Below are 72,089 nucleotides of genomic sequence, written 5' to 3' on the forward strand. Positions count from 1 at the left end.
CTACAGGGTGGCCTACCTATGCAAAATCACACACACACACACACACACACATATATATATATATATATATATGTGTGTGTGTGTGAGTTTGCACTTCTGCCATAGGGGGAACACTCACAGCAGAAGCTGATCTGTGAGTACTGGCTCTGTTTCGACATGTGGGGAGTGAAAGATCATGTGTCCCTGTGAAGCTGGGAACATGATATTTCACTTCCCTAGTACCAGCACCACCTAGTGTACACAAATCACATAGCTAGGCAAACACTTAACCCTTTGATTGCCCTAGATGTTAATCCCTTCCCAACCAGTGTCATTAGTACAGTAATCAATGCATATTTTTAGCACTGATCACTGTATTAGTGTATCTGGTTCCCACAAAGTGTCAGTTAGTGTAAAAATGTTCACCGCAATATTGAAGACCCTCTATAAGTTGCTGATCACCACTATTACTAATATTAAAAAAAATTTAATTCCAGTATATATACCGCCATTTGTAGATGCTATAACGTTTGCGCAAACGAACCAATATACGCTTATTGGGATTTTTTTACTCAAACATATATAGAAAAATACATTTTGGCATAAATTTATGAAGTAATTTGATTTTTTTAAGTTTTTATTGGATATGTTTTATAGTAGAAAATAAAAAATATTGTTTTCTTTTCAAAATTGTTGGTCTTTTTTTGTTTATAGCGCAAAAAGTAAAAATGCTGAGGTGTTGAAATACCATCAAAAGTAAGCTCTATTTGTGGGGAAAAACAGATATACAATTTATGAACAGCATTGCGTGATTGTGCAATTGTCAGTTAAAAAAAGCAGCATCGTATCACAAAAAATGGCCTGGTCAGGAAGGGGGTGTCTTTCAGAGGGTCAAGCTGCTAAAACACCTATGCCAAAAGCACTTGATTTCTTCACGGAATGTTCACCATAAACCTGTTTTAACAGTGCTAAAGTATGCACTTTTGCCAATTTGTATGCAAAATTTGATGTTAATCCACTGCTTCACATTCCTGTCACACATTTTTCGCCAATAGCACGACACACAGATGTGTTATTTCTTCTACTACTCCATAAAGACAACTGGTCTTTATGGAGTAGTAAGTTGGAACATGTCAAATCAAGCTCGAATGCAATTGGCTGTGTGACTCACCACCATAGTGCTATGTCCCATGCATCCAGGAAATACATTGTCACACCTTGTATAATTATCAGTTGACATGGTTATTAACCACTTCCTGTCCAGTGATGTACTGGTAAAGCTGTAGTAATGACCAGGGGTGGACTGACAACTCATGGGGCCCCCGGGCAATAGGGGATCATAGGGCCCCTGTGTCCTTGCCCACACTCAAACAAAGCCTATAAAAAAGGTACCAAGGGCATTTTATGGGGCCCCCTACTGACCCAGAGCCCTCGGGCAGTGCCCGAGTGACTGAATGGTCAGTCCGCCCCTGGTGATGACCGAGGTATCGCTGTTTTCAGCCAGCGATTTTGAAACCGGTAAAAGTAATCAGAGTAGCTAAAGAGTCTCCTGCCACTCTTTACTGGGCTCTCCGAGGGAGCCTGGTAATGACGTGATCAGCGGCATCTGGCTCTGGGAACACAGTGATGTTGTTCCTCCCACTGTGTGATGTAAGAAACATGAAGCAATTAGGATTTTGTCATTTGCTGTTTTTGTTCTTTGTGTACCTGGCCATTACCAGCCAGGGAAACAGCCTATAAGATCGATCATTGTCTGATTGGCTGCATTGGAGGCCAGAGGAGAGGTCTGGAGTCTAATAGATCCTACATCTCTCCATAAAGAAGACCTGTTGCTGTCCATGATGTCACAAGGGATGCAGTTAATCCCTTTTGTTTTTGGTTTTTAAATAAAACAATTAAAAAAATTTAAAGCACCCCTGTATGCCTGTGCTCACACACAAGCAAGTGAGCCGGTCCCACGTATACAGTTGCAAGAAAAAGTATGTGAACCCCTTGGGATTACGTGGAGTTTTGCATGAATTGGGCATAAAATGTGCTCTGAACGCCATCTAAGTCACAACACAGTCTGCTGAACATAATACTACACAAACATTAGATGTTGCCATGGTTTAATTGCACATAACATGTAAACATTCACAGTGCAGGAAGGAAAAAGTATGTGAACCTTTGGACTTAATAACTGGTTGACCCTCCTTTGGCAGCAATAACCTGAACCAAACGTTTCCTGTAGTTGCAGATCAGACCTGCACAACGATCTGGAGTAATTTTGGACCACTCCTCTTTACAAAACTGTTTCAGTGTAGCAATATTCTTGGGATGTCTGGTGTGAATCGCTCTCTTAAGGTCATGCCACAGCATTTCAATCGGGTTGAGGTCAGGACTCTGACTGGGCCACTCCAGAAGGCGTATTCTGTGCTGTTGCAGCCATTGTTTTGTTGAATTACTTGTATGCTTTGGGTCATTTTCTTGTTGCATCACCCATCCTCTGCGGAGCTTCAGTTGGCGGACAGAGGGTTGTACGTTTTCCTGCAAAATGTCTTGATAAACTCTGGAATTCATTTTCGCATCAATGACAACAATCCGTCCAGGCCCTGAGGCAACAAAGCAGCCGCAAACCATGATGCTCCCTCCGCCATGTTTTACAGTGGGGATGAGGTTTTGATGTTGGTGTGCTGTGCCTTTTTTTCTCCACACATAGTGTTGTGTGTTCTTCCCAAACAACTCAATCTTGGTTTCATCTGTCCACAGTATATTTTGCCAGTAGTGCTGTGGAACATCCAGTTGCTCTTTTGCAAACTTCAAACGTGCTGCAATATTCTTTTTGGACAGCAATGGCTTCCTCCGTGGTGTCCTCCCATGTACTCCATTCTTGTTTAATGTTTTCCTTATTGTAGATGTGTCAACAAAAATGTTAGCATGTGCCAGAGATTTCTGTAAGTCTTTAGCTGACACTCTGGGATTCTTCTTTACCTCATGCAGCATTCTGCGCTGTGCTCTTGCAGTCATTTTTACAGGACGACCACGCCTAGGGAGAGTAGCAATAGTGCTAAACTTTCTCCATTTGTAGGCAGTCTGTCTTACTGTGGACACATGAACATCAAGGCTTTTGGAGATACTTTTGTAACCCTCTCCAGCTTCATGCAAGTCAACAATTCTTGATTGTAGGTCTTCTGAGAGCTCTTTTCTGCGAGGCATGGTTCACATCAGACAGTGCTTCTTGAAACCAGTAAACCCAAAACAGGTGTGTGTTTTTTAAGGGCAGGACAGCTGTCAGCAACACATCCAATATCATCACACTGATTGGAGTCAAGGTTGGCTCACTCCTGGCTCCAATTAGCTCTGGGAGAAGTCATTAAGCTAGGGCCTCACATACTTTTTCTTCCCTGCACTGTGAATGTTTACATGTTATGTGCAATTAAACCATAGCAACATCTAATGTTTGTGTAGTATTATGTTCAGCAGACTGTGTTCTTCTATTGTTGTGACTTAGATGACGTTCAGAGCACATTTTATGCCCAATTCATGCAAAAATCCACGTAATCCCAAGGGGTTCACATACTTTTTCTTGCAACTGTATATGTAAATAACTATCACACCACACATGTAACACCAGAGTGACAGTTATAATTTCAGCTCCAGACCTGCTGTGTAGCCCTAAACTGGTAACTGGTAATAGCTTTTAAAGTGTTGCCTATGGTTTTTTTAGGTAGTTTAGTGCTGTTCCAGGGGCACATGCAATTTTAAAGTGTGATATGTCTGGTATATATTTACTCAGCATAACATCATCTTTTAAATTTAACAAAAAAATGGTATTATGTTTTTTGTTCTGCATTAAAATTCAAAATGTTTATTTTTTCCAAATAAATTTCATTTGCAACCAGCAGCACAAATACACTGTGAAATAAAAATATGTTGATACAAAAGTCATGTGATTGCCAAGACAGCGTTAACATGATCAATGTGCTTTGATTATAAACAAACAGGTTACAGGGTTCAGGGCTGCTGTTGGGGTTAGTTGCTTTTAGCTCATCAGGTCCAGGATAGTTTAAATGTGCTCCATAACCAAATCTGTTGTTCTCTAAATATATCAAAAAGTGCAGTGCAGCATTAACAATAAATAAATGAATCCTATGTGTGAAAACAAAAATCAGAATAAGTGAGCAAACAGCAATGTAATCAAAACTTCATGAAAATCCTCTCATGCATGCCTCACCACATATCATAAAACACTGTGCATATTGTGATCCTTTATCAAAAAACAAAAAACAACATGCAATATCATGTGTCCCCCCCAAAAAAAATCCAAACCACTGTGACACTCTACCAGTGTATGAGAATAATAACCTCCCCTTTGTGCTATCACCAAAACCCTACTGTGAAATGCACTCAACAGATTTACTAACCTCCTAAAGTGATTCTAAATGTTGTCATAAAAATAAATAAATAAGTAAATAAATAAATAACAAACATGTTATACTTACCTGCTCTGTGCAGTGGTATTGCACACAGCAGCCTCAATACTCTTCTTTTTGAGTCCCCCACTGGCAGTTCTGGCTCCTCCTTTCTGAGGAATGGCCTCAATAGCAAGCCTCTTGCTATGAGTGCACTTAAGTAGACTCACTCCCAAGCTGTGCTACTGTGAATAGACATTGTCTATTCTCACACAGAGCATGGCTTGGCCCCACCCCCACTCTTTCCACATTGGCTCACTGGCTGTGATTGCCAACAGCTCCTGCTGCTGTGTGAACCAATGAGGAGATAGAGACCCAGGAGAGCCACTGCTCTCATGCACATTGCTGGAATGAGATGGGGCTCAGGTAAGTATGGGGGGGACTTTGCTCTCTGCCTTTAGAACCACTTTAAATTAATAATCTGGTCTACAGCAACCTTTTATGCTGTATCTGCCAGGGTCAGTCCACTCCTCTCCTCCAGCTTCACATCCATCAATTATGCAGTAATTCTCTATTTAGCCATTTGCTTACTCTGTTTTCCAAGCTTCCTCCTCCAACTCCATCACTGGGAAACAAGATAACATTAATTTTACAATTGTGGAATACCCTTTATTCAAATGATTTAAAACATACAGTGCAAAGTATGTACTTTCATTAAAAACTGCCTTCACCAGCACTAGCACTAACATCTCTAGCTAACTAGAATACACTGAGGGCTCCTGTATATCCGACTTCCTGGTAAAACATGGACTTGTGCTCCATTCAGTGGAAGTGATGTCATGAACATAAAGCCCTGCCCTGGTGAGTATATTGCACAGTGGAGTTTTGGCAAAAGCTCAAAGGAGGTGCACTATAGTCCATGTTACATTCTTGAATGGTGGATACATCACTCTCTCAACAGAATTATTCTGAAACAACACAAGAAAAGTGCCCCAGTCATTTTGATTTTTTTTTTTACATTTGATATTGTACTGTTTTTGGACACTTGATATTGTACTTTGATTTTTGATATATGATTGTGATATACACAGTGCTTTAAGACATGTAATTAAACATGCATAATAGGAGCTTGCAATAGTCATGAAATATTGATTATATCGTTGTTATCACACAATACTGATTATTGTTTTAGCAAATAGGATTTATTTATTGTTAGCATTGCATTTTTGATATAGTTATATTTACTAGTATCTAAAGGTGATACAATTTGGCGTTCAACTGTTTAACCAAAAGGAACAAACTTCCACAAGTGCAGGAAAAAAAATGGTATACAGTCAGGTCCATAAATATTGGGACATCGACACAATTCTACAATTTTTGGCTCTATACACCACCACAGTGGATTTGAAATGAAATGAACAAGATGTGCTTTAACTGCATACTGTCAGCTTTAATTTGAGGGTATTTACATCCAAATCAGGTGAACGTTGTAGGAATTACAACAGTTTGCATATGTGCCTCCCACTTGTTGAGGGACCAAAAGTAATGGGACAATTGGCTTTTCAGCTGTTCCATGGCCAGGTGTGTGTTATTCCCTCATTATCCCAATTACAATGAGCAGATAAAAGGTCCAGAGTTCATTTCAAGTGTGCTAATTGCATTTGGAATCTGTTGCTGTCAACTCTCAAGATGAGATCCAAAGAGCTGTCACTATCAGTGAAGCAAGCCATCATTAGGCTGAAAAAAACAAAACAAACCCATCAGAGAGATAGCAAAAATATTAGGCGTGGCCAAAACAACTGCCTGGAACATTCTTAAAAAGAAGGAACGCACTGGTGAGCTCTGCAACACCAAAAGACCCGGAAGACCACGGAAAACAGCTGTGGTGGGTGACCGAAGAATTCTTTCCCTGGTGAAGAAAACACCCTTCACAACAGTTGTCCAGATCAATAACACTCTCCAGGAGTTAGGTGTATGTGTGTCAAAGTCAACAATCAAGAGAAGACTTCACCAGAGTGAATACAGAGGGTTCACCGCAAGATGTAAACCATTGGTGAGCCTCAAAAACAGGAAGGCCAGATTAGAGTTTGCCAAACGACATCTAAAAAAGCCTTCACAGTTCTGGAACAACATCCTATGGACAGATGAGACCAAGATCAACTTGTACCAGAGTGATGGGAAGAGAAGAGTATGGAGAAGGAAAGGAACTGCTCATGATCCTAAGAATACCACCTCATCAGTGAAGCATGGTGGTGGTAGTGTCATGGCGTGGGCATGTATGGCTGCCAATGGAACTGGTTCTCTTGTATTTATTGATGATGTGACTGCTGACAAAAGCAGCAGGATGAATTCTGATGTGTTTCGGGCAATATTATCTGCTCATATTCAGCCAAATGCTTCATAACTCATTGGACGCCGCTTCACAGTGCAGGTGGACAATGACCCAAAGCATACTGCAAAAGCAACCAAAGAGTTTAAGGGAAAGAAGTGGAATGTTATGCAATGGCCAAGTCAGTCACCGGACCTGAATCCGATTGAGCATGCATTTCACTTGCTGAAGACAAAACTGAAGGGAAAATGCCCCAAGAACAAGCAGGAACTGAAGACAGTTGCAGTAGAGGCCTGGCAGAGCATCACAAGGGATGAAACCCAGCGTCTGGTGATGTCTATGCATTACAGACTTCAGGCTGTAATTGACTGCAAAGGATTTGCAAGCAAGTATTAAAAAGTGAAAGTTTGATTTATGATTATTATTCTGTCCCATTACTTTTGGTACCTTAACAAGTGGGAGGCACATATGCAAACTGTTGCACTTCCTACACCGTTCACCTGATTTGGATGTAAATACCCTCAAATTAAAGCTGACAGTCTGCAGTTAAAGCACATTTTGTTTGTTTCATTTCAAATCCACTGTGGTGGTGTATAGAGCCAAAAATGTTAAAATTGTGTCGATGTCCCAATATTTATGGACCTGACTGTATATCTATTGATCCTTTTGGACCACCAAAAACCATTCTGAATTTACTTTCCATTTTTACTGCAATGCTTTCACCTATTGACACATTTTGCCCACATTGTCCCAATTTCACTGGAGTTTCAGCAAAGCAAAAACTCCCAATTCCACCCATCCCTATTATTATTATTATTATTATACAAGGGTATATATAGTGCCAACAGTTTGAAAAGAGCTTTTCAAAATTAAGGCAGACAGTGCAATTACAATACAAGTCAGTATAAGAGGGATCGGAGGGCCCTGCTTGTTAGAATTTAAAAAGGAGGGTCAAGTAATCATTATGGATAATGAATTAGTAATGAGCTATTGGAGAAAGTAAAAGGCAGAATATTAGTTAGAAGCAGGATAGGATATTAGTTTCCCTTGCAGCCTTGCAGAAAACAGCCTGAGAGAGGTAAGGCCAGCACTGTTACTCAGTAAGATTCTATGGCATTCCAGAGTTCTGTTGCCCTAGAAGAAATTAAGTTTGGTTAGGTTAACAGAAAAGAAGAACACTAGACAATAATATTTTAAAACTTTCAAGATTCTTTATTGGCAAGGTTAAAGTCTTCAGGTAGGCCTAGATGACTAGCAGTGGGAGGGAAGAGCTTCCTCAGTTCTGACTGCTTACTTCCTCAGTTCTGAAACTTCTGAGACTGCTTGCATATTTATTTATTTATTTTTACCCTAATGCAAGTGAAAAAGCTTGACAGCCCAGTCCAGCACAGTACAGAAGAAGACAGGGTGATGCAGAGAAAAGTGAGGTTCTCCCACCCAGTAGAATCACAATATTGCATAAGGTACGATACTCCAATGCCTCTGTCTCAGCCTGGCCCTTTTTCGAAATTGGTTGGCCTAAATATACAATAGTTAAACATAGGAACCATTTTTATTTGTTGGTTTTAATTTTCCTTCTTTGGTAAATGCAATGTTCTGTTACAGTGTTTAACAAAACAAAAGAACAGAACAAATCCTTCTTTTCTCAGCTGAAGCAATGTGTTCTGCTTGTTACAAATATTTAATGTAGATTAACTTAAAAGGCTTTTGATAATCCTGGTTTCAAAAAAGATAACATTGTTTCTGGTTGGCAGGTGTACTGAAATTTATGATTTCCAATAAGCTAAATAAAGCAATAAAGAAATTGACTGGAAAATTGCATTATGCCATAGAAAATAAATGTATTGAATGTGCCATGTGGTGTTATTTTTTTCCTCTGCAGTAGACATGTAATATTTCATGTTTATCATTTTTATTCTGAATAATTTATAGTTGGTCACACAGAAAAGAAACAAGGAAAATAATAACTGACCTTTAATTAAAGGCTTGCGCTATTCAAAACTATTTTAGTTTTGCATTGAATCACATGCTGGCCTCTTATTATCTCAGAGACCACAGTAGTGAGCTTCTTTTATCACACGTTCCAGTCCTGTTCAACCACTATAGAATTTCCAAAGCTAGATATATAGTTCCATGCTTCCTTTAAAGCTAAACTCAAGGTAAATATAAAATATGCAAATGAATGCAACTCTGTAATCATTATTACATCATTAAATATATTTGTTGTATGCATGCAGTGTTACGTGCTAGTCTCTACAGCTTCCAATTGCCCATCATTTTGCAAGATTATACCTCTTTTTAGACCAAATCTCCCTGTCCTTTGTGCAAATTTGTCAAAAATCTGTCAAAAAAAATCATTTGTCCCTCTTTTTTGGTTTGATTTGTTCTTCTCTATGTAAAATGTACTATTTTACTACCAAAAGTGTTTTGCTGTACTAAACTTTTTATCCTACCTATATATTAATGCATCTATTATTAGAAAAAAAAAAAAAAAACAATACAAAAAAAGCACTTGTGTAGTTTGACAAATAGTTTTCTGCATATTAGAGCTTTGTGGTGTGTGTAACTTGGACTGAGCAAGGACGTATCTCCCCAAATGTTTCCTCCTAAAGTTTCCTTCTCCAACCATGCAGCAACCTTGCTTCCACATTTTATTCCACTGCCATTGCTACCATCTTCACCCAGTCTTCTTCTGGATCTGGAGTCATAAGCATTCTGTTGGCTGACCAAGGATGATGTACTTTTGTCACCTGAGTTATTTTGTCCTGTCACTCTGTGCTTACACTTCGCATGCCAGAATTGTACACTGAGCTGTGCATGGACAGCTGTAAGTGTATTATTAGGGGATAAAAATACTAAAACAGGTAGAGATAGAGCTTTTTTTGGCAGAAGATACATTCAGGGGTTTATTTACTAAAGCTAGAGAATAAAATCAGGTGCACTTCTGCATAGAAACCAATCAGCTTCCATGTTTTATTGCCAATGTTTAATTGAAAAGCTGCAGTTAGATGTTAATTGGCTACCATGCACAGCTACAGAAGAGAGTTTCTTCTATTATAAAAAAAAGTACCAATAACATTTTTTTAGAAACAAGTTACACGTTAATGATTTTCCAAAACCTAATAGAAAAAAGTACTGTGTATCTCATGTGTCAATGCAGTTTTATTAAGAACTGGTGTACACAAACAGTACCCACATTCAAAATTTCATGGCAAATTTGAATGGAATTGTTGATCAAGGTGGAGGAATTCCAGTTCTTAAGAAGCATGTGTTGATACCTCTGCAAGGAAGTCAGCTGGAAGAGCAAAGTATTGCAAAAGTTACCACTACTGCAGTTTTCAAGATAAACAAAGTACCAAATTATTTAACCCCTGTTCCCCTATAACCTATAACATAAATCATTTGACTCTTGAATTGCAATGGTCTTTATTCACTAAGAAATCAAGTAAAAAATGATCAAGTGATTTGTGGCCATTTTTCACCTATTGTTTTTTTTTAAAAGGCGTAATATAAATATATATAATGAATATATATATATAATGATATTTTTTTGTGCACAAATAGAGCATTTCAGTTAAGTAATGTGTTAGCATATTTTTATCTCTCAAAGGTATCAAAGTGCTCCTTTGACACTGTCTTCATGTGCTTTCCTCTTCAAGAGGCATATCAATCTTCATCCTGGGTCATCATCTACTTTATGGACATGGATGCTGGCTCAGAGATTGCATAATCATGTAAATCCTGGTGGCACTTGTGCATTTTTGGCTATGTTCACAAATTTTTGACTCAGTTCAGTCTCTGTTCCCACCTTGTGACCTGCTAAAAAGCTGCAATGTTCTCATGCCCTACATGTCCTGAGTCTAATCACTGAGGAAGAGAAGACTGAGGACATGCTTCCTCCTTATAACATAATTTATGCCTAGGCAAAGTCACTTAAACTTGGCTCAATGAGTGTTTTTTAATTATAAAATGTACATTTTATAAAAGTTATTCTCTTATTATGCATTGTGACATGTCAGGAAAGCTTTTCCACAAATTTGTCACATGAGTTATTTCTTAATATGAGAATATAATAAAATATGTAATGACATTCTTAAAAGATTCCATTTATTTTAGGCATATACTGCTCCTAACTAAGATGACTTAATATAGCTCAGTGTATGGTCAATAGAAAATAGTATATGTATACCCTGAAAGTAAGAAATCATGATTTTATTGGATTTTCTACATTGCAAAATATTGCTGGAAATGACTAAACAAAAGAGAAACCAGTACGCTATTATAGGCTTCATGATATCTTGTTCTGGACATCTTTATTGCTCTACTCTTTGTGACTCACCTACTAGATTACTTCTTCCTGCAAATTTTTCTCTTTTCTCCCTTTTCAAAATGTTATAATGTACAATTGCATGTGAAAAAGATTGTAGAACCTGCAGAATATAATATGTATTCATTCATGGCATTATATTGAAATTCCTTTTCAAATAAAATTTCAGATTAAAATGCTGCAGTCATACAGTGACATTGTATTTCATTTTTATACCTGTTTTATTATGTTAAGAAGCTACTTTTTAACTATTTAAGCCAGTTTAGGATAAATATAACTTAAGTATTGCCAGCAATAATAAAACCATAATGCTATTTGGCTAAAAAGTGGGACTAATTTAGTAAAGGAGCTGAGAATCTCCACACAATAAATTGCATGAATATTCACTTGAACAATCCAATCATGTGAAAAGCACATTTCAGTCCACCAATCATGTGCAGATGAAGTAAGTAAACAGGAATTTGCTTTTCGCATAATTGGATATTTGAAATGCATTGTTACACAATTTATTGTGTGAAAATTCCCATCTCTTGAGTAAATCAGCCTCAGTACCTTTGCCTCATCATCAATAATTCAACAGCTCCCTTCTGTAATGGAAGATGTACACAGCCCAGATGATTTTTGGCTGCCAGGGCATTTTACTTTATTGGGTACTAGGACAAAATCTTTGTTTTTATTAATATTTTTTTTGCCTGGTTTACTTGTAGTAAGATAAGTGGATCAACTAGGAAGCAGAACCTACATATGTAATTAACACTTATGCCTAACCAAAAGTATCTGTATAATATGTATAAAAAAAGTTTAAAAGATTAACATACATTTATAAAAGATCTCTATAAGTTAGCCCTGTTGGGTAAAACATATTAGGGGGGGGGGGGGGTCCCATGGGCCATCATGGTTGTCTGTGAAAATAAACTGGAACTGGCGTGTCGTCATCAGTGTATGTGGTGGTTTATTTTCTTCCTATGTTTTTGGAGCACGGTTGGCTCTATATGTGCCACCTGCACATATCACTTGAGACAAATGGAGAATATTAGGCATAGGAGCAGAGGAGGACACCATTATACACATCCTATATTCATTAAATGATTTACATTTGACAGATTGCTTTTGCTTTACAGGGCACAGGGATGGAGTAGAGGTCTACAGGAGCATGGTGGGAGAGCACCATGGATGGTGGAGCTTTGCAGAGTCTCCAAGATGTCTGGGATCAGCACATGTGGCGTCTGACGTCATCAAAATGCGACACATTTCTGAGCATGTGCAGGGCGAGATGAGTCCAGACGAGCTCTTTCATCAGAGAATAAAAATATATAGTAAGCGCTCATCTACAATATAAAGCAGCTGAACATTAAGGAAAACACATAAAAAGTCCCGAAATACATAAATAAAAGAAATGCAGTGCTCTTAAAAATTAATGAATATAGTGATAAACACAGTCCGGTGAGAACAGTGCTCCTTGATTCCCAGTGCAAATGGTAGAAATTCACACTAACCAGAACGCGCATGGAAATGCGCATGTATATATATATATCCTGAAGATCCCCTCTCCTCTCAGGTCTGGTCAGGGAAATAGCTTGGAAAGAGGGAAATCCTACGCCCTCATGTGGTAAGAAAGTGGTCCAGCAGGTCAGAGCAGTATCAATCTGGATAAGCCTCCAAAAGAGCTGACACAGGGATCACCAGGGCTGCAAGGATGGAAGAAGCTCCTACACATCCACCCTGAGAACATCCGAGCAAGGATCTGTGAGCTCTTTCATCAGGTTCTGCAAGATTCTGCAAAGCTCCACCATCCATGCTGCATATGCACGGTACCATTTGCTGGCAGACACCTTGGAGATTCCACCAGGCTTACCATCCATGTTGCACATGCACAACACCACCTGCTGATGGACTCAATCGATCTCCTCTCTGGATCAGTCACACAACATCATCTGGCTACAGACGTCTCACCCTCCTACCCATGAGCCTGTTTTGAAATTCTAATATGTGAGTAACTACCTATCTTTTTATTAAATACCTTCACAGTACACACTTAGAGGCACTGTGTTTCTTTGTTTTCCCTTCAGTGGAACTCTGCTTTAAGAAACCAGAGAATATCACTTTATTAATTAAATTAATCAAAACTAACTTAAGCGCCAAGGTGGGACTGGATTTTAAAAGAAGATATGTAGAGAGATTGCTTAATTGTCGCAATGCTCCTTTACAGGTAGACTTTATTTTCTTTCAAAATTTTTCAACAAAGCTGTTTTATTGTGATTTGATTGGATATGTTAAGGTTCACTGATGTGATTGGTGTTTTGGGTTAAAGTTAAGTTTTAAATCAATAGCTTAAAAGCATGAAACATTGTAGCTTAATATTCGTTTGTTCCAATAAAAAGCCAACAAATTGCATTCCTCTTTTATCATGCTCTGTTTTATATAAAATATATTATATAAAAGGGTTGTTTTTTTTTACCTTTGTTCCTGCTCTTTGGTACCTTCATGTGTACACTTCATGTGACAACAGAGGTAGGAAAAGACCTCTGACTAAAGTAGAACTTTACCCATATTGATTTGATAACAAATTTGATGGAAAATAATGGTGTAATGTTCAAGGAACATACGTTCCACATTAATAATTATGCAACCATAATTGTTACTGTTTCTTCTTTCTGGAGGCTACCATTTTGTTGAAGCCCAGAGCCTCTGAGCAGTATACATCTTTAAGCAGTCAGCAGATTGGCATCTACATTTCCAGCACAGTGCAGAAAAATAGAGAACAACTGGGCATTATTACTGAATATTAAAAAGTATAGGCACTTATTTTTAATGTTTTAGATAGCTATACCTGCAAAAGGGGCCAGCCTGAAGTAATCTAGCAGGACTTAATTTTTTACTAAAAATCCACTTAAGATGAATAGAAGCACTAAGGACAAAACTTTATACAGCAGTATTTTTCCAAAAATAAACCCCAGAAGTACTGGGTTCTCTTTAACATTGCAGCATATTAAAAAATGCATTTATTTATGTGCTTAGAGTTCAAATTTGCTTTTTTTCTCTAGGAACGGCCCCTGTGTGGTTACAGGTAAGTTAATTTGCTGCTTCAGTGAGACAACTGAACTAATGTAGAAATGTTAAAAAAAATGAATATTCATCATTGCCATTAAGATTTAAGAGTTTATCCTTACTGGATGTCTAAATTTTTAAAACAACAGAGAATATTATTATGGGCCGATTGCATAATCACATTTTTAATTATGTTTTTCAAATATTAATTTTTGAAAAGATCTGAAAGGTAACTTAATATACAGCTGGAATACAGATGCACTGAAAGTGAATATTAATGTTTAATTTTTTCTTTTATTTATATTTTCCATTCTCTAATAACCCAATTTCAGCATCATTTCTTGTTTAACTTATTATGGCTTTTTGCATGCAATAATAATTGAATCATCATAAATTCAAATTGTATTTAATAGATTTATTTTACCAAGGGTGGTCTTTCTACACTCTGTATAGCTTGGAGTGGCGCCACCTAATTCATATGAATTAAACCATACTACCTGGTGTTGCTGATTTTTTGGTAATGCTGGAAGAGTTGTTGGAGTGACAATGCAGTGTCTACTAAAGTGGAGTCTTGTCTTTGAAAACAGAACTGATAATGTTATGTACAGTGAATGCTACAACATGTTGGATATTGTGAAAGGCTTAATATTACCATAAAGGGCAAGTTCACCTTTATAACAAAAATAATAAATGCACATATTTTAAACAAAACATGCAGGAAAAAAATGTGCATATATTATTTTTTTCTGATGAGCCTGCACAGCATTGCAAATGCAATCAGTAGATCATGGGTGCAATGCAGAGCTCCTGCAGATATTACCTCGAGCTTGCCTGCCCATACCTCCATAGGGGAAAACCGTTACAAAGCTTAAGGAAGTGTCAATGAGCTACTAGAGCACTCACTAGCACCCTCACAGTTCATTGAAAATCACAAGTTGTGTATTCCCGGGTATACATAGAATTTGCACATTTACTTTATACCATAACAATATGCTCAGTATTGCTCCACTATATCTTCTAGTTTAACATCATCATATATGATACTGTAAATATATTCCTGTTTAACACTATTCAAGGAAAAACTGCACAAATGTTACAAGATTATCTGTGATCTGAGTGTAAGGTATGACAAGCTTGCAGTATCTGTATCAAAGTGAGAGCACAAAACACGTGTTGCTCACTTGCATTCCAGATTTAGTGTGTTAAACAAAATAGATGACATTATACAGATAATTATATTCTTTATAGTGACAGCACAGGCCACATAGAAAAGCTCATCAATTTGTATTAGAGAGTTACCATTACTAACACATAGCATACTAAACAGAGAAAATGAATGTTAGAACAAACTCAAAACTGAACAAATATAGCATAAACAAATTGTGACCAGCCTGTATAAAAGAGGAGAGCACACAACACAAGTTGCTCACTTGCATTCTGAGTCTTAATGTGAGCTTGTTGGTATCGGTCTCCTGAAGTCACACTATAAATTATTAGAGCTCCCTCTGTGACTATCGTGGAGTCAGACCCCTGACCTTCTCACCAAACCCGTGACCGAAGGACTAGCCAATCTAAAACCGCGATGTCACGTGCATAACAATGCCACGCCCAGCTGCACCCTGCACAACTATTTTCCAGGTAATGGACCACAAATCGATGTACCAGCAGCCTGAATGCGATTGTTACTGGGTCAGGTTAATTACGCAATTAACCCTTCACACTGCCACCACCTCCTTTTTGTACAGAGAAAGAGGAAACTCGGCAATATCAGCAATAACACTGTGATGGTTGAGATAATCATCTGTAGAGCACTGTCACCGCAGACAGGTTATACAGAGGGTTACACAAACACATTAGCGCTCTTTTAGAGGCAGGAATTCGTAAGTTGCATTAACGAGCTATAGAAACAGTTCAACACTTTCAGAAAGAAAGATTTATTACTAAAAGGTCAAAAGGGTGCAATAAAAATATTTACAGAGAAAACATGTAGCCAATATATATATAAATATACAGAGAACAATACCACAGCAAAGAGGTAACAGAAAGGAGGTTAAAGGGTTAAAGTACTTGCCAATCAGTCTTGGGTTAAGCAGATCAAGTTTCAGAGCAAAAGGGCACGTCTCCCAAGTTGGTTCTAATGTTAAACGTGAGAATTCTTCAACTTACACTCTTAGGCCTGACAGCCTATTTTGTGTCCCCCAGCAGGGGGTGTCTCTGAAGCCAAGGACCAATGCCTCATTTGGGGAGGGGTTGTCTGGGCGGAGACCCAAACTAGAACCAAAATCTCTCCTAGCTCATATTTTGGCTCATAACTTTTCCTAGGCACAAGTACCATTCCACCCGCGGGTAGATTAATATGCAGATGCATCTGAGGAACGGTTAGATATGAAATATAAATTACAGACTTGAATGGTTCAAGTGATGTAATTTTCTGCTTTCCTAGGTATTCCAGTCAACTCGGCACCCAGCTCAAAGATGGTTTATAGCTCGGAGCTTACTGCTGTGCCACGGCCTGCTTGTGACACTTCCAGCACACACACCGACCAAATGTCACTGTGATTCTCAGAGAGGGAGGGGGAGAATGAGGGGAGATATGTTTGTACAAGATGGATGATCCTTTGCCAAGAGGTTGGAGCCAAAATGGTTGAACCGCGTCCATCACTGCGTGCATGATGGCTACACCGTCTAGCCCAAGCCTAATAATAGCATTAGCGGGAGGTTTATTCATTTACTTGCTACACAAATAATGAAGAAATCAGGATAAGAATTTAATGAATTTGTGAAAATTACACTTGCCTTTGAGCCTCAGGTATGTTGATCAGATATGTATAAATATATTTGTATGATATATGGCTGCACCTACTTTTATTTAGATTTTGTAGCACAATATAACATATATAAGTAGTTTTCGTGTTTAAATTATTAGAGAGAAAAATGTTTCTGGATGAGAAAGTTTTAGGGAAACCTTTAAATGTTGATCACAAGAGCAATTCACTTTGTTTAACCACTTTTGTGCTCCCTATAGAAGAAATACTGCTACAGAGTGGCAGGGTTGTGCAAAATCATGTATATATACGTGATTTTGTAGTTCCGGGTTGGGAGCCATTTGTGGCCTCAGCTGTCAATCACCTGGGTCCCGGCCGGTGATTCCCTGCTGGAACCTAGCAATCTCAGAGGATTTCTGACGACAGAGACCTGTATGTAAACAATACAGATATCTGATCTGTCAGCTCCTGCACACTGCTTTGTATGGCTCTGCATAGCAGAAACATACAAAGCAGTGTGCTTACAGTGAAGCACACACACACAGCCTACATAGTAAAATAGCACACAGTTAACCCTTTGATTGCCCCACATGTTAACCCCTTCCTGCCCAGTGCCATTAGTACAGTGTCAGTGCTTTTTATTAGCACTGATCACTGTATTGTGTCACTGGGGATGTCAATGACACCAAATCAGTTCCCCCCAGTGCCAGAATGCCCGCCGCAGTTCCGCTATAAGTTGCTGATCGCCGCCATTACTAGTAAAAAATAAAAATTCCAATATATATACTGCCATTTGTAAAATCTATAACTTTTACGTAAACCAATTAATTTACACATATTGGGATTTTTTTTTAGCAAAGACATGTAGCAGAATACATTTTGGCCTACATTTATGCCAAAATTTGATTTTTTAAATTTTTTTACTGGATATGTTTAATAGCAAAAAGTCAAAAATATAGTTTTTTTTCAAAATTGTTTATAGAACAAAAATAAAAACACACAGGCAATCAAATAACACCAAAAGAAAGATCTATTTGTGGGGAAAAAAGACATAAATTTAATTTGGGTGCAGCGCTGCATGACCTTGCAATTGTCACTTAAAGTAACGCAAAACATGGCCTAATCAGGAAGGGGGCTAAATCCTCTGGAGGGCAAGTGGTTAAATACTAGTAAAGTTTCTAACTGCCATACTGCTTAAAGCCAAACTCTTGGAGGAAAAAAAGTTCCCTCAATGCCTAAATAATAAATTTTTTTACGTGCAAAAATCCAGAAAAAACTTCTTGAATCCACTGTCACATAACTTCTAGAGTGCTTTGGTAGCAGTAATTGATCAACAGTTGTTCCTAGGCCACAGACGTATGGTTTTAAGGGTGGCTTTCTACATGGATTCCAGGGACTGTTCCATTTACCTAAAGTGAGAATAACACTTCTGGGTTACAAATAAGATTTCTTCCCCTTTGGCAGATGTTCCTGCCAGGGGTTTCCTTTATAAACCTTTATTTTTGCGCTCGCCCTTGGCCACAGTTATTAGGTCTGATGTAAATAGCACAGGCTATTGTATGAGCACTAGAGACTGCAAAGTTAGCAGGATATTCTTCTTCTCTGTTATAAATATATAAAAATATATTTTGTAATTCTATTGTATAACCCCTATACTTTTACTACAATGTAGTTGACTACTAAACAACCGTTCCACCCTGAATAAGCGACATTAGCCACAAAACATGTTGATGGTGAACTCGGGAAGGAAGCCCCATCACACTTTATCATAGACATTGCTGTAAATGATTAGGATTATATGATTATTGAATTTGGCAGGTGTCCAGTCTCAGTTCTGGGTGGTGCTTATGTATTCAACTTTTACAGGTGTCTAATATACTGTACATTTACATAGTTAGATAGCTCTATACCTCTTTTAATACAAGAGAGGATTTTGCTTGCTTTAGAAACCGCAGCTTGGCATTGCATGCCATTATTAAGCTTGTGATCTACCAGAACTCCCAGATCCTTCTCAACCATTGATTCCCCCAATTGTACCCCCTATTCCCCCAATTGTACACCCCGTTTGTATATTGTTTAACAAGATATAATAATTTGTTTAATTTTTTAATACTTTTGCTTGCCCAAGATGTACCTCTAAAATCCAACTTTTTGGAGGAATATTTCTGTTTCTCTATTTTTTGTGATTATTTAAGAAAAGGATGGGGTACAGCGGAGGTCAGTGGAGTCAGTATATAGATGTCATATTCTTCTTAACCCATCCTTTGGCATCCTAATCTGATATCTCTTTTGCACAGGTTCTATGAGCTTCTGGTTTGAAAGTTAACATTAACTCCCACAGTACAATCACTTTATCAACATAATTATATTCCATTAATTTCTCGGCTTAGAGATATATTGAAACTATGATCATCATATCCTGTTTTTAGGCAGAGTAACAGCTATAAAAATGTCTATCCCCTCAAATTGACTATACTTTTTATAGCTATCCTGCTTTATATCTCTGAGGCTGCTATAGACCATATTCATTGTGAAATAAATAAATGCATGTATGTGGTTGGGTAAGCAACTCAGATTAAAAAAACAAAATCCTTTACTGCTCTCAAAATTCTGCAATACATTGCCATGTACCAAGGCAGCCCTACAGGGATAAAGAGCACCCTGTCCTCACATGTGAATGCCAAATAATCCTAATATTTGAGGGAATAGGACTTTCTTGGTGCTGATGAACAAACTGTACATAAAAGCTTTTTATATATCAAAAACAAACTTTTTTATTAAATTACAAAAAATATTTATATTAAAAACAACATAAACTCAGTCATATTTACAGTGGATTCCCATAAAAACTGTAAAGCCATACCCATGCTTTAGGTGTTCATAATTGGTTTGACATAGACATTTTACTTGTATATCAATAGACACCATAAAATAGGTACAGCGAAGACACATAGGAAGCCTTTTCACAGTGGATGTATTTCAACATGTTTCGCAGCATAAAGCTGCTTCTTCAGGAAAGATGGGAATTACAACATCTACAGAAAAACAAAAACAAAATAATACAAATATATTATATATTAATCTCCAAAAAACTACCACTGGGCAGGGATCTGCAGAGCTTACACAGGGTTAGGAATTTGACTAGTATACCCCAGGTTAGAGTCCAGGGAGATGCCTCCTACGGGTGTGGGAGACACATAAACAGATCAGACACTCAATAAAATGTACATAAAGAAAAAAATCTGGTTCCAGTAAATGGCCGTTATAGAGAGCTGAGGTAATAATCCTACTATACCCAATATTTATATGCTGACCACATTCAGCTGGGACATGAAGCATTCAAGGCTCTTCCAGCTGATTGCCCATTATGGTAAATAGCAATAAAGGTGTGTTAAAGCAATTCAGCATGGAGCCTTTAAGGCACTCCATTGGAAGAGCCTTGAATGCTTGAAAGCAAAGTCTAAACAATATAGTAATGTTAATAACATTATATTGAAAGTACCTTATTGGCTGACAAACACCAGTATTCAAAAAGACAAAACATTTTATGCGAATAAATCACCAGGACAAAATGGCTTACACTTGAAAGTCCTCAAAAAAGCCATTTTATAGCTGGACCTTTCTTTATTATTTTTAAGGACACCTTACGTACTGGAATGGTACCAGCTGATTGGCAAAAAGCAAATGTGGTACCAATTTAAAAAAAGGGCTATGATATCTATCTGGAAACTACAGACCAGTCATCCTAACATCAATAGTATGTAAACTATTGGAAGTAATGATAAGGGATCATATCCAGGAATTTGCTAATGAGAATTTTATCATTAGTAGTAATCAACATAGACTTATGAAACACTGCTCATTCAATTAGGACATAAGCTGTAATTTGGATAGGGGAAGGCCTGTGGACTTCACTAAGCATTTGATACAGTACCCCATAAATGCTTAGTTTACAATGTAAGGTCTTTTGGAATTGATGAGATCATATGTACCTGGATAGAAAACTGGTTAGAGGAGTGCATCCAAAGGGTGGTGAATAATGACATATGTTGTAAATGGTGTGGAGTTATGATTAAGGTGCTCCAGGGCTCTGTTCTGGGACCAGTTCTGTTTAACTTGTTCATAAACTATATAAAGGTTGGGATAAATGGTTCAACCTCAGTGTTTGCTGATACAAAGCTAAGCAAGGAAATAACCTCATGTCAGGATATAGACACTTTAGAAGAAGACCTAGTTATAAGATGGGTGGACAGCTAAATGGCAGATTAGGTTTAATATTGAAAAATTTAACAACTTAACATAATACACTTGGGAGCTAAAAATGTGAATTACTTGCTAGGGGGAGATCATCTGTGGGAATTAAAGATAGAAAAGGATCTGGGGGTCCTAGTAGATCACAGACTCATGAATATCATGCAATGCCAAGCTGAGACAAGCAAGGCTAGCTATTAGCATGCATTAAAAAAAGTATTTACTCAAGAGATACAACTATAATTCTACCACTTTACAAAACCCTCCTTCAGCCACATCTTGAGTATGCTATCCAGTTCTGGTCACCAATCTTTAGGAATGGTGTGTTTGACCTGAAGAGAGTCAAGAGTAGGGCAAGATAATAGGGGAGCTGGAGGACCTCAGTTATGAGGAGCAACTACAATTCTCCTTGGTGAAGAGGTGCTTAGGAGTGAATATGATCGCAATATACAAATCTTTAAATGGGAACTGTAGCATTTGGAGGAAACTCTTTATCCTAAGGTCTGTAAAGAAGATATGCAGCCAAACAATGACGTTGGACAAGAAGTGGTTCTGTCACAAGTTAGCCTGCAGTTTCTTGTTTGTGCATTCTTACCTCCTTGCTGCAGTGCTGTTCCTGATCCCTTTCACATGTGTGGTTTATTTGTGCTCTCCTATGGGCGTCATCTGCTGGTCTCTGGGTTTTATTTCCTTCCCTTCCATCACTTCCTGGCCCGCCTCCTTGTTTGCCTGCCTATATAAGACATACGCAGTCTAGGCCACTTGCCTGAGCAACTTCTTAGTTGTCTGAGCTCCTGTGTGGTGCTAACTCCTGTATCCTGCATTTGACTACTCGTGTACCACCCCTGGCTTTGTTCACTGACTGTGCTTGTTTTCCACTCATCCTGACCTAGGCTAGTCTATTGGATTTCCGTTTGCCTCCTCCTATTGTACTATTCTCCCATGAGCAGTCTCCACATCCTTATCTGGGCATACCCGGGGGCCGCGATCTGGTCCCAATTTACTGCAAGTCCATCCCCACCATCAGGGGCTCTGGTAAAGAAGCAGGCTGGGGCTTAGACTCTGCACCCTGGGGAACCCAAAGTTGACAAGGGCTCACTACCACAGGTGCTTGACAGGTTCAATATTAAACTGCATAAGGGGTTCTTTATTATTAGAGGTAAGGATGTGAAGCTCTCTTCTGCAGCTGGTGGTGTCATCAGGGAGTATAGATATATACAAAAAATGTTAGATGCATTTCTTAGTGAGCAAATATACAGGAATATAAAAATTGTAGCACACACACTCATGTTAAACTGTGTTTTTATTCAACCTTACCAACTATGTAACTATAGGAAACTATGTAACACGTGGAGAAGGTGTTTTGATAGTCCTTCCTGGCAAGGTATCCCCCCATGATTAGGGCATGTGGCTTGATATGGTTGAGGGAATACGTCACACACTCATTCCCCTTCCTATTCTGGCAAGCCAGAACACAGTTTCTGACCAGGGGCTGGTATGAATTTCTAGAAGGGAGGGGACAGAATTCCAGTCTGGGGATCGTGCATAGTTTAGTCACTTTGTTTTGTTTCTATGTCTGATGCATGAAAACATAGGAACTGGGGTGCAGAAATGACAGCAGGTGGTCTGGACTAATGAGCCAAAATTTAAAAAATTTGACTGTAACAGGAGACGGTTTGTTTGCCGAAGGGCTGGAGAGACATGAAAAGTGAAGCATGCTGGAGGTTCCTGGCAAGTTTGGGGCTGCATTTCTGGAGTTAGAGATTTGGTCAAAATCAATGGGGTCCTCAATGCTGAGAAATACAAACAGATACTTATCCATCATGACATACCATCAAGGAAGCGTGTGATTGGCCCCAAATTTATTCTGCAGCAGGATATCAACTTCAAGCATGCAGTCAATATTATTAAGAACTATCTTCAGTGTAAATAAGAAAAAGAAGTCATAGAAGTGATGGTTTGCCCCCCCCCCCCCCCCACAATCTAAACATCATTAAGTCTGCCTGGGATTACATGAAGAGACAGAAGGATTTGAGGCAGCCTACATGCAAAGCAGATCTCCAAGATGTTTTTAGCAACTTACCTGCAACAAATACCCAAATCTGTCCTTTTAGCATTTTATAGGCCGTGTAAAGTGTGTGTGTCTGTATTTCTTCCACATGTTTAGATGTTTGCCTGGAGGTCAATATATAGTACCAGAGGAATAACACTACAAATGAGGCATTTTCAGATCCAACAGCTTGTGATTGTAAAATTACTTTTTTAAAATAACAAATATGTCATACATGCAATGGTTTTGCACATAGTAGCCCCAAATCCTCCTCTTCTAGGGTCCTTTGCTAGCACTCCTGGCTCCTGCCATGTGCCCCCTTAGCAAGTCACTTGCTATGGTGTCACTTGTGCAGGCTTGATCCTCAACTGTGCTTTGTTTGTCCGTGGACACACACAGCTTGGCTTTACCCTGTCCCCGTTCTCTGTTCACAGGCTGTGATTGACAGTAGCAGGAGCCAATAGCTCCTACTGTGGTCTCTAAGCCTATGAGGATGGAGAGAGCAGAGAGAATCACTGCTCTCAAGCACAGCGCTGGATCAAAATTGGGTTCAGGTAAGTATAAGGGGGGCCGAAGGGGGAAGCTGCACACAGTTTTTTTTCTAACCATAATGCAATGAATACATTAAAATGAAAAAACTTCTAACTTTACAACCACTTTAAGATGTATTTATAGTGGCATGGAAAAAGAGTTGCATAAACAAATGGCATGAAAAGAGAATTCCCATCTATGGGTCAAAACATTTTACAGAAAGGTGAAGATATTGTTTATACAACAACAATTCCAACCTAATACTATCTTTTTTCTTTCCAGCTTAAGAAATTTACAGCATCACCAAAATTAGCGATACATTTGAAAAAACTGTATGAGGATGATAATTAATATAGTAGTAATATTTAGCAACAGACTCTCCACCTGTAGGAATATGTTTGTGCTGCCTTATAGACATAGTGATAAAATATTCCCTGGTCATTTGCTGTATATTTATCAGGTGCACATTTGCTGCATTTTATTTCACTTATATTTTCTATAGCTTGTGCACACACACATCATGGACAGATGATACATTCTATTAGTAGATTGTGCTCATCAGCACACACATGTGCATTAGTAAATCAGGCTTACTTTTTTCTCTGAACAAGAGCAGGAAGGATGTTACCTGTGATTGTGCAGCAGATATGCAGTGAATGTGATATTTTAAAGTTTTATAAATGCGTAGCTCTATGCAGCAAATATTAGAGGGTAAATAAAAATAGTACACGTTTATAAAAAAAAACATCCCCACGCATCAGTTTGGCAAGCTTAAAGTTCATGTGTATTATTTATTAATATTTGGGCTCATTCAAAGACTTGGTTATTGTAATTATCCATGATATATTCAATGCTGGTATCAAGCAATGTAGTTAATGAATACTAAATTCATACCTAATTCATACCAAAGTAAGCATAATTGCTAGGAGCCCAATGTTTATGTTCACAAAATTACAACACTGAATTTCATTATGCACAGTTATAGCCTGTTTATCTTGCAAAATAATTTTGCTGATATACAGTATTATACCATCAGCACATAGGTAAAAGTGTACTAAGGAAACAGTTTCATATACTCAAAGCCTCTTCGTTCAGCTGAAAAAATAGTTTTCTAACCATTTAGTATTGATAAAATGTATATGGTCATATTAAAATAAAAGAAGTCTTGTTTTAATGTAGAACTACAGTTAAAATAAAACACTACCTAGGCCAGCACTTGTAAATTTACAAAAACAATTTTTGCTGCAAAACTCACCTTCAGTGTGGATTTGTTCCTAGCAAAAGGTATGTTCTTTTTGCAGATGACACCTTTTCAAGGTTAAAAGATTGTACTTCAAACAATCCCTCTGTGCCCAGGATGTCATGCACACTTCTTTTGCTTACACCTTAATGTTGGCCTTGGCTCACAACTCTACTGAGGAGGAGAGGAAGGACCAGCAATATTGTTTTTTGGTGTACTGTATTAGTATTTAAAGTTTTGTAACACATAACAGTAAAATATTCCAAACATATAATGGAGGAATGAATGTTGTATTGTGTCTTTCACATTTTTTGCAGTTGCCATTTTGACCCATTTTTTTTTACTATTGTATTTCAAACCCATTATGGTTGCCTAGCAGCCTTCCAATATATAAAAGATGAAATGGTCTGTCACTGAATTGGATGCAATTCAAGTTCAAAATTCAAGTTTGGTTAATTTTGTTTTAAATCCAAAATGAATATTATTATACTCAATCATAAGTCATTAGTCATCATAATAAGATTATTCCAACTAGTAAAAGCATAGTATGTTAATAGTGACGAAGGTGAAAAAACAAAGTACTAAAAATGAACTGTAGAAATCTCTTGGTCTTGCTGAAATCTTTATTCCAGTATGTCTTCACCAAAAGGCAAAATATTAATATTTTAATGTATTGCAGCTTACCAATGCTAAGATTTGGTGGCTGCAAGAGTATCTTTCTTTCTTTTTTTTCATGCTTTTTTCCTTTATTTTTTTACCTCTTTTTTTCTTCCATTTACATACTTCCTGCCCCGACTCACTCTTTTAGGAGAGCAAGCTCATCTTGCTCTTCAGCAGCCTTTGCTCAGGCATATTGCATTTGAACGGAAATAGTGTCTATTTGTTGCAAATTGAAAAGAAAAAATGTACAGATTTGTAACACACCTTTGGAAGCCTTTTTTTGGATAGAATACATTTTTTGAGAGAGAGAGCAAGTACATTCCATAAAAAAATAGTGTATTTCTTCAGAGACTAAAGATGGAGAAAGGTTACAGATGTTCACCACAGATATTAGTCTTGTATGGTCAAGCTGTAGTTTCTGAGTATCTGAGTGAGCATATTGCATCTGGAAGTTACAAAACTGTGTCTTGTGTGTTAAGTTGAAAAAAAAAACAATTTGCACTATACCTTTGAAGCATTTATTGAGTAGGCCAAAATTCCTGAGGGAACGTGCAAACATATTGCACCTGGAAGTAAACTTCTAAAGTCTTGTTTCACAGACTGAAGATGGAAACGGTTAGAGATTTGAGCAGGTATGCTAAATCACAATTTCTGAGCAACTGAGCATGAATGTTACATCTAGAGAAAGTAGATTGTTTTTTGTGTACAATTTAAAATATAAACAATGGTCCAACTATGGGGCCCTGGTCTTGAGTGTCTTTGATATTCTCACCCCACTATTTCTTCCCTATACTCTTCTTACTTCTACCTCCCTTCACTTTTTTCATTTTCTATTTTTATTAAATTGTATCAAAAAGATTACAAACATTTTGGTGTATACAGACAAAAAGGTAAGGTACAGTATGTGTCTAATGGTTCTAAAAGGGTATAGAAAACAATCATCCAGCCATGCAACATATACATATCAACGAAGAGGAGAGAAAAATCAGTGGTCCTCAGGGAAAAGTTTTTTATTATCAAACCAGGGTTCACACTTATTGGAAAAATGTTATGTAGTATATGAAAGAGTTTTTCATAAGTAATATATAATCAGTTCTGGATTTATTCTGTGTTAGAGGAACTACTGTGAACCTCTACTGGGAACAGCAACACAAATCAAATTAATTTGTTTTTCTTGTAGGTGGGTAACCCGTGAGGAGGGAAAATAATAGGCAATTTGCCATTGTTAGTGTAAGAGGACCATCTATTAAGGTACCAAAGAATGCTTGAAGTTTTTAGTTTCAATATCTTTTTATTATTATTTTTATAGAAACAAAAAAACAAGCTCAAATAAGGTTATACATTAACCAGCTGAGACATCAGTGCACATTTATTAGACATTCCAGAAACAGAATGCCACACCGTAAGCAATCTATATTAGCTCAGTGTCAGTTACACCACATACACTTGTAAGTCACAGTTATTTGTATATATAAAAAATAGAGAATAAAAGCATACAAAATAAAATAATCAAAATATTCAAACATTTTATGGGCCAAGAATCCAGACATGCTCCAGTTTACTCAAAAAAGTTACAAGATACTACAGAAGGTATATTTACCCTTGCGATTTCCTGTAAGATGCGTACCATTGATTCCAAATCTGCCGGGTATTACTAAATGTAGAGTATTTACCAGTATTAATTGCTAGTATGTTTTCATGAGTATGAAGTATCTGTATAGTTTTAACTGTATTTGAGGAGGTTGGAGATCTCCAACTGCGTAGAATTGCCAACTTTGCTGCCAATAATAGGTGGGTTGTGAATTTTCTATAAGAAAATGGAATATCCTCCATCCCTAGGTTTAAAATAGCTAATGAAGGAGAGGGTGGAATATGTAGACCAGTGATCTGGGTAAGAATATCAAACACCGACTGCCAGAAGCAATCTAATTTACTGCATGTCCAAAGGATGTGATATAAAGTGCCAGTTTGCTGACATTGTCTCCAGCATAGAGGGGGTTGAAAGACTTGAAACTTAGACAACCTGTGCGGAGTAAGATACCGCAACAAAATTTTATGAGTAATTTCCCACAGGTTGACACAATGGTAGCAGTGAAGGTATACCATAAAGCTTGTTGCCATTGTACATCCCAGTAAGAGTTATTTAAGTCTCGTTAAGGTAGTTGTAAAGTGTCAAAAGCCCGTCCTTACCAATAGTTTTGGATGTAAAACAGTCCAACTATCCATGGAAGCTCATATTTAATGAGGATATTTCTCAGGGTGAAGGATGCTATTCTGAGATATGAATAGCTTTCTAAGTCAGGTAAATGGAAATCTTCCTGCAAAGAGGCAAAAGACTTCAAAGAGGAATCTTCTATTAATTCTGATACCTGCAGAATATCATGCTTTTCCCATTGTCCTTGATCTAGATCCTTTAATAAAATAGCATATATAGAGATCGGTACGGATAAGTGTATGCTTAGAGATGGGAGTGGTTTACCAAGGGAGATAGTGATTTCCATGCTCTGAGCGTCGCTAATATTGATGGCGATAGGTTCTTATCTCTAAGGTAAGGGTAAGCTAGTAGATACATATACAGATTCCCACCTGAAATTTGTGTTTGTTCAAGCACTTACCAAATAGAAGTAGGCGTCTTTGGAAACCAATATCGCAATTGTGTTAAAATTGCATCTGTATGATAATCAGACATGATTGGCAATCCCATCCCCCCTGCGGATCTTGCTTTAATCAGCTTAGTAAATGCACAATGTGCTTTTCTCCCCTCCCAGAGAAATCTATGAAGAATGGACTGTAAAGTATGGAAACATTTCTTGGTGGCTAGGATGGGTACAAAGCAAAATATATACAGAATTTGAGGAAATAACTGCATCTTGAATGCCGCTAGTCTACCCGACCATGATAACATATGCTTACTTAAGGATAAAAGACCCTCTTTTAATCTAGTTTCTATTGGCAAGTAGTTAGCCTTACATAATCGATCAGGGCGAATGGTAAGTGTGATACCTAAATAAGTGATGCCAGAGTCCTTCCATAGATAGGGTAAGTTAGATTGCAATTTATCTTTATGTTGTGGAGTCACTCCTAGGTCAAGTATGTGGGATTTAGCATTGTTAACTTTATAATATGATACCATACCATATTGAAGGAGTACCTGTGCCACATTACCTAAAGAGGACAATGGATTAGTCAACATTAATATAACGTAGTCTGCAAATAAACTTATAACATGTTTGCTGCCTTTGAATTGGAAACCACTTATATCAGGGCGTTGCCTAATGCTAGAGGCCAAAGGTTCAATCATATGGTTCAAAATCAGTGAAGATAAGGGGCAGCCCTGACGAGTGCAATTAGTTATCTGAAAGGGTTTTGATAGCACTAGAGAGGTATAAACCCTTGCGGATGGAAGAGTATACAAAGCCAAGATTGGTGAGAGCATATGCCCCTGGAAACAAAATTTACTAAGTACGCTCTGAAAAAGTAACCAATTTATCCTAACAAATGCCTTCTCCACGTCTAAAGTCAGCAACAGAGAGGGCGTCCTATATTTCCGTGCCAAATGAATGATGTTGATCACTCTCCTAGTGGCATTGGATGTCTGCCTCCCCTTTGTAGGGCCAGACTGGTCTGGATGAACCAAGGTGGGTAAAATATCTACCAAACGAAGTGCCAACACTACATTGTTATATCATTGTTCAGGAGAGATATTGGCCTAAAATTAAGGGGAGAGTCAGGTGGTTTCCCTGGCTTGGGTAGCATCACTATCATATCTTCTAGCATCTCTGATGGGAAATATTCTGTCAATGCCGCCTCATCATAAACTTTTTTAAGATATGGGGATAGAATATTTTTAAATTGCCGTCTGGGGTGGGGGACTTATTATTGGGCAGTGTATCTATAGTCTGAAGAACTTCAGGCAAGGAAAATGGAGAGTTCAAGTTTTGGAGCTGTAAATCAGAAAGCTTTGGTAACTATAAGTTAGTCAAGAAGTTATCTATATCAGCTAGGGAAGGCTGATAGATTTGGGTGTCTTGACCCAAATTTTAAAGAGAGACATAGTACTCGCTAAATGTGTCCGCAATGTGTTGAGGATCATAGACCTTGTTATGAGATTTAGAGTTGATTAAATATGGTAATCTCATTTTAAAAGGTTGACCTTGTATCATACAAGCTAGTGCCTTACCTGCTTTGTTACCGAAAGAATAGAACTGCATTTTTACTCTTTTAGCATATTTTATTATAATTATACAAGAGTACTCTCTCAGATTGTGTCTTAATTGAGATAACTTAGAAGTGATCTGTTGAGATGGTGAGAATTTGTTTTGTTCTTCTAGGGAGTGTATATCTGAGAGAAGATTATCCATCTGACGCTGGCTCTGTTTCTTTTCCCCCATGCCTAATTTGATAAAGATACCTCGCATGTACGCTTTGTGAGCATTCCACAGGGTAAATGAATGCTTGAAGTTTTTGACAAACTGTGTGTTCTTTTTCACATTATCAAAATGTCTGTGGAGGAATGTGTGTTCCATAAAGGATACAACCCCTGAAACAGGTGGAAAGAACATCAGGAATATAGTATGGAGTCTTATTAAGGTAAAAAAACATCTTTTGAACAATTTTTTGGCTGTTTTACAGATTGTAAGCGATCTAGTACATTGATGCAGATTGTTCAAACAATCATTCCAATCTTCTGTAAAAAAATGAGAGTTTCAATCTGCATCCCATTTCTTAGGAGAAAGAGTTCAGTCTGAGAGCCAATATTAGACATTTGTTTGTAAAAGTCAGAAATAAGACCCCACGTCTCAAAGTTTTCTGACAGATTTTCTCCTAGATAGCATGAGGAGAGTCAGACTTCAGAGTGTACTGAGAGGAACAAAAATGTGGGACCTGTAAATAACAAAAATGCTCAAGCTGGGGAGCCTGTCTAGAAGCTTGAAGAGATTCAAAAGTGATAAAGGAGGAGTTACCTTAAAAATCTAAATCTCTGACAAAGCCAGTAGTGGAGGCTAGACTTCCCAAAAAAGACACCTTGCTGATCATCTCCACAAGCTTTCTTATGCTACATTCTGTATCTCATAATTTTTCAATAAATATTTATTGAAAGTGAAAATATAAACAATGAACAGAATTGTTCCACACTTTTCAATCCTTCATTGGAAGAGGTCACAATTTCTGAGTGATAGAATAATCAGACCGATTAAAGAAACATCTGACAGATTTGTAACTAAGCTTGTAATATTTTTTGGCCAGGCCATTCTTTCTGCGGGAAAGATTACAGCTAGAAATAAGAAATTATTTTCTTTTTTTTCAAGAATAATTCAAATCAGTACATGTTAGATTAGTGTTACAGCCCTTAAGCCTGTTTGGATCTTTAAAAAAAAAAATTGGACTATTTCTTTCAAAACAGAAGAGAGATACAATATAAAGAATTGCAGTACAACTTTTATATCCTTTTGGACAAGCCGATAAGTAGAGAGTAGGTGAATTTTATCTTGAAAAAAAATGAAAGAAAAATGTAAGCTGAATTCAAGTATACCTTTTAAACCATTTTGGATAGACCACTATTTCTGCAGAAGAGAGCAGACATATTTAAATAATAAATATAAAATTAGACAGCATCTTTGCATAGACACAATATAAATATTTTACAGATTTAATACAGAGAATCTTACCTACATAGATTAAGCCTATTTCAGTCAGAAATATATCTTGAAACTGCATTGTTTTAGACACAGGTTTTAAAATTGCACATATTTGCAGAACAGAATCTCATCCTGTTTTAATAGGACGTAGGTTTGGGGGTAGAGAGTTGGCTTCTTTCAGCCAGAAAAACATATTACAAATATATTTTCTATAATGATACTGTATTAAAAAAAAAAACATATGGGTTAGCTTTAAAGAGCCTCATGCATCTTAACTAATTGAGGAGACTGAGCATGTCATAGGTGCCTAAAAACTGCTTTGCAGTACGGGGGGGGGGGGGTGTATTAGGCACCATCCCTTCTACATTTACAATAGTTAGCTTTCAACATAAAAGCTGGGAGATGCCGTGTAAATACTGAAGCTCTAGCAGCTTTTGCTCTCAAAAATTACAGTGCAACAACAATGTTTATCAACACCTTTCAGACACCAAATAGAGAGAGATAAAGTAACATTGTTTTAATTCAACTGCAAATGAAAGAGATACACATTGATCTGCAGATGCTATCCATTAAAGCAAAACAAAAAAGAAACAAAAACAAACTTTATTTAATTAGCAAATAAATTTGCAAAGCTTTGTTCCACAATCATAATGTAGGTTTCATTTTAAAATCAAAAAACAGTATTTAAGTGCTTGTGGAACCTTTTTTGAGGCACAACAATGCAACAAATTGTATAAAAAAACTTTTATTGTAAATATAAACAGATAAAATTTGGTCTTTACAATTATACAAAGTATATTTAAAGGAAAAACGTGATTTACTATTGTCAGTCTACTTGGTATAGCCAGTTGAAACTTTTACAAATTCTCATATTACAATTCCATAAAACTACAAATAAATGAAGAAATAGAACACATCACAAATTTCAACTCAAATAGGGAACATTCATATACTTCATCAAGAGGTAATGTTACTGACAGGGTGTCTGGCAAAATAAAAAATAATTCAAATTTTAGAATGATGAAGATACAATCCCAGATACACTTGCCAAAGGGATGAATGATTGGTCCCACCCTGATGGCATGTTATAAAATTGCACACTTACAAATCAGCTTAAAATGAAAATTAAAAAAGTATGGCACATCTGGCTGGTAACCGCCTAGGGTGTCTGCCCTGAGAGCTGTAGAAAGAGGGCCAGCAAGGTCCAAAGGAGTAACAGGAGGGAAAACTAAGTGCAGATGGATATTAAAGGTTGCCCATGATGGGTTTGCAGAGAATGGTGGGGATGCTGGCAATGTGCAATACACTTATGTGAGATGTCATACTTGCACTATACTCCTGATGAAGCAATGTTAATAGTTATGAAATACACTGTGTCAAATGTCTGTGGTAGTGAACCCTTGTAGATCGCCAATTCAGAGTTTGCTACGTTGCGGAGACTAAGCCCCAGCCTGCTTCTTCACCAGGGCTTCTGATGCTGGGGATGGATTTGCAACAAGCTGGAACCAGGATGTGGCCCTCAGGTACACCCAGCTGAGGATGTATGAGTAGAATATAACAGCAGGAGACAACAGGAAAATCAGGAGACAAGCAAAGGTCAGGATGGGTAGAAAATAAGCACAGACGAAAAACAAAGCTGGGGTCAGTACAATGTTGTTTAATGGTTTCATCTGCTAAAAATGGGCATATTTTGGAGATGTTACAGAGGTGAACTCTACAAGATTTGGAAAATGATTGGATTTGGGGATGAAAGGACAGGTCAGATTCAAGGATAACACATAGCACCCTGGTATGTGGGGAGAGACTGATAGTTGTATTGTTGATATTGATAGAAAAGTAAGGGGAGAGGGCATGGGCTGGGGGAAATATTATGAGCTTAGTTGTAGAAAGATTGAGTTTGAGGAACTAGTGTGACATCCATACTGAAATGTCAGGTACTGTAAGTTAATAATGTGAGAGGAGACTGAAGGGGTGAGGTGGGGAGTGATAGATTTGGGTGTCATCAGCATTGAGATGGTTGGAGGAGGGGATGATCAACAATATCAAAGGCCACAGAAAGGTTTAGTTGTTAGAGTATGGAGTAGTGGTCATTGGTTGTAGCAGTTAGTAAATAATTAGTGAGTTTTAGTAGGGCAGCTTCTGTGGAATGTTGTCAACATGTAAGCAATTGAATTTTCATTTGAACTTAGATTCTAACTAAACTTTCAGCTAATGCATACTCTTTAGCACCCTCATTACCCTTTTTCCATGCTCACCTCTAGCATCTCTCCAGAGCCTCTCCCATCCTTTGTAACTCCCTACACTATGTCCTGCTATTTCCTACTTTGTCTGCCTTTAGGCATTTTCTAAAACCTCACGTCTTCAGGGAAGCCTATCCCACCTCCACCCAAAAACTAAACTTTTACTTTCTCCATCAACCAATTCCTCATAGTTATTACACTTTGTATCACTTTCCAAATCCTCATTTGAAACATGTTGTAACAGTACTGTCTCTCTTTATTTTGTACAGATCTAGACAAACTGTTCGTGCTATATAACTTATATACTGTAATTCAATTAATATTTGTTGTAGACAACTGCACATCATTGATCTTTGTAAAGTGTTAGGCACAGAGTACAATAAGAACAATTAGAACTTGGCAGCTGTTTTCACAAAACTATTTGTAATTAGTGTTACTCTATAGATATAAAAAAAGAGAAGTATATAGGTGGAGACGTTGCTCCTATACTACTTCATAAAATAGATCTGCATGGAATATGATGTGTTAGATCTTTGACTGACTGAAGACTGCATTCTTAGGCTAGAGGAAAAAATGATGTTATTTTAAAATGAATTAAAATATTTTTGTATGTTATGAGAATACTGACAAGAATACTTTATCAAGGTTTGCAATTGTGTTATTCTATAGTGTGGCTAAAATGCTTTATATTTCTATGTTTGAAATCACACTGCAGATATCCAATTCTGAAGAGGCTGGTGACTAAGCAAATTGATGCATGCTCCACTGCAACCAGCAGGCACAAATCTTTGTTTTGCATACAATTGTCTTTTACATAAAGAGACTAATGCATGCTCAGGGCAGACTTAAATATTTCTTTTTAAACACCCATGGATTTAATTAATCTTGTGTCAGTGTTAAATGCATTTTCCGAACACATAGTTTTACCAACAGACATTTAAATCTCTATTAGCATGCTCTTGGAGGGAAGGAAAATGTAAAAACAAATAAGGTTGAAATGGCATTTGAAATTATAAATGTAAAACCAAAAATGATAATATTTTATTTTGCCGTATGCTCTGAATTCAAATAGCTATGTTTTCTAGTAAAGGAGATTCTGTAAGCTTTACTTGAATCTAAGCTAACCACATAGCATGGCAGGAAAATAGCTCAGCAAAAAAGAAAATACAAATAATCATAATAATACATACTTTTGGAGTTTAACCATGTGGAATGCAAGAAATTATAGTGGGATTTATAGTGGGAAAAAAGGATGTAAATTTCATTTATGTACCATATTGCATGACTGCTCAATTGTCCATTAAACTAGCGCAGTGCTGTACAGCAGAAAAATGGCGTAAATTGCAGTATTTATACCATAGTTTGTAGACGCTATAACTTCCACACAAAGCAATAAATATACACGTATTGGGATTTTTTTTACCAAAAACATGGAGCAGAATACATTTTGGCCTAAATTTATAACCAACTTTGAGTTTACTATATATTTTTTATAGCTGAAAGTAAAAAATATTGTTTTTCTTCAAAATTTTTGGCCTTTTTTTGTTTATAGCATGAAAAATAAAAAGTGCACTGGTGATCAAATTACACCGAAAGAAATCTCTATTTGTGTGAAAAATAGGATGTAAATTTTGTTTGGGTGCAGCATTGCATGACCGCGCAATTATCAGTTGAATTAGTGCAGCGCCGAGTGGCAAAAAGAGGCCTGGTCATTAAGGGGGGTAAATCCTCTGGAGCTCAAGTGGTTAAGCAACAAAAAATTACTCCCCCTTTAAAAATGGTGATTTTTAATTTTTTTTCTCACTGATTCATGTCCCTCAGTGCAGTATCTGAGTCCCCATATCCCTTTTATGGCCAATAACTTTGCCAATATAATCCTTCAAAATGGGCACTTTCGAATTTACAAGTTTGAGTCCTTGCATTATGTTCGAAGTTTGCGGTCGATCTTTTGTTAGGTTTGAATATTCAACCTCGAATCGAACACTGGGGTGTTCAGCCCATCACTACTCAAAAAGTGAAGATTTGCTTTCTTACAGACAGCATATAGTACTGTTAAATATGCCTAATCATTACTCTAAATCAGTGGTTCTTAACCTTGTTGGAGGTACTGAACCCCACCAGTTTCATATGCGCATTCACCGAACCCTTCTTAATTGGAAAAATAAAATATGATTTTTCAAATTCAAAACATAGGTATATATTTAGGAATATATTTATACATAGGTGCACAAAATGAACAAAACCGTTAAGAACAAAGAACAAAACCATTAAAACATGATTTTCACACAAAAACAAAAACATAATAATGAATATTTACTGCACGAATCATATGAGTCGGGTGTGGGTCTTCACCTTCACCGAACCCGCGAGACTGACTCACCGAACCCCTGGGGTTCGATCGAACCCAGGTTAAGAACCACTGCTCTAAATGAATTACTTTTTGTCTTCCTCCTGAAAAATAGCAGTATATTTTCATACATGTGACTATGCCTTGGAATTCCCGAACCTTCATCCTGATAACTATATAACTTGGTGTGGAAGGAGGTGCTGTCTCAGGTTTAGAGGTTTGGACTGACACTTAGGGATGTCAGTGTTGTGCTGCTCACTGTTCTCCTTTCTGGAGAGGAAGCTGTATCTGAGGATCTGCAGTGCAAGAATCTTCCTGCTTCTGCTTCATCAATTTTTTTGATCTGTAATTTCTCTCCTTCTGCTTTTCAATATTCCTCCCTTGGTCATCAATCCAGCAGTCATCAGAGGGTCTGCTCTGGTATTCGAAACAAAGCCCTACTGATCTAACAAAACAGCTGCATCTACACAGAGACACAATACAGACACAATACACAAGGCATGGTAATCCATTAATGGGGAAAAGATAAGTAGCAGGGGGCCTATAGGCAATACTAGTAAATAGTCTTGCCGTCTTCTAGGATTCTTTGGCACTGTACTTTTTAACTGATTAGGAGCTGTGCATGGGCTTTCCACACACTCAGGATACCTATCTGAAAAAATTTTGCTTAATGTGTTGCATGATTCATTTTTCAATCATTATTGCACAATGATTGAAAAACTTGACAATTTCATATACTTTGCCCCATAAGGCTCTACTGACCAGATATCTCTGCATGGGTTCCAGAGTCTGCACACCTACTGTGGAAATTATGAGGAGGTACCACTTTCCATGCTATATTTTCTTAGATATTTTATATTTTAGAGAATGCAGTAGGAGGGGATGGGAGTTGTCTCACCTTAGTGTATGTACACTGTGGAGTGGAGACTCAGTTTTGCTGTAACTACCCTATAGGAATGCCCATAATGCCCATAATTTGGACTTTGGCTTAAGGAAGAGCCAACATTAACAGTAATAAAAATGTCATTTTATTTGAAAGCCCCTGCATACATTTGCATGGCCTTAACTGAAACTTCCACTTAGTTTGCATTGTTGTCCCTGCCCATTTCTGTTTCAGCAGGGCAGGGAAGGCATTACAAAGAGAAAAATATATATATAAAAAAGTAAAAGTAGTGGTAATTCTAAAAAATAAATGTGTATATAATGTTTAAGGAACAATAAAAAACAAATATTTCCACATGTGAAACCTTGGAGATTTATTTAATGTATGGCAGCTATGGCAATAGCAGACATTTTCGACACTAGGGGGTCCAAAAAATGGCTGTTGTGTTTCCTTTATGAAAGACTACATTAGCACTACTTGCAGGCAAGTGGCTGCTCTGTGCCTTGGAGGAATAAAATGAAAAAGATTTTGCAAGCCTATTCAATATATCCTGCACAATTCACCACTGGAAGTTTAAAAAAAAAAACAGCTCCTCAGAGTCTCTCCACATTGGCTCTCTGATATGTTTGACTGAAAAAGGAAGATTTGGGGAAGGGTGGGCAGATTATACTGTAGACATAGGATTTAAGGCATACACTTCTGCTGCTGTCTGCCCCTCCCTCTGAGAAGGGTGGATTTTCCTTCTGCAGCTATGCCTCCAGTGGGGGAAATCATTGCCCAATCAGAAAATGCAGCAAAAATCTTGTCTAGAGTGCATGCTCAAAGTATGGCATGTTGAGCTTCCTCTTCCCCCTTGAAATCTTCCACCAGTTTCCTTTTTCTCCTCACCACCTGCACCCCAACACTTACTTTCTCCCATACAACCAGCACCCAATCCTCCTCGTCATTACCAGTACCCTAACACTCCAGCACCTCCTTAGTGCTAGCCCCCCCCCCCCTTCCCCACATACACACCCTTCTCCTCTTTACCACTAGCACTCCAACCCAATATCCTCTAGTTCCTCCTCTGCCTTTTGCTGCCTTATGGCATTGCACATGTTTGTTGAAGGTAGGTATGATCTTCTGTGTAAAGTAATGGTAGATGGCAGTTGACTTTCTTGGAAAAATAATGACAGCTGAATACCAGACACCGTGATGTAGCAAAGGGCACAAAGCCATGTAAATGGGGTATTTGGTGAAGCAGCTATGAGCTGAACTTTATTTGAAAACACCTTTTCTTTTTCAACAGAAGCACTGCAGAGGTCTGTGGGACAGTCCCTGGGGAAATTAGACAAAAAATTTTGCCTTCTTCTCATGGTCAGTTGATGGGGATATGGAGGAATTAGTTGAAGAAGCTATAGGTGCAGCACTAGAATAGTAAGAGGCTGTTCAGCAACCTTAGAGAGGAGGAGCTGGAGGAAGTAAAATGGAAAGAATATTTTGAAACCAGAGCAGAAATATTTCAGTATTGGAGGAGATAGAATGGAGGAAAAAGGTGCATTGTCAACAGTGAAAAAAGTGGCTGCTAAATATCCTCAAAGTGTACCAGTTCATCTACCGTCTTCTCTTCATCACAGCTATTCAAAGTACACAGATGAAAGAGTGTTTTTTAGCCTGCAGGAGGCAGGGGGTAGAGACCTCATATCAGACACTGCACATCATAGAGCAGAGAGCTGAGTATAATATGAAAACCGAGTGGAATGAATGGACACCCCCCTTCTACACAGTCTCATAGGGAAACATGCACATCTGGGGTTGTTAATCACCTTATGTGTGCAGGAGGGGTGCATTCACACAAGGAGAAGGAAAAGACTGCCTTAAGAGTCCTTAAATAATGGCTAATATGTGACCTGAAGAAGGAGGAAGAGGAGCGTAAAAAGGTTGCTTTATCCGTATTTTAAAAGAAAATATCATGCAGGTGAAGAGCATGTCTTTTGCCATGAACATGTCTCATTGAAATGCTTCTCCCACTGAGTTCTGTGTTTTCTTAATTTATGCTGTGCCCAAATGGCGGATACTTTTACCACTTTCGGGAGGCAGCAGACCACAACTGTGCTATCGGCAGCAGATATGTTAAAAAAGGACCATACTGCAGAGCTCTTTCTATTTTCTGTCTATTCAAGGGCTCACAACAGTCCTGGAGCTATTCTGTTTCTACAAAACACCTACCTAAAGTCTATATTTCACGCAATTTGGGAATAATTAGGGATACAGTATAGGGATGGTTGTAGCATTGAGGAATGTGGAATTGAGGCTTTGAAGTGTTTTTTATACTCTATTTTGATATTTTAAGCAATTGTTTTATTAAACAATAATGCAATATATACGATGGTGTTTTAATTCCCCTGTTCCCCCATTTTAGCGTGATATAGAAATTCCATGTGTAAAATAGTAATATAGAAGTCTGAATAGTTGAAGGCAGAGGAGTGGTAAATAGCCAAGTTGTATATCAAATAAAACACCTATCTTGAAAGCAAAAGAGATGGAGAATAAATTTGAATGTTGGGCTTCAAGAAATTAGCTGCTGTAGTGGAGGGGTTTCCTTTGTAATGCCTGGCTTCCCTCCTCCTCTAAGCCTGAATGTATCACACACACGCAATGGTTGAGCTGATGGGTGGTGGGGGTGCTATCTGTCTGAAAGGTGCAGTGTCTGATATGTTGGGGTTCAGTGTCAGGGTTGCTGAGAAGCAGGGGGGTTCAGAGTAAGGGCTGTAGTGAAGGGATTGGTGAATAGCAGGGAGCAGGGTGCTGACATGCAGAAAAATGCAGTATCTGGGGTGTTGGGAACCAGTGTCAGGGGTGCTAGGAGGTAGGATGATTCATAGTCAGGGGAGTAATGTTAGGGGTGTTGTGTGGCTTGCAGATGCAATATCAGAATGCAGAGTGCCAGAAATACTGGGTTCTTCATAGCTCCAAATGCAAAGCTGTATACATGTAGGCCTGCAGAGAGGCTTCTCTGACTGAGACCCACCTAATATGGTGCAGTCTCTTGGAACACATTGCCTGCTAATCTAAAATAAGGGAAAGGAGGATTAGTTAGCATGGGGAAGAGAGTTATTAAGATAAAAGTTTTTAAAATTATAGTTAGCCTGTCAATATCCTTCAGACATATGTAATAAGATAATGTGTATTTGACAGCAGTGATGATGATACATGGCATACATGAACTGGGATGCTGTTTATTTATAATAGCACCCACAATGTATAAGTACGGTAGGTGCTAACAGACTCATATTGCAGCAAACCACAACACAAAAAAGGTTTAGGTCTGCTTTTTTCCTATTACCATACGTTAGCAGCCTATTCTTGAGGAAATGGCTGCCTTAATGCAACACATGTTAACTTTTATCACTAAATATTTATATAATTGTCCAGTGCTGCACTTAGTATACCAATGTACAGTTTTGTGCTTACCAACTTCTTAAAATGGTTCTTTAGCCAGGTTTAAAAAAATTTAAGTCAGCAGCTACAAATACTGTAGCTGCTGACTTTTAATAAAATAACACTTACCTGTCAAGGGATCCAGCTCTGTCCTCACCCGGGCTGATTCTTAGCTGGTCTTCAGGTCTCAAGCACAGACATGTTCAATGTGGGAAACTATGTGGGAAATTTCTCCTTGCAGCTTCACAGCCAGCTTTCCACTGTGCATGCGATTGCCATGCTACGCTGTGAGAATGGTTTAGCAGCCTTCTGGGACCTGTGACATGTCCTGTAAGGTTGTGGGCAGGGGGGAGACTTTAGGTGGAATTACATGCGATTGCAGGGGAAGTGGCGACTGGATACATGTCAAAATTAGGTACTTGCATCCCCCCTAAAAAAATTCCAATAAAATAGGAGGGGAGGGGACATAAAGCAAAACTTCCACATCTGGGTGATACATAATAATGGCTGTACTGTACTTATCATTTCTGCAGTAACAATGTCTATACTTTTGGAAAAAATAAAAATATCAATTGCAAAATATGTGATGCCAACTTAAATTGTTGCTGCTGCTGAGACTCTTACTGGTCCACAACACCACACAACACTTAAAGGCACCTCCAAAGCATGCAACTCCAATTATTGCTGTTTTCCAATGTGACCCTCAAAACCACATTAAAAAGTGGACCCTCTCCACTTTGTAATTTTTTCCTAATTTTTTGCTACATATCCTTTTATTGCAGAGTTCAGCTCCTCATACCCTTTTTTGGAAAATCTCTTGCATATTAGCCTTGAAAATGTCCAGAATTGATTTTTAAGATTTGTCCTCAATTGACTTTTAATGGAGTTCTCAATTTTCAAACTTCACGATGAATTTGATGAATGCTGCTCAGACTGAGTGCAGACGCATTTGCTCATCCCGAAATGATAATACCTTCTATACTCTGTACAAGTTAGTTCCGGTTCCTGTTCCTGTTCCTGCTGTGATATGCTTAGAAGCTGCATGTATTATGGATGCCTGAGCTTGTTAATAACGCACTTTATAGGACACAGAACTGAGCCATAGTTCAGTTATTATTGTAATAGAACCACTGTATGATTACAATTTAGAGCTCAATTTATCTAACGTTAATATTGAATTCAATTGTATTTAACAACTTCAACTTAACAGTTCAGTGTACTGCATGCCTTTCATGTTGTGGCAATCACAGCCGAAGTAATATTAAGTTAAGAGGGGAAAAAAATATTACATGCATATACAGTGTGTGTATATATATATATATATATATATATATATACTGTATATATATATATATATATATATCATAGATGCAACTTAACAAAGTAAAATGTATTAACTAATTTTTAATGTAGTCCCCTATGAACATAAGTGCTTTTGTCTTTCTCTTGCTCTAAGGCAAAAATTCAATTTAAAGGACATTTTCATCTTGGTTCTCCAACCATGTGTTGAAACAAACATCACTCAGCTGTCATTAAAGCTTTTCTTTCTCCAGAGCGATTCTTTCAGATGTTTGAACAAATAAAAGTTACTGTAGGTTACACGTTTTAAGCTAATGTTTCGTGTTATTTTTTCTGTTATTAGTAAAATATTTTATAAACAAGCAGTTAATACAGACTTCAGAAATGTCACATGCTTAGCAAAGCATTTTGGGTTTTCCAAACACCAGCACAGGAACACAGCAGTAGCTTTTTCTTTTTAGGCTTTCTCTCCAATTTAAAGCCTGTACACTTCCATATAGACATAAAAAACTGAGGGAGAAAGAAGGAGTCATACTTCTAACTCATTTAGGTTAGGTTCACATGATTATGGGCGGTTGCGGGTTCTGGAATCACAGCTGCTCCTGCATTCAACACCCACCCGCAGCCGAACCGCGCTGCTTTAAAAATGTGCAGGGCAGCCATTCATTCTTAATGACACTCCTATGCATCTAAAAATGCAGCACCATTTCCTGGCCACTGCATTTTCAAAATGCTACATGAATCTTTTTCATGTGTAAAATGCAGGCACAGCAGCCCATTCAAATGAATGGACTATTGTGCAAGCACAAACGTTGCCTGCAAAGCCCCAATGATGTGAACCTACCCTTAGTTATATACTAAAAAAAAATGTAAAAAGTAATTTTTTAGTCCTGATCATAAATGTTACTCTTGATTGTTTGCCACACACTCACTGCATGATACAAATACCTAAATGTTACCTTCTTGTCATTTGACTATCCTTCAATAAATCCTATCCTGCTAGATTACAGATTAGCCTGCATTCTGTAGATTATTTTAATGTCTGTATTTTTTCAGTAGAATTTCATCCTGCCCCTAGAAACTTTTGTGTTTTTACTGTGCCTGTGTCATCTGTTCCTACTCCTACTGACCCCCCCCCCCCTTTTTTTCTAACTCTTGTGTTTGCAATAATGCACATTATCGGTAACTGGGAATTTGTTATTGACAGTTTTACCTTTTTTTTTCAATATGAGGTATAACATGATTTATTCTTTAGCCCATGAACATTGTTATTAATTTCAACAATGCACATTACAACATTGCTTTGAAAACGTTTAAAATAGACAAACATCTTTAGCAGGGCCCTGTTATCATTATTAAACTTTATTGATAAAATATTTTTACTTTTCATGGCTGTGAACTTGAAGACACTATCTACAATCTGATTAAGGCCTTTTGCCATAATGACAGAGTATGAAGAGTATGGCTGGTTCAGGTTGAATTTCAGTACCCAATTGTCTCAGGATCACAGACTTTTTAGGACAAAAAAGAACAGGGTCTTTTAGAAGTTTTTATCTTGTACACAATATAGTTGGATACTAAAAACCTTATTTCATCCTAATATGAGACTAAATTACATTAGGCTTTGTTATCATCGTTTGTGATGTACACCTTAATTTGTCCATGTAAACTGATTTTTTTCGAGGAGACGACACAAGTCAAAGGATCACATCTTATAACACGAGAGCTTTCTATGTTCCGACCATCTTGGAGAGGAACTCTCTCAAAGACTGAATGCTTATTTTCAATACAATGTTGGCTCGGTAGAATCATCTTCCACCGTCTGGGAGGCTCACAAAGCGGTCTTCAGAGGCGTTTGTATCTCCATGGGAACTCATTTAAAGAAGGCCTCTGTTTGTACCAGACAATCTCTCTTATGCCAACTGTTCTTAGCCGAAAGACAACTAATAGATAACCCGTCTATACCTCGGATTCAGAAAGTGTCTCATATACGCGACCAAATCAGAGCTCTTGACCTGCACAAAACTGCACAGTCCCTTGCTTGGGCTATATGACCCACATGTAATGGCTACTGTATTTGGGGAATATTATGAGAAGCTCTATAATTGCCAAGCCCCTGATACCCAGCCTCTCCTTCAGATGGCTGCCTTTGGCGCTTTTTTTTACTCCTTACGACTACCAAGTTTGTCACCTGCCGATGTAACAGCTCTAAACATGGACATCTGTATTGAAGAATTATTGGATGTTGTCAAACACCTCCCTACACACAAATCGCCGGGACCAGATGGTTTTCCTCACTCATATTACAAGACCTTTATTGGCATCCTGTCTCCCCACCTTTTGTCTTTGTCTTGGGATCTGCTGAAGGGGTCGCACCCACACGATGATTTTACTCGCGCATACGTCTTGGTGATCCCCAAACCGCATAAGGATCACTCCCTTCTGGATAATTATCATCCGATAGCCTTATTAAACTCTGATTACAAGATATTTATGAAAATACTAGCTAACAGATTGGCTAAGTGTATTTCCAAGTTTATACACAGAGACCAGATGGGTTTTGTACCGGCTAGACATGCCGCGGATAACACTAGAAAGACTATTGACTTGATCGATCTTGTTAATAAGTCCTCGACACTTACCCTCTTGTTGAGCTTGGATGCCCAAAAGGCGTTTGACCGACTTAGCTGGCCTCATATGTTTCTGGTCCTGGAGACATTTGGGTTTAGCAGTCTGTTTATAGCAGATTTAAATGTTCTTTACTCCACCCCCACCACCCAGGTCAAATTGGATTCATCTTTATCACCTTCCTTCCTGATGTCAAATGGTACGCGCCAGGGATGTCCGCTCTCCCCTTTGTTGTTTATCCTCTGTTTAGAACCCCTGACCATAGCCATTAGATTCATCCGAAGAATACGCACCCATAACAGTGACTATAAACTGTCCCTTTTCACTGATGATATTTTGTTGCTGGAGCCCCACACTACTTTACCTGTTTTGCATCGTACCTTACCTTCTTTGGAGCCCTGTCGGGATATAAGGTTAACACATCTAAAACTGAATCACTACCACTCCATATCCCATGTACGATTTTATCTTCCCTCCAGTTAAATTATCCATACCGGTAGGGTGTACTCATTCCTTGAAATATTTAGGTACCAAGCTTACTTCCTCATATCACTCCCTTTATGCTGCTAACTTCTCCCCACTGTTTCATGCATTTTCTCAATCCTTAAAATCCTGGGACAACCTTGCATCTATTTCCTTTGATGGATCAATGTACTAAAAGTGACCATATTACCCAAGCTGTTGTATCTGTTTGAGACGCTTCCTGTTCCTATTCCCATGTCCAAATTACACGACCTTCAAAAATCCTTCCTGCACTTAATTTGGCATAATAAATCTCATTGGATTGACCGTACTGTCCTTCTCTCTCCTAGATCTCGGGGGGGGGGGGGGTGTCTGGGGGCCTCAGACATTGCATCATGTCACTTTGCTACTCACCTCTGGGCTTTTGTCTCATGGTCCTCCCAGCGCCCCCCTAATAAATGGGCTGAGATTGAATGGTTACAACTAAGTACAACGTAGCCTTGTTCTCTTCTCTGGTCTACAACCAACACTGAAACCTCCTCTCACAAACATCTCCTGCTTGGACCCATGCAGTTCACATTATCTATATGGAAGCGATGTAGGGTTACATTCGGCCTGTCTTCCCTGTATTCCCCCTTGACAAATGTCATATTTAATCCCTGTCTCCCAGATAGCCTGGCCTTGACTCGTGTATGTCCCTGGACCGAGGCTAATCTATTTCAGTTGTGACATTTGGTCCATTCAGCGACTCATAAGCTTAAATCCTTCTCTGAGATTCAAAAAGCCACTCATATGCCACCCCACCAATACTATGTTTATCTACAGATACATCACTTCTTTTCCTTCAAAGTCTATTCTTTGACTCTTGAGAAACCTACCCCCCTTGAGCGTATCTGCATCCAAGGCCCATGCCAATGGGGCATAATTTCCTCTACATATAAGCTGTTTTTAGACACCTGCCCCTTTCTATTGATACCCACCTTTATATGCGTAAATGGCCCCGAATCCACCAATGTGACAATGCCCTGGATCAATGGAGTAGGATTTAGGAGGCTGCCTCCACATCTTCTAAATGTTTTGTATATAAAGAAAATACTTAAAAAATTCTAATGTTTTGGTATAGGACTTCTGAAGTTCTCCATGCTCGTAATCCAACTGTTTCTTCTGTTTGCTGGCAATGTGGCGAGGAAACTGGCACTCTTTTCCACATTTTTTGGGCTTGCCAATACATTGCACCATTTTGGAAAGTGGTCCTTAACTTACTATGGCTACTTTTGCAAGCTCCTATTTCATTTGAGCCCATCCACTTTTTGTTGGGCCTACCTTTTTCAAACCTCTCCAAATTTGCAAGGAAGCTTTCCACCCACATTCTAACGGCGGCCAAGAGAAGCATTCCCATGCATTGGCTTTCTACTACGCCTCCTACACTGTCGGAATTGATGAAAGGTATAGCTGAGATTAGAAAAATGGAGTACCTCGCTGCTTTACACGCTAACTCTGTTCTCACTTTTGAAGCAGTTTGGGAACCATGGGATACTTCCAATTCTGACTTGTCTACTCAATTGTCTGAAAATGATTGCTAAGTCACTGTTATATATTGACATTGTATGTACCTATGTACCTCTCATTGATGAGCCTATTTCTCTGTCCTTTTGTTGCTTTGTGCTTGTCATACCGTGTTTCTATGCAACTCTGTTTGTTGTAAATGTTTGAAAATCAATAAAAAGTTAATAAAAAAAAAAAAAAGAAATGTGACATTGTATCCTTTGTGTATAATTATTTTAATAAATATGATCCCTATCTGGGTGGATTTTAATTTGCTAGGATTGTGTACTAACAGATTATTATTTACTGATTCCTGATTAACTGTGATTATGTTTTAGGCAGATGTAAAGAAATGTGTAAAGTAAGAATGCTTTCAAAAATATATATTTTAATTGTTTATTTTTAGCAATTTATAAAATGAAAAGTGAGCGAATAGATGAAAAATCTAAATCAAATCAATATTTTGTGTGACTACTTCTTGGCTTCAAAACAGCATCAATTCATGTAGGCACACACATTGCTTGTGCACACAGTTTTTGAAGCAACTCAGCAGGTAGGTTTTTCCAAACATCTTGAAAAACTAAGCACAGATCTTTTGTGGATGTAGACTGCCTCATATCCTTCTGCCTCTTCATGTAATCCTAGACAGACTCGATGATGTTGAGATCAGGGCTCTGTGGTGGTCAAACCATCACTTCCAGGACTCCTTGTTCTTCTTTACAGTGAAGATAGTGCTTAATGACATTGGATGTATGCTTGAGGTTGTTTTCCTGCTACAAAATAAATCTGGGGCCAATCACACGCCTCCCTGATGGTTTGGCATGACGGAAGAGTATCTGAAATATATATATATATATATATATATATTTATCTCTCACTCTCTCATACTGGTCACTGGAAGTTCAACATGGCACCTCATGGCAAAGAACTCTCTGAGGATCTGAGGCCAAGACCATATAGCGGTTTAACAGAACAGGTTCCACTCAGTACAGGCCTCGCCATGGTCGACCAAAGAAGTTGACTGCGCATGCTCAGCGTCATATCCAAAGGTTGTCTTTGGGAAATAGACCTATGAGTGCTGCCAGCATTGTTGCAGAGGTTGAAGGGGTGGGGGGTCAGCCTGTCAGTGTTCAGACCATATGCCGCACACTGCATCAAATTGACCTGCATGGCTGTCGTCCCAGAAGGAAGTCTCTTCTAAAGATGATGCACGCAAACAGTTTGCTGAAGAAGGGCAAACTAAGGACATGGATTACTGGAACCATGTCCTGTGGTCTGATGAGACCAAGATAAACCTATTTGGTTCAAATGGGATCAAGCGTGTGTGTGTCAGCAACCAGGAATGGAGTACAAAGACAAGTGTGTCTTGCCTACAGTCAAGCATGGTGGTGGGAGTGTTATGGTCTGGGGCTGCATGAGTTGGGTTGCTACAGTTCACTGAAGAATGTGACCAGGGGCGGACTAACCATTTGGAAACTCGGGCACTGCCTGAGGGCCTGGGGTCAGTAGGGCCCCATGAGATGCCCCTGGTACCTTTTTCCTAGGCTTTTTTGAGTTTGGGCAAGGACACAGGGGCCCCATGATCCCCTATTGCCCGGGGCCCCATGAGTTGTCAGTCTGCCCCTGAATGTGACATAATAGTGGCTTGTACTTCCTGGTCTATGAAAGCAAGAGTCAGGTCTGATAGAACCTCTTCAGTCATTGAGGGCAGTGCTGAATCTTTAATGTATTTTTGAAGTAATGGCAATGGATCCGCTAGGTGTAAAAAATACACCCAGGGAGAGAGGTTATACAGATCAGAATAGTAGGCTTGGAAGGCTTTGGCTATCTCTGAAGAGGAATGACAGAGGTTTCCCCTCTGAGATGAGATTTTGGGGACGTAGGTTTAGGCCTGCTTGGCTCCAATGGGGCATGCCAGGGATTTGCCACATTTATTGCCAGTTCCATGAAATGAGTGAAAGAAATGATCCAGGTGACATGGGATTGATCTAACAACTTTTGTATGTCTTTTTGCTTGTGACGTAGTTTGGTAGACCATTGGACCTTAAGTGGGTTTTTGGTTCTGTTCTTGTTGGTGAACCTCTTGTAATAGGGAGGATATCGAAGAGGATCTCACCCTGTGTCAAGGTCCTACCTTTTCCCTGAGGTTATGTTACTCCATGTGCTGGCGTCCATCTTGGATTCTGCTGTGCATGATGGGAATCCTTTTATGCCTTCAGGTCTCTGTGGTCCATCCTCCAGAGGGGTGTGGCTGATGACATATAAGCCTGTGGCCCACACATGCTCTTTGCACTTGTGTCTTGTGTCTTTGTGTTGCTATTACTCTGTTCTGACTCTCGTGACTCTCCTGGTATCTGATTCGGCTTGTTACTTGACTATTCTTTGTATTCTCCCTTGATCTGACCCTCTGTTGCTGAACCCGGCTCGTGACCTGTGATTCTCGTCTGCTGTCCTGTACTGTTTTGTCCTGTTGTTGTTGACCCGGCTTGTCTGACTACTCTTTTGTCTCTTCCACCAGCTACACACCATTGGCGGCGGCCATTACCGCAGCTGAGGTGTCTCGGGGGCCGCCACCTGGTTCCTGGCTGCTTCAAGTCCATCCCCACCATCAGGGGCCCTGGTGAAGGGCAGCCTGGGACTTAGACTCCGCGCCCTGAGGGACTTCGGTCTGTGGATGGTGGTTGTCATCAGCCAGTGCGTTACATTGTTAGGCCTGCCTGTCCGTTCCTCGGCCCCTGCCCTGACACCCTGTTTATGGTGGGTGGCTTCTGAAATCAGAGTCCCCATAATCACATATCTCAGTGTTTCCCATTTTATTAGAAGTGGGGTATCATCCATGGCGTGGTCAGTCAGAAAATTGTAGATATCATTTAGGATCTCCATTCGCACATCTATGTCTGAAAGTAGTGCCGGATTGAGTCTTCAGGTGGAGAATGGTTTTCAGGTGCACGGGACTTTGAGTGAGAGAAATAGCAGAAACTGGTTGGACTAGAGGTGGTAGTCAATGATGGAATTTGGGTTCCAATCTAGGAAATGGTGAGAGGCAAGGAAATAATCAATTCGACTATAGGAGTGATAGACAGGGGAATAATATGTGTAATATTTCTGACCAGAGTGAAGGATTAGCTAAAGGAATATAAGTGTTGATTTCAGTCTATTTAATTGGGGCCAGGAGGTAGGCAATTTGCCTGAAAAAGTGTCTAGGCAAAGGTTTACAACCATATTAAGGCCCCCCCCCAAAAAAAAATACGAGGCCCCCCATGCACTGGTTAATGTTGGTCATTAATAAAATTAGATATTTGGCTTGCCCCTGGTTGGGAAGATAGGTGTTTACTAAAATAAATACATGATTGTAAAGTTTGTGTTTTAATAATAATAAGGAACCCTGAGAGTCTATGAATTTGACTAAATGTTTAAAAGGAACAGAAAAGTAAATGCTCACACAATGTGTAGAGAGTTATGTAGTAGGTTGTTACTGCCATGAACTGTAATAACAGTTAGAGAGAGCTGGGGCTTGTTGAGCTTTAAAGTGTGTCCCCTGTAAGAGCAGAACATGGGCTCAATGTTTGTGCATATGACACATACCTAAGAATGTCTATTTAAACTATTAAGACCCTTTGCATTAAGGGAAACAAATTGCAGATTCACCATAATACACATTCAGGGAGGGCAATAGGGTGTGTTTATAAGAGAGCAGGCGAACGTGCTGGAAGGGGGATGGGGAAAAGAATGGAAAGAAGGAGAGGGGAGGGAATAGGGAGACATCAAGAGTGTCTCCTATGGGCAAAGAGAAATAAGCTGGACTACGCAAATGGGACTATTAAAAGCATAGTATAACATCTATGGTCCACCAGGGGGCCATGGGTAGCACGTATGAAATGTAATAACCACAAAACATGTAAACAAATTATTTGGCAAACTGGAAGGGTAAATACATGGGATGGGAGAGGAGTGAGCTTCATGGACAAAACCTGATTTACCAAAGATGGGATAGTTACAAATAGTCAGTTAATGCAGGTAAGTGAATGGCCTTGTGGAAAGATTGATATTGTCACCGAGACCACACCCTGTCATCTTGGCTGATGTAGGAATATAGAGTATTTGGAGGTGCCTCATTAATAAGAGACCACAGATGCACCTGAGCTCCTATGATCTATATGGCAGTGATTCTGAGATGAGACAGGTGGCATCTTGGGAAGACTGGATCAGGCCAGGGTTTCAGTTCACAGCTGGAAAATCCAAGACTGCAAGAAAGTCCTTAAGGTCTTCAGGGGTAAAGAAAATATGTGCTTTTCCATTCGTGAAGGCTAGGAGGTGGAATGAGAATCACCAGTGTTAGAGGATGTTATCAGCCTGAAGTGCCTGTGTTAGCAGATGAAATGATGCTTTCTTTTTGTTAAAAAAAATAGATCTGGTAGAGAATGTTCCTGGGTTGTGGGTTGGTTAGGCTGCAAAAGCCAAATGTTCTAGGACCCTATTGATTTTGATCTGGTCAGATGCTACAGCAGAGCATTGAAAATGTTAAATGCCAAGCACAGAGGTTTCAAATAATCTGGGCAATTGGCCCCTGGGAGCCCCTGTTTACAGATGTCGTTGCATCTGTGTCAGTCTTCCAAGTCATCAGGTTGAAGCCAGAGGCCCTGAGTGTAGGCATGTTGAGTAGCACCAGTGTCCTGGATGTCATTCGTGACCACAGTTGCTGTGGTGGAGGTAGATTCCAGTTCCTTCATATGCTGGTGCAGTACTTTTAAGAACCATGTCTTGTTTATGGGAGCTCTCTAGGCAAGAACATGTGCTATAGTTCTCTTTTAATCAGGAGCAGAAAAAGGTTTTTGTGGAAAAAGTTCCTCCATATGAGGGTCCCCTAGGATGTAAGTAAATGGGCATATCATCCGTCCTTATTCGCTGGCAGGCCTCAGTGGACAGCAGGTGGATGGATGGAAAAGATGTACCCTTAAAACAACTCTGCAGGATAGGTGGAAAAAAGCTGGAATCAGTCAGCATGCAGATTAAATCCATATGACAGGCTGTGTCTTCCTCCAGCAGCAAATATAGCCACACTGGAACGCAAGCCAGATGGTTCGACAAAGGAGTGATTGTGGGCTCTGAAACATGTTACCATCCATCAAGCTTTGAAGTCAATACATCCAGTGGTGTATTTTGGTTTTGTGCTGCCCTAGGCAACACTAACATCTGCCCCCCCCCCTTCTAAATTGAGAGCCAAATTTAGGTAAACATGGAGAGAAAGAAAAAGGGAAGGAGAAAAAGAGAGATAAAGAGAGAGAGAGGGGCAGAAAGAAAGCTAAAGAGGGAGCTAAAGATAAAGAGAGAGATAAAGAGCGAGTGATAAAGAGGGAGGGAGAGAAAGAGATCAAGAGACATAGATTGAAAGATAGGGAGAGAGATAAAGAAAGAGAGAGGGGCAGAAAGAAAGCTAAAGAGGGAGATAAAGATTAAGAGAGAGATAAAGAGCGAGTGATAAAGAGGGAGGGAGAGAAAGAGATCAAGAGACATAGATTGAAAGATAGGGAGAGAGATAAAGAGAGTAAAAGAGATAAAGAGGGCGGGAGAGAAAGAGATATAAAGTAAGAGAGAGAGAGATGAAGAGGGAGAGAAAGAGCGAGAGAGAGATGAAGAGAGAAAGAAAGAGGGAGGGAGAGAAAGAAATATAGAGAGAGAAATAAAGAGAGGGAGGGAGATAGAAAGATAGAGGGAGAGAAATATGAAGAGAGAGAAAGACGAGAGAGAGAAAGAGGGAGGGTGAGAAAGAGAGATATAGAGAGAGAAAAAGAAAGAGAGAGATAGAGGGAGAGAAAGCGATCAAGAGATAGAGATAGAAAGATAGATGGAGAGAGGTATAAAGAGAGAGAAAGAAGGAGAGAGATAAAGGGAGAGAAAGAGAGAGAGAGAGAAATAGAGAGTGAAAGATTAAGAGGGAGGGAGAGAGATAAAGAGAGAAATATAAAGAGGGAGGGGGAAAAGAGAAATATAAAAAGAGAGAGGAAGAGAAAGAAAGATAAAGAAGGAGAGAAAGACAGAGAAAGATAAAGAGTGAGTGATAATGAGGGAGGGGGAGAAAGAGATCAAGAGGGAGATAGAAAGATAGAGGGAGATAGATATAAAGAGAGTGAAAGAGATAAAGAGGGGGGAGAGAAAGATATATAAAGAGAGAGCGAGAGAGAGACGAAGAGGGAGAGAAAGAGAGAGAGATAAAGAGGGGGGAGAGAAAGATATATAAAGAGAGAGCGAGAGAGAGACGAAGAGGGAGAGAAAGAGAGAGAGAGAAAGAGGGAGGGAGAGAAAGAAAGAGAGAGGGAGGGGGAGAAAGAGAGAGAGATAAAGAGGGAGAGAAAGAGATTGAGAGATAAAGAGGGAGGGAGAGAAAGAGATATAAAGAGAGATATAAAGAGAGAGAGATAAAGGGAGAGAAAGAAGGAGAGAGATAAAGAGGGAGAGAAAGAGAAAGATAAAGAGAGAAAGAGGGAGGGAAAGAGGGAGGGAAAGAGGGAGATAGAAATAGAGAGAAAAATATAGAGAGGGAGGGAGAGAGATAAAGAGAGAAAGATAAAGAGGGAGTGAGAGAAAGAGAGAGAGAGGGGGGGGGGGTCAAGAGAGAGACATAGAAAGATAGAGGGAGAGAAATATAGAGGGAGGGAGGGAGAGAAAGAGATACAAAGGGAATAGAGGGCAATAGATATAAAGAAAGAAAAAGATAAAGAGAGAAAGAGGGATGGGGAGAAAAAGAAATATAGAGATAGATAAAAAGGGAGAGAAGGAGATCAAGAGAAAGAGATAAAAATAGATAAAGAGGGAGAGAGAGAAAGAAAGAAAGAAAGAAAGAAAGAAAGAAAGAAAGAAAGAAAGAAAGAAAGAAAGAGAGAGGGAGAGAAATAGAGAGAGAAATATAAATAGGAAGGGGGAGATGAAAAGAGAGAGAGAGACTAGACTGATCAGATAGGATTCCCAGTACAGCTGGTACTTGTAGTCCTCCAGGCTGTATAGATCTGCTCACTATACCAGTATATAACAGCAGTAGATGCAATATGCATATAGTACAATTACAGATCTATGACTCCATAGCCAGAGCAGACAGGATCCTGAGTACAGCTGGTACTTGTAGTCCTCCCTGGCTGTGATCTCCCCTGACTCCATGGAGCAGTAGATCCCATCCTTCCATCCTCCTCCTTGCTGTGCTGTCCCCTGATGACGTTGCTGCCTCTCTCTGCTCATACTCCTCCCTCCCCTCCGTACACACAACACTGACACCCAGCAACTGTCATAGCTGCAGCCAGCAGGCCCCTCTCTCTGCTGCTGTGGATCTCTCACCTGTCACCTCAGCCCAGGAGCAAACCTTCTCTGACACCAGGCGCTGTGCTGCTCTGGAGTGTAGCAGCCAGTGAGTGAGCTCATGCAGTGCCGGACCTCACCTGGTCCCCATCGTCGGTCACCTGCCAGCTGCCTCGTGTGCCCCTTCTTCTGGGGGGTGATGTCGCCCCCCTGAAAAATGCCGCCCTAGGCAAATGCCTTGTTTGCCTCGTGGTGGATACGCCCCTGAATACATCCCAACATCCCTTCTGATTCTGGTCCTAATGCTGGCTTGCATTCCAGTGTGGCTATATTTGCTGCTGGAGGAAAACACAGCTTTTATTCCAACTATCCTGCAGAGCTGTTTTAAGGATACATCTTATCCATCCATCCACCTGCTGTCCACTGAGGCTTTCCAGTGAATAAGGATTGAAGATATACCCATTTACTTTAATCCTTGTGAGTGTGTTTTAACCCTTCCCTTTGCTTGTGTTTAATTAAATTGATACACTTAGATGGTGGTGCCTTCTATTTGTTTATTGTTTTAGTGCACAGAGACGTCCAATACCCTGTTAGATGAGCTGTAGCCATTATAGAATTGGATTAACATACCTGGATATACCATACAGTGACTACGGCTTCTTGCTTGGGACCTAATCACTCTTTCTCCATTTGCGCTATAGAGATTTTTATGTTTTTGTCCCCAAGGATGTGGCTGTGTTCTGGGGATCACTAGTCAGGCTGAGGCTGAACATTGCCAGCTCCAAGCAGTTGTTCTGGTGAGGAGTAAGAATCCAAGAGTGTCTTCCCAGGTGTCATGTTGGTTGGGCAGCACAGGGCTGACTGAAAAAGGAGCTGATGGAGCCGATGCTTGCTTAATGAAATTGCTCTGGGTGTTGTGAATGTCAGGGGTGGACTGACAACTCATGGGGCCCCGGGCAATAGGGGATCATGGGGCCCCTATGTCCTTGCCCACACTCAAAGCACACCCAAAAAAAGCCTATAAAAGGTACCAGGGGCATTTCATGGGGCCCCCTACTGACCCCGGGCCCTTGGGCAGTGCCCGAGTGCTCGAATGGTCAGTCCACCCCTGGTGAATGTTACTGCTTTCCATAATTTAGAGCGGGGAGCAACGAGTTACCCAGATAGAGGTGGTTTGTACTTGGTGGTAATGGGAGCTCTCTCACACACATCCTCAACTCAGCAATACGCAAGCCACAAGTTATCTGTAAGGAATGTTTCCTTCTCTCTGATAACCAGTTAAGGAGCATTCTCTTATTATCCATCAGTGTAATGTTGTCCCTCTTCCAACAACCTCCAATGCTCTCTGCTAGAGATGAGCGAATTATTCAAAAATTCGATTCAGCTGATTCGCCGAATTCGCGGAATAAATTCGATTCGAGGCGAATATATTCGCTGCGAATTTAACTTATAAAAAGGGTGTTTCTAGGCTTCAGAGAGCCTTTATATTAGTGCAGAACACTGTACCTTTAATTTAAATGCCCTTGGAGTCTGCTGGGGAAGAGAACTAATACTGTCAGTCAGTATGACATGCAGATGAGTGCCGTCGATCTTAGAATCACCGCACACTTCACTCATTTGGGCAGTCACGGGGCCAAAACCAGAGTGTGGAGCCACAGTGTGGCGGTGGAGGCAGCAGCAATGGGAGGCCATACAGCACCCTATGACAAAATGGAACCCACCAGCAGTGTGAGGAGACCTGAAAGTGGCACATGGCAGAGTGTGGCGATGGAGACAGCAGCAATGGGAGGCCGTACAGGGACCCATGACACACTCTGGACCTAGCAGCAGCATGAGGAGGCGGTACAGGGGCCCATGACAGATTACGGGCCTGGCAGCAGCAGTGGGCGGGCGGTGGATGCAGCAGTATTCGGAAGCCAAACACAGGCCTCGGTTAAAAAGCGGAAGCCGTCAGCAGCGTGAGCAGACGACAGAGGCACATGGCGCAGGGTGGCGGTGGAGGCAGCAGTATTCAGAAGCCATACACAGGCCTAGGTTAAAAAGCGGAAGCCGTCAGCAGCGTGAGCAGACGACAGAGACACATGGCGCAGGGTGGCGGTGGATGCAGCAGTATTCGGAAGCCAGACACAGGCCTCGGTTAAAAAGCGAAAGCCGCCAGCAGCGTGAGCAGACGACAGAGGCACATGGCGCAGGGTGGCGGTGGAGGCAGCAGCAATGGAAGGCCATACAGCACCCTATCACAAAATGGAACCCACCAACAGTGTAAGGAGACCTGAAAGTGGCACATGGCGCAGGGTGGCGGTGGAGGCAGCAGTATTCAGAAGACATACACAGGACTAGTTTAAAAAGCGGAAGCCGTCAGCAGCGTGAGCAGACAACAGAGGCACATGGCGCAGGGTGGCGGTGGAGGCAGCAGTATTCGGAAGCCAAACACAGGCCTCGGTTAAAAAGCGGAAGCCGTCAGCAGCGTGAGCAGATGACAGAGGCACATGGCGCAGGGTGGCGGTGGAGGCAGCAGCAATGGAAGGCCATACAGCACCCTATCACAAAATGGAACCCACCAACAGTGTAAGGAGACCTGAAAGTGGCACATGGCACAGGGTGGCGGTGGAGGCAGCAGTATTCGGAAGCCATACACAGGCCTAGGTTAAAAAGCGGAAGCCGTCAGCAGCGTGAGCAGACGACAGAGACACATGGCGCAGGGTGGCGGTGGATGCAGCAGTATTCGGAAGCCAAACACAGGCCTCGGTTAAAAAGCGGAAGCCGTCAGCAGCGTGAGCAGACGACAGAGGCACATGGCGCAGGGTGGCGGTGGAGGCAGCAGTATTCGGAAGCCATACACAGGCCTAGGTTAAAAAGCGGAAGCCGTCAGCAGCGTGAGCAGACGACAGAGACACATGGCGCAGGGTGACGGTGGATGCAGCAGTATTCGGAAGCCAGACACAGGCCTCGGTTAAAAAGCGGAAGCCGTCAGCAGCGTGAGCAGACGACAGAGGCACATGGCGCAGGGTGGCGGTGGAGGCAGCAGCAATGGAAGGCCATACAGCACCCTATCACAAAATGGAACCCACCAACAGTGTAAGGAGACCTGAAAGTGGCACATGGCGCAGGGTGGCGGTGGAGGCAGCAGTATTCGGAAGACATACACAGGACTAGTTTAAAAAGCGGAAGCCGTCAGCAGCGTGAGCAGACGACAGAGGCACATGGCGCAGGGTGGCGGTGGATGCAGCAGTATTCGGAAGCCAAAAAGAGGCCTCGGTTAAAAAGCGGAAGCCGTCAGCAGCGTGAGCAGACGACAGAGGCACATGGCGCAGGGTGACGGTGGAGGCAGCAGTATTCGGAAGCCATACACAGGCCTAGGTTAAAAAGCGGAAGCCGTCAGCAGCGTGAGCAGACGACAGAGACACATGGCGCAGGGTGGCGGTGGATGCAGCAGTATTTGGAAGCCAACCACAGGCCTCGGTTAAAAAGCGGAAGCCGTCAGCAGCGTGAGCAGACGACAGAGGCACATGGCGCAGGGTGGCGGTGGAGGCAGCAGTATTCGGAAGCCATACACAGGCCTAGGTTAAAAAGCGGAAGCCGTCAGCAGCGTGAGCAGACGACAGAGACACATGGCGCAGGGTGGCGGTGGATGCAGCAGTATTTGGAAGCCAACCACAGGCCTCGGTTAAAAAGCGGAAGCCGTCAGCAGCGTGAGCAGACGACAGAGGCACATGGCGCAGGGTGGCGGTGGAGGCAGCAGTATTCGGAAGCCATACACAGGCCTAGGTTAAAAAGCGGAAGCCGTCAGCAGCGTGAGCAGACGACAGAGACACATGGCGCAGGGTGGCGGTGGAGGCAGCAGTATTCGGAAGCCATACACAGGCCTAGGTTAAAAAGCGGAAGCCGTCAGCAGCGTGAGCAGACGACAGAGACACATGGCGCAGGGTGGCGGTGGATGCAGCAGTATTCGGAAGCCAAACACAGGCCTCGGTTAAAAAGCGGAAGCCGTCAGCAGCGTGAGCAGACGACAGAGGCACATGGCGCAGGGTGGCGGTGGAGGCAGCAGTATTCGGAAGCCATACACAGGCCTAAGTTAAAAAGCGGAAGCCGTCAGCAGCATGAGCAGACGACAGAGACACATGGCGCAGGGTGGCGGTGGAGGCAGCAGTATTCGGAAGCCATACACAGGCCTAGGTTAAAAAGCGGAAGCCGTCAGCAGTGTGAACAGACGACAGAGACACATGGCGCAGGGTGGCGGTGGATGCAGCAGTATTCGGAAGCCAAACACAGGCCTCGGTTAAAAAGCAGAAGCCGTCAGCAGCGTGAGCAGACGACAGAGGCACATGGCGCAGGGTGGCGGTGGAGGCAGCAGCAATGGAAGGCCATACAGCACCCTATCACAAAATGGAACCCACCAACAGTGTAAGGAGACCTGAAAGTGGCACATGGCGCAGGGTGGCGGTGGAGGCAGCAGTATTCGGAAGCCATACGCAGGCCTAGGTTAAAAAGCGGAAGCCGTCAGCAGCGTGAGCAGACGACAGAGACACATGGCGCAGGGTGGCGGTGGAGGCAGCAGTATTCGGAAGCCATACACAGGCCTAGGTTAAAAAGCGGAAGCCGTCAGCAGCGTGAGCAGACGACAGAGACACATGGCGCAGGGTGGCGGTGGATGCAGCAGTATTCGGAAGCCAAACACAGGCCTCGGTTAAAAAGCGGAAGCCGTCAGCAGCGTGAGCAGACGACAGAGGCACATGGCGCAGGGTGGCGGTGGATGCAGCAGTATTCGGAAGCCAAACACAGGCCTCGGTTAAAAAGCGGAAGCCGTCAGCAGCGTGAGCAGACGACAGAGGCACATGGCGCAGGGTGGCGGTGGAGGCAGCAGCAATGGAAGGCCATACAGCACCCTATCACAAAATGGAACCCACCAACAGTGTAAGGAGACCTGAAAGTGGCACATGGCGCAGGGTGGCGGTGGAGGCAGCAGTATTTGGAAGACATACACAGGACTAGTTTAAAAAGCGGAAGCCGTCAGCAGCGTGAGCAGACGACAGAGGCACATGGCGCAGGGTGGCGGTGGAGGCAGCAGTATTCGGAAGCCAAACACAGGCCTCGGTTAAAAAGCGGAAGCCGTCAGCAGCGTGAGCAGATGACAGAGGCACATGGCGCAGGGTGGCGGTGGAGGCAGCAGCAATGGAAGGCCATACAGCACCCTATCACAAAATGGAACCCACCAACAGTGTAAGGAGACCTGAAAGTGGCACATGGCACAGGGTGGCGGTGGAGGCAGCAGTATTCGGAAGCCATACACAGGCCTAGGTTAAAAAGCGGAAGCCGTCAGCAGCGTGAGCAGACGACAGAGGCACATGGCGCAGGGTGGCGGTGGAGGCAGCAGCAATGGAAGGCCATACAGCACCCTATCACAAAATGGAACCCACCAACAGTGTAAGGAGACCTGAAAGTGGCACATGGCGCAGGGTGGCGGTGGAGGCAGCAGTATTCGGAAGCCATACACAGGCCTAGGTTAAAAAGTGGAAGCCGTCAGCAGCGTGAGCAGACGACAGAGACACATGGCGCAGGGTGGCGGTGGAGGCAGCAGTATTCGGAAGCCATACACAGGCCTAGGTTAAAAAGCGGAAGCCGTCAGCAGCGTGAGCAGATGACAGAGACACATGGCGCAGGGTGGCGGTGGATGCAGCAGTATTCGGAAGCCAAACACAGGCCTCGGTTAAAAAGCGGAAGCCGTCAGCAGCGTGAGCAGACGACAGAGGCACATGGCGCAGGGTGGCGGTGGATGCAGCAGTATTCGGAAGCCAAACACAGGCCTCGGTTAAAAAGCGGAAGCCGTCAGCAGCGTGAGCAGACGACAGAGGCACATGGCGCAGGGTGGCGGTGGAGGCAGCAGCAATGGAAGGCCATACAGCACCCTATCACAAAATGGAACCCACCAACAGTGTAAGGAGACCTGAAAGTGGCACATGGCGCAGGGTGGCGGTGGAGGCAGCAGTATTCGGAAGACATACACAGGACTAGTTTAAAAAGCGGAAGCCGTCAGCAGCGTGAGCAGACGACAGAGGCACATGGCGCAGGGTGGCGGTGGAGGCAGCAGTATTCGGAAGCCAAACACAGGCCTCGGTTAAAAAGCGGAAGCCGTCAGCAGCGTGAGCAGACGACAGGCACATGGCGCAGGGTGGCGGTGGAGGCAGCAGCAATGGGAGGCCATACAGCACCCTATGACAAAATGGAACCCACCAGCAGTGTGAGGAGACCTGAAAGTGGCACATGGCAGAGTGTGGCGATGGAGACAGCAGCAATGGGAGGCTGACGCACTCTGGACCTGGCAGCAGCATGAGGAGGCGGTACGGGGGCCCATGGCAGATTACGGGCCTGGCAGCAGCATGAGGAGGCGGTACAGGGGCCCATGGCAGAGTGGCGGAGCGTAAGCAGCTAAAATTGAAGGCCATACAGAGGCCATGAATCGGTACAGGGGGCCATGAATCAGTATGGACCTGGCAGCAGCGTGAGCAGACGACAGAGGCACATGGCGCAGGGTGGCGGTGCAGGCAGCAGCAATGGAAGGCCATACAGAACCCTATCACAAAATGGAACCCACCAACAGTGTAAGGAGACCTGAAAGTGGCACATGGCAGAGTCTGGCGATGAAGTCAGCAGCAATGGGAGGCCGTACAGGGACCCATGACACACTCTGGACCTGGCAGCAGCAAGAGGAGGCGGTACAGGGGCCCATGGCAGAGTGGCGAAGCGTAAGCAGCTTAAATTGAAGGCCATACAGAGGCCTATGTTAAAAATAATAACATGTTTGGGGCATGATTCATGGCGGATTTAGTCAGTTGTGTCAGGAACTGGTGGATTGAAATCCAGACTAATCCATGCCTGATTCATTTTCACAAACGTGAGTCTCTCCACACTTTGGGTGGACAGTCGTGTCCTCCGCGGAGGTACAATACCTCCTGCCGCACTAAACACGCGCTCCGATGCCACGCTACTGGCCGGGCATGACAGCCTTTCAAGGGCAAATTCAGCTAGTTGGGGCCAAAGGTCAAGTTTCGTTGCCCAGTAGTCAAGGGGATTGTCTACCTCGGTTGGCAGGGTGCTGTCCAAGTAGGCTCGAGCCTGTTGTTTGAGGTCCTGCTCCAGGTCCACCTGATGCTGCTGCTGCTGCGGCTGGTTAGTAGTTTCCTCACTGCGCTGGTGAAGAAAGCTACTCATCATCGACTGCAGACTGAGGCAGCCGCTGCTGGTGGAGCTGCCACTGCTCCTACCACCCCACCCCTCCCCTGCTGCCATGGCAGCGGAACGCGAGTGCACAGGGCCCACAGTGTCTGAGGAAGGACGTTGGCGCAGAAAGGCAGAGACCAACTGACTACATAGGTGGTTTTTATAGTACTTTATTTTGGCCTCCCTCTCAGCAGGTGTGAAAAAGGCCACCATTTTTGAACGGTAGCGAGGGTCCAACAAGGTGGACAGCCAAAAGTCATCCCTCTGTCTGATGGTTATTATTCGGCTGTCGCTACGCAAGCAACCCAGCATGCTATGGGCCATTTGTGCCAAGGAATGCGAGGGACTCCCTGCCTCCATCTCCACAGCATACTGCCACGGTGCGTCTGGGTCCTCTGTCTCCTCCTCTACCAGATGCTCCTGCTCCTCCACTCCTGTCCGCTGAGTGGAAAAACCACCCATTTCACTCAATAATTCCTGAGCACCAATGTCCTCCTCTACCTCCTCCTCTTCTTCCTGTCCTGCCCCCACAGGGGTCATGTGGCGTTGAGATCTGTGCGCCACGTCTACCGCACCCTGACCAGCCATTGTTAACAGCATTTGTTCCAGGACGTGCAACAGAGGAATGACGTCGTTCATCCCATAGTCCTGCCGACTCACGAATAGCGTGGCCTCCTCAAAGGGCCTGAGCAAGCGGCAGGTGTCACGCATGAGCTGCCAATGGCTGACATCTAAGTTACACAGGGGAGTACCTTTATCCGCTTGTAACATCAGGAAATCGGTGATGGCCTTTCGCTGTTCGTAAAGGCGGTCTAACATATGTAGGGTTGAATTCCACCTTGTTGCAACGTCGCAGATCAGGCGATGCTGTGGAATTCCGTTCTGCCGCTGCAGCTCAAGGAGGGTGTGCTTTGCGGTGTAGGAATGGCTGAAATGCATGCAAAGTTTACGTGACATTTTAAGGATGTCTTGCAGTGGGATGGTGGATTTTAGGAACCGCTTGACAACCAGATTGAACACGTGAGCCATGCATGGCGCATGGCACAACCTTCCTTGACGCAGAGCAGACACCATGTTCTTTCCGTTGTCGGTCAACATGGTTCCGATTTTCAGTTTGCGCGGAGACAGCCATCTGTCGATTTCTCTGTTCATTACACTCAGAAGTTCCTCCCCTGTGTGACTACGTTCGCCAAGGCATACCAGGTGCAGCACAGCGTGACACCGTTGCGCCCTGCACATGTGATATGCCGGTCGGGTAATGGGACTTGGCACGGGGGTGGCGGCTGAGGACACGGTGGAAGAAGAGGTGGTAGAGGCGGACATCTTTGCTGGACCAAGGACGTGCAAACGTGGAGGCAAAAGCGGCGTGACCTGTCCAAGTTGCTGGTGCGGCTGTGCCGGCACCACGTTCACCCAGTGGGCCGTAAATGACATGTACTGTCCCTGACCGTAGTTACAGCTCCACACGTTGGCGCTGCCGTGCACTTTGGCAGAGACCGACATGCTCAAAGACTGGCCCACCATCTCTTCTACATGTGAATGCAGGGCTGGCACTGCCTTTTTGGCGAAGAAATGCCGGCTTGGCACTCTCCACCGCGGCTCGGTACAAGCCATCATTTCTCGGAAAGGTGCTGAGTCCACCACTTGGAAAGGGAGGGACTGCAGCACCAGCAACTTGGACAGGAGGACGTTCAGCTTCTGCACCGTCGGGTGCGTGCTCGCAAACTGTTGTCTCTTGGAAACGGATTCCAAGAAAGACTGCTGACGGAATCCGTGAAGAGGAGTAGCAGGAGAAGGAGCATCTGAACGAGCGGAAGATGCCAACGAGCGACAACTCCCCTCAGCAGAGGTGTTGGAGCCTTGACTGGCTGATAGAGGGCGATTGACGTCGGGTGACGGAGCAAGTAACGAAGCGGGTGATGGAGCGGGGGCTGGGGCAGGCAGAACCGCCATATCTTTATCATGGTTTTCCCAGGCCACCGAATGGCGACGCTGCATATGCTGACGCAACGCTGTAGTCCCAACATGAGCCTCCTGGCCACGCTTGACTTTCTGGCCACATAGTCAACATACGGCTACGTTTACTTCCTCGGGCGGCTTGACGAAAAATTGCCACACCGCCGAGTAGGAAACTTTGCTCCCGCTACTCCTCACTGGCTGACTGCTACTTCCTCCATGCACACCGGCACCACTACTGGCCGTGGTGGTAGGCTGCAGTGGAGCTGGTGCTCTACTCCGTGGCCGTTTGCCTCCACTGACACTGCTGCGACCCTGCTGCCTCCTGGGCAACCCACCGACTGTTTTGCTCGCTGGCAAGCTGGCACCCTCTTCTCCTGATGATGCGGAAGCAATAGCCTGATGACGACGAGGCTGCCAAGTGCGATCAGCCTCATCATCATCAATTAGGGTCTCCGCATCACTACTAGCCCCCTCGGCTGCGTGTGGGTCAGGAGACAGACCTGTCTCTAGACCGGCTACCGAGCCACTCTCCTCGCCAGTACTTCTTCGCCTGGCTGCTGAAGAGGCGGATGTCTCCCCCCGTTCCTGACCGCCCTCTGTTAGCTCTTCCTCACTGTACAGTGGGGCTGAGCCCACAGCATGCGATACTTCGCTTGGTGAGGGAACACCAAAGGACAGGGGCAGGTAGAGGACACGTGATTTCAGTGGGCTTGCTCCCGGGCCATGCCAACTAACGGTTGTGTCTGACGTACCCACCGACCGTTGGCTGTAGGTGTCAGAGGTGACCTGGGAAGAGGAAGACGACCGAGTCAACCAATCGATGACGGCAGGGTTGTCGGTGGAGACACGACCGCTGGATGACACCGGGAGCACTGGCTTCTGGCTGCGACTAGTGCTGCCTCGACCCCTTCCTCTGCTGCCACGTCTGCTCGCTCCTGAAACATTGCCTCCTCTGCCACTCCTCTGCCTGTTGTCTGACATACTCTTTAATTCAATAGTGGTTGTGAAGCAGAAAGTAACGATTCTGTGTCCCTGAGTAACAATTCTGTGTCCCCGAGTAACGATTCTGTGTCCCTGAGTAACAATTCTGTGTCCCCGAGTAACGATTCTGTGTCCCTGAGTAACGATTCTGTGTCCCTGAGTAACAATTATGTGTCCCTCAGTAACAATTCTGTGTCCCTGAGTAACGATTCTGTGTCCCTGAGTAACGATTCTGTGTCCCTGAGTAACGATTCTGTGTCCCTGAGTAACAATTCTGTGTCCTTGAGTAACGATTCTGTGTCCCTGAGTAACGATTCTGTCTCCCTCAGTAACAATTCTGTGTCCCTGAGTAACAATTCTGTGTCCCTGAGTAACGATTCTGTGTCCCTCAGTAACAATTCTGTGTCCCTGAGTAACGATTCTGTGTCCCTGAGTAACGATTCTGTGTCCCTGAGTAACGATTCTGTGTCCCTGAGTAACAATTCTGTGTCCCTGAGTAACGATTATGTGTCCCTGAGTAACAATTCTGTTTCCCTGAGTAACAATTCTGTGTCTGTCCCTGAGTAACGATTCTGTGTCCCTGAGTAACAATTCTGTGTCCCTGAGTAACGATTCTGTGTCCCTGAGTAAGGATTCTGTGTCCCTCAGTAACGATTCTGTGTCCCTGAGTAACGATTCTGTGTCCCTGAGTAACAATTCTGTGTCCCTGAGTAACAATTCTGTGTCCCCGAGTAACGATTCTGTGTCCCTGAGTAACAATTATGTGTCCCTCAGTAACAATTCTGTGTCCCTGAATAACAATTCTGTGTCCCTGAGTAACGATTCTGTGTCCCTGAGTAACGATTCTGTGTCCCTGAGTAACAATTCTGTGTCCTTGAGTAACGATTCTGTGTCCCTCAGTAACGATTCTGTGTCCCTCAGTAACAATTCTGTGTCCCTGAGTAACAATTCTGTGTCCCTGAGTAACGATTCTGTGTCCCTGAGTAACGATTCTGTGTCCCTCAGTAACGATTCTGTGTCCCTCAGTAACGATTCTGTGTCCCTGAGTAACGATTCTGTGTCCCTCAGTAACGATTCTGTGTCCCTCAGTAACGATTCTGTGTCCCTGAGTAACGATTCTGTGTCCCTGAGTAACAATTTTGTGTCCCTGAGTAACGATTCTGTGTCCCTGAGTAACAATTCTGTGTCCCTGAGTAACAATTCTGTGTCCCTGAGTAACGATTCTGTGTCCCTCAGTAACGATTCTGTGTCCCTGAGTAACGATTCTGTGTCTCTGAGTAACAATTCTGTGTCCCTGAGTAACGATTCTGTGTCCCTGAGTAACAATTCTGTGTCCCTGAGTAACAATTCTGTGTCCCTGAGTAACGATTCTGTGTCCCTGAGTAACGATTCTGTGTCCCTCAGTAACGATTCTGTGTCCCTGAGTAACAATTCTGTGTCCCTGAGTAACGATTTTGTGTCCCTGAGTAACAATTCTGTGTCCCTGAGTAACAATTCTGTGTCCCTGAGTAACAATTCTGTGTCTGTCCCTGAGTAACGATTCTGTGTCCCTGAGTAACAATTCTGTGTCCCTGAGTAACGATTCTGTGTCCCTGAGTAATGATTCTGTGTCCCTGAGTAACAATTCTGTGTCCCTCAATAACGATTCTGTGTTCCTGAGTAACAATTCTGTGTCCCTCAGTAACAATTCTGTGTCCCTGAGTAACGATTCTGTGTCCCTGAGTAACGATTCTGTGTCCCTGAGTAACAATTCTGTGTCCTTGAGTAACGATTCTGTGTCCCTCAGTAACGATTCTGTGTCCCTCAGTAACAATTCTGTGTCCCTGAGTAACGATTCTGTGTCCCTGAGTAACGATTCTGTGTCCCTGAGTAACGATTCTGTGTCCCTCAGTAACGATTCTGTGTCCCTGAGGAACAATTCTGTGTCCCTGAGTAACAATTCTGTGTCCCTGAGTAACGATTCTGTGTCCCTGAGTAACAATTCTGTGTCCCTGAGTAACGATTCTGTGTCCCTGAGTAACAATTCTGTGTCCCTGAGTACTAATTCTGTGTCTGTCCCTGAATAACGAATCTGTGTCCCTGAGGAACAATTCTGTGTCCCTGAGTAATGATTCTGTGTCCCTCAGTAACGATTCTGTGTCCCTGAGTAACGATTCTGTGTCCCTGAGTAACGATTCTGTGTCCCTCAGTAACGATTCTGTGTCCCTCAGTAACGATTCTGTATCCCTGAGTAACGATTCTGTGTCCCTGAGTAACAATTCTGTGTCCCTGAGTAACGATTCTGTGTCCCTGAGTAACGATTCTGTGTCCCTGAGTAACGATTCTGTGTCCCTGAGTAACAATTCTGTGTCCCTGAGTAACAATTCTGTGTCCCTGAGTAACGATTCTGTGTCCCTCAGTAACGATTCTGTGTCCCTGAGTAACGATTCTGTGTCCCTCAGTAACGATTCTGTGTCCCTGAGTAACAATTCTGTGTCCCTGAGTAACAATTCTGTGTCCCTGAGTAACAATTCTGTGTCCCTGAGTAACAATTCTGTGTCTGTCCCTGAGTAACGATTCTGTGTCCCTGAGTAACAATTCTGTGTCCCTGAGTAACGATTCTGTGGCCCTAAAGTCTCTGTGGCCCTAACTCTGTCCCTAATACAGACAGTTCTGTCTCTCTTGAATGACCGGAGGCTAATGGAGAATTCTAAGATGGCCGCAATTTATAGCTCCACCATTACACAGTGCTGGCTGGCTGGCTGCTGATTGGCTAATGCGATCACATGTCATGAATGAATGCATTATGGGTCAGCGCGCCTTGTCTGCGCGCCTTCCCAGAGATCCCCGCTCAGTCGCCACACATGTCGCCGCCATTTTTTTGAAAATTTGATTCGTGCATCCGAAGTTTGCTAATTTTCGGATTCGGCGCGAATCGAATTTTTCCTGATCTTCGAAACGAATTCCACTTCGCTATGTTCGATTCGCTCATCTCTACTCTCTGCATTTCTTTCCTGGCCATTAATATTATTTTTTTTTATTTCTTTATTATTATTGAAAAACATTGTGTTATACATAGCAGCTGTGTCACATTCTTTATGTAAGCCACATTTCATATTCTTTTATTTATTTTTCCGTCTCAATTTACTGTTCATGTGAATGAACCCTGAGCTATAGCTATAGTAATTATTATCAAGGGTTCCCTGAGACCCAAACATTATTTCAGGGATTTATCAATGTAAAAAAGTTGAGAAAGACTGATCTAAAGAATTGGGTTGTTGTCTTACGACAATTAAGCTTTTGCAAAAATGAGTTAATTTTGTTTTTTGCTTAAGCCTCTTTCCATACTGTTTACTTACTAGAAAAAGATCATGTTACTTAAGAAGGATATGTTGAGATTTCACCCTGCCAAACTTTCTTTATTGTCTTCATCTATCATTCTTGTACACTCATCTACCTTGCCCATCTTAGGATAGCATTTGCTGTATTTGTTAAAGTGATCAGAGATGATGCCAAAAGAGTAAAGGATTAACAGATTTCATTTTAATTTACAGGTTTTGCCAAGCATTCTCACTGTGGTTTTACATTAGACCACAGTGAGGAATGCGCAGATTGTTACTTAAAATGTTCTGAAGAGTGATTTTGATTTGGTAATGCATGAAATAGTCTTTATCCATCTGTTCGTTAAAGTCCAACTCTAGAATAAAACTTGTTTCTTTTAGTTTTTGTTGCTGCCTCTCTCCCTATAGATTTGTACTCACTTGATATTGAGCAATAAAAACCAGTTTAATGGCCTAATTTTTCATTCTATCCAAAACAGTTAGTCTTGTTGGAGTTGGACTCCAATTAACTGTGATTATTTGACTTTAAATCATAACTATCTAATTATTTATCTATCTTGATATCCATTTGTGAAAAATTATTATGTTACAGTTTTCACTTAAAAACCTTATATAGACAATATAAGGACACAAACCCAATAGATCACTGGAGATTAATATGGGGTTTGGGACTTTTATTTCTCTTTCTCTTTCCCTTGACTTTTTCTTTTCTTTTTTTCCCTTTCCCTTATCAGTTTTAATAGAGTTACAAAAGAAAACAAAACTTACTTCCAGTGATCCAGCAATCACAAGTGTTAAAGAATATCTAAACCCAAAATTTCATATTCCTGATATGTGCCTGCTGTACCATGTACATGTATCAAAAATATCATGTTATCCTTTTCATCATCTGAGTATACAGAGTATCCAAACCAATCCGTAAAGTCTCATATAAGCTTTAGCATGTTGCTGTAATTGCAAAAGCAATTTTCAATATTTTTGCATTTACAACTTTCATTAAAATAATACTGGGTGATCCTGTCATGAAGATCTTTATTTGAGCATTTTCTGTTATAGAGTGGCAAAGCTCCTCCTATTTCTGCCAATTATTCTCCTGAATTGTCACCCTCTTGCACAGGCTTCCAATTTAGACTGAAGTGGCAGTTTCAACACACAATATTGTGGCATGACCCTCGTTTGGGCAAACTCTCCCTGAAAAACATGCTTGTAGATGGGATGAGGTTTCAAATAGGCTGTAAGTGATCAGCAGTACTGAGATGCAGTAAAGGATAAAAAACATTAATTTTTTTTAATTCAAAAAATTGGTAATCATTTTTAATACAAAGTTAAGGTTTAAATCTAATTTAATGTCCAAATTTATTAAATACAAGCATACTAAAAGAACAGGGCACTGACGTATGTGGTCTTTAAATGTACTTTATTTGAACCTTGTACAGTATCTAATGGGTAACGTTGCTTTTGCTTAAATAAAATAAAAAATGATGTATGTACAGTAAGTGGTGGTAAACCTTTTGTATTTTAATGTGCATAAAAATAATCTTTCTAGTTTGACATGCAATTAGCTATGATTAACATTTAAACAATAGAAAATGACAAAGAGAGGAATGCAAGGCTCAGAGTGAACCAATAACTTACAGTATAACACACTGAAACCAACAGCTGCTGTCATCTCAAGAATAATTGTCCTGATCGTAACATGGTAACTAATGAACTGAAATAACTAGGAGAAAAATGAGCTCCCCAAAAGTAGACAATGTCCTCAAAAGAAAGGGAGTAATCAATGGCGTTGACTAAAGGCAAATAGACTGGTCAATAGGCAAGGGAAGTTGCACTTTGCAAAGGAATTAGAGCTTAGTGAACAGCGGATTCATCTTTAGTAAATCAACCCCAATGTGTACAAGATGTTTACTTATGGTCAGCAAGCTCAGGTGTCAGATTGAGAGTCTTCTGCATGCATCACAACAAGGATTTCTGCTGCTGTCTGTCAATGCATTTTGGAGAGGTGCCACTTTCTATCAGGATTTAAAAGAAAATGATATTGTGAATTCTTAATAATACAGCTGCAATTGGATTACTCAACAGAGGATTCTATCAATGAGATATAATGACACCTGTGATTTAATAGGATCGATGCCTCCACTTTGACAGATTTTGTGAATACAATTTACACATTGTTTACTTTCCTGTAAGGTAGCAAAAATGGAAACTGAAGTGCCCCACCACTGCTAAGAAATCCAGATACAACTTTATTGCAATAAAAGTCATGGGAGTCAATCCAAAAAGTAGCTGATGCATTTGTTGGGTCCAAAAATGCCCCCTTCCTCAGGGCAAGAAGAAATATAAAGACAAAAATTAATGGCAGGTAACACTGAATAGATATCAATACGCAATACAAGAACCTCAAACAAATTTGAGAGGTTCTTGTATATTCATTATCAATAAAATATTACCTGCCTATAATTTTTTTACATGCAATACTTTTGGCTATTGGGTACTTGGGTTTAACTATGACCCCCGAGGAGGGGGTATTGTACTAATATATTATTTATATGGAAATGTAGTTATGTTTTTTCTAGCCCCGATGAAGAGGGCATTTTCTTCCCATTGGACCTTATAGAAGTGGTGTTCAGCTTCCATTTTTGGAACATTTTGTTACATTACACAACAAGGCAAGGAGACTGTGAAAATCCTCTGGGGTGTAGAAGCCAAGACCAGGAACTACATTATTTACATCAGCATCAATACTTTAAAGTGTAACTTTAGTCAGAAAATTAAGTCCTGCTAGATCACTTTAGGTTGGCCTTTTTGCAGGTATACTTTTGTAATACATTAAAAATAAGTGGCTGTACTGTTTAAAATCCCATAATACACAGTCTCATCCTGCTCTGTACATGCTCAATTGCTTTATTTTTATGTACTGTACTATGTCAAAAATGTAAAGGCTCTCTGCTGAAAGTCTAAGGATTTACTGCTGCTCAGGGGCTCTGGGCTTTAGCAAAATGTCAGCCTCCAGCAAGAAGAAACAGGAGCAATGCTCAAGGCAATTTACAGCACCCACCAACTTTGTTAGCATAATTTTTAATGTGGAATGTATGTTCCTTGATAAAAAAAAGCCTTTACTGCACTGATGCCACAGGAAACCCATGTCGAGGTGTTGTTGGGTATATCGTACCAGGGGTTTTTGTGGCATTGGCACAGTAAAGACCTCTTTCTGGCAACTCAATCATAATTTTTGTTCAAGTATTGTTGTATTGTGCTCCTTGAAAAAAACACACTGTCTTTTTCCAGAGCAGGTTGTATTTCTCCTGAGGTTACCTTTGGATTTGTATCCCAAACAATTTTCTGGCTGTTGTGGCTGCAATCTTTCTCGGTCTACCTGTACTTGACTTGGTATCAAGAGTTCCCTGAATTTTCAACTTCTTAATAAGCGATTGAAGTGTACTGACTGCCATATAAAAGGCTTTGGACATCTTTTTATATCCTTTTCCATCGTTCCATTACCTTGTTACACAGGTCTTTTGACAGTTCTTTTCTGATCCCCATGGCTCAGTATCAAGCTTGCTCAGTGCATCCATATGAGAACTAACAAACTCATTGACTATTTATACACAGACATTAATTGCAATTAAAAAAAGTCACAGATGTTGGAAATTAAAGTGTACTTATCATTTTAATCAGTGTTTGTCACCTTGTGTGTCTGTACCAAGGCCAAACATTCCAGGGTATGTAAAATTTTAATCAGGGTCACTTGGATTATTTCTATTATCATTATGATTTCAAAAGGAGCCAAACAACTATTTAATAATAAATGGCTTCATATGATCATTATCCTTAAATAAAAGATAGTTTTTTGCATGATCATATTTTCAATATAAATGGCAAAATGTAATGATTTCTGCCAAGGGTGTATATATATATATATATATATATACACACATGTATACATACATATACAGACACACATACACAAACATGTGCCTTCTATTTTAAACTGAATGGATTAATTTACAAAGTGAGGGGGTTCACACAGGGGCGGGCTGACAACTCATGGGGCCCCCTGGGCAATAGGTGATCATGGGGCCCCTGTGTCCTTACCCACACCCAAAAAAGCCTATGAAAAAGCCAATGAAAGGTACCAGGGGCATCTCATGGGGCCCCCTACTGACCCCGGGCCCTCGGGCAGTGTCCGAGTGCTCGATTGGTCAGTCCGCTCCTGGGTTCACATATACTTTAAAGCAAAGGTCTCCAAACATTTTAAACAAAGGGCCAGTTTATTGTCCTTAAGACTTTAGGGGGGCCGCACTGTGATCATCGGGAGTAGAATATATGAGTATATCAGTTGGAGTAAACAATGCCCCATCCTTGGTGTTATTGTGAGGAACTGTGCCCCATCATTAGTGTAATTGGGTCCCATTGTTGGTGTCATTGGCAGGAATAGTGTCCCATCATTGGTGTGATTTTGAGGAATCGTGCCCCATCACTGGTGTAATTGGAAGGAACTGTGCCTCATCACTGGCTTCTTAGGGAGGAATTGTGTCCCATCATTGGTGTCATTGGGCCCCATTGTTGTTGTTATTGGGAGGAACTGTCCCCCATTATTGGTATCATTGGGAGGAACTGTGCTTCAACATTGATTTCAATTGGGAGGAATTGTTCCCCATCACTGATGTCATTGGAAGGAATTGTGCCCCATCATTAGTGCCATTGGGCCCTATTGTCGGTGTCATTGGGAGGAGCTGTGCCTCATCGTTGGTGTCATAGGCAGGAACTGTGCCCGATTGTTGGTGTCATTGGGAGGAACTATGGCCCATCATTGGTGTCATTGGGAGGAACTGTGCCCTATTATTGGTGTTGGTAAATGAAATATCATTAAAAGTGTACACAGAAAAGCAATATAGGGGAAATCTTCCAATAGGGAAATGGATATTCCAATGGAGGTCCCCAAGGAATTCCCTTAATTTGAAGAGATTTTCTCCCACTTCCTGTTTTGCTATGGGACGAGAAGTGAAGGTAAATCTCCCTAGTGGGACACAGATGGCAAAAAATAAACTGACAGGGGTTATAGCCCTCCAGTACTCTATCCGAAATGAAAAAAAAAGTTTTGTCCATAGTTCTACTTTAATAATATCAACAGATGAACCATGAACCATGTAACAGCTTGTTCTGATGTGGTGGTGGTGGTGATTTATTACAGTGTTGAATTTTAATTTTCAATACATTAGAATAAAGTACCTTTTTAATTTATATATGTTGCTGTGTTATGTTGTTATGTTGCCTATTATTCCTGATG

The sequence above is a fragment of the Staurois parvus genome, unplaced genomic scaffold (genome assembly GCF_062004578.1).
Source record: "Staurois parvus isolate SC_StPar_1 unplaced genomic scaffold, SC_StPar_1.0 ptg000988l, whole genome shotgun sequence".
NCBI classification, from domain to species: domain Eukaryota; kingdom Metazoa; phylum Chordata; class Amphibia; order Anura; family Ranidae; genus Staurois; species Staurois parvus.